The following is a 60,948-nucleotide window of genomic DNA, read 5'->3' on the forward strand; positions in this document are numbered from 1 at the left end:
TCAGGTACACAAAGAAAGTGTTTCTTCCTCCTCTGAAGCTAAATTTAGGTAATTTTTGGGTGGAACTGTTTCTGACTTTCCACTTAGGTAATGTTTTTGATTAAGAATTAACAGAAAAGATGCCAGATTCCACAAGAAAAGAAAAGAAACCTTAAGTATCTGTTTGAACCGTAAGTTCAAAGAGATACTAGTTCTCAGTTTTTCATCTGACCTGAGAATGGTTTTATATGTGATAGCAGCAGGATACAAAGAAGACATGGTTAGTTAGATTTCTTCACAAGATCACCTTATATGAAAAGTGCCATTTTTATCTGCAGATAGAAATAGATCTTTTTCCTTTGTGTATCCCACTGATGCAAACATCTGCCTAAACAGCATCTACATAGTTATGATTGTGCTCCGTCTTAGTGTAATATGTATGAGCTCATTTATTTTAAATATACAAAAAAAAAAAAAAAACCCCACCTTGCTCACAGTTGCATTTTTTTGGATTCACAGAACTGGGTACAATTTGTCGCCTGCATGCAAATCCCAGCAACAAACATTATCCTTAATGTAGGGCAGACTTCAACATAGAATTCATTAAAAGATAAAATTAATTACCCCTCTAAGGCTTTGTATCAAATTGTCAAACAAATTGGTCTTTTATTATATTCCGAATGTTCTCCAGAGTTACCCTAAGATACTAATAAATACAGCATGAGTTGATGTAATATTCAGTAGTTTTTATGCTTTTTGCCTTAATTTATTGTGTGTCTCTTGCAGGACTCCAACCATGGCAGGAGGGTTGTTCTCTATAGACAAAACATACTTTGAAGAAATAGGAAGCTATGATCCAGGGATGGATATCTGGGGTGGAGAGAACCTGGAAATGTCTTTCAGAGTAAGTGACCCACAGAGCGTGGGGTGATTTACAGTACTTGGATGGTTTCATCTGTGATTCCCTTTCTCTTTTCTCTGAACTATTTGACAAGCATCTGCACATGTACAACACAGCTCTATTTAAAATGCATACAGATCAGTCAAACCACAATTTTTAAGTGTACTTCATTGCTCAGACACAGAATGTACACTTACCGAGCACTTTCTTAGGAATACTTGTACACCTGCTTATTCATGCAATAACCCAATCAGCCAATCATGTGGCAGCAGTGCAATGTATAAAATCATGCAGATACAGGTCAGGAGCTTCAGTTAATGTTCACATCAAACATCAGAGTGGGGAAAAAAATGTAATCTCAGTGACTTTGCCCACGGCATGATTGTTAGTGCCAGACGGGCTGGTTTGAGTATTTCGGAAACTGCTGATCTCTTGGGACTTTTAATCACAACAGTCTCTTGAGTTTATTCAACGTCTTATTGATGGCAGAAGTCAGAGGAGAATGGTCAGAATGTGGAGCTGGCAGAAAGGCTACGGTAACTCAGGTAACCACTCTTTACAAATGTGGTGAGCAAAAAAGCATCTCAGAATGCACAACACGTCGAACCTTGAGGGGGATGGGCAACAACAGCAGAGGACTGCATTGGGTTCCACTCCAGTCAGCCAAGAACAGAAATCTAAGGCTGCAGTGGGCACAGGCTCACCAAAACTGGACAGCTGAAGACTGGAAAAATATAGTCTGGTCTGATTAATCTTGATTTCTGCTGAGGCAGGGCAGATGGTAGGGTCAGAATTTGGCGTGAACACATGAATTCATGGACCCAACCTGTCGTGGGTCGACAGTCCATGCTGTGGTGGTGGTGTAATGGTGTGGTGGAATGTTTTTTTGGAAAACTTTGGGCGCCTTAATACCAATCAGTCATGGTTTGAATATCACAGCCTATCTGAGTATATTTGCTGAAAATGTGCCTCCCTTTATGGCCACAATTCACCATCTTCTAATGGCTACTTCCACCATGATAATGCAACATGTCACAAAGCAAAAGTCGTCTAAGACTGGTTTCACGAACATGACAATGTTCAGTGGACTTCAGTGGCCTCCCCAGAGACCAGGTCTGAATCCAATAGAACTTTTGGGATGTGGTAGAACAGGAGCTTGGCAGCATGAATGTGCAGCTGACAAATCTGCAGAAATGGTGTGATGCAGTCATGTCAACATGGACCAGAATCTCAAAGAAAAGTTTCCAACATCTTGTGGAATCCATGCCATGAAGAACTGAAGCTGTTTTGAGAGCAAAGGGAGAAATAATATGGTGTTCCTAACAAAGTGCTCGGTGAGTGTATATGAGCCATTTCTACTGGCATTCAAGTCTTTTTTATCTATTTACATCTGCTTGTATTAATATTTCACTTTTAAATTAATTATTTAATAATTCTCATTATGGTGACAATGTCTCATAATTTTCAGAAATCATTATTTATCCTAAATATTCTTGGGAAAAATGGAAATGGTTTAACTACAGTTGATATCAAGCTAAGGCTGATGGGAGCTGATAAATGGTTAAAAACCAAAGTGCTGCACAAATTAAAATTTGACATGATGATGGTGCTAGATGAAAGTTAAGGGGTCACCAGAGTTACTACAGTTCATGCACTGGGGACCATGATTGTTTGTATAGAACTTCATATAAAACCATGCCGCTAAGATGTGTTTAAAAATATGCTAAGACAATTATAAGACAACATGCAGCAGCAGCAAGGTGAAATGCCCTAAATAAAGTCCAAAGCCTATTTGACTATAAAATGTAGGTTAAAAATAAAATAACAGACCATAAAAATAATCTATTCCATCTATTCATCCTTGATGAATGTCATACGATGGTCTCTTGTTTCCTCGGTCCTCTTGGAAGCCGCACTGCTCTCAAAATTAAGAGCAAAATGTCCTTATTGGTAACAGATTTAATCGATCTTTTTGTCACCTGAGCATCAAGGAGTGATGAACAATCAATAAAGGGGACTGGGATGTACCCAATATTTTGTAAGTTTGTATTGAGTGTATTTATCTGCTTTTTTGCCACATGCTGTATAATTGGAATTGTCTTTATGTGTCTACAGATCTGGCAGTGCGGTGGCTCTTTGGAAATTGTAACATGTTCCCACGTGGGCCATGTTTTCCGGAAGGCCACCCCATACAGCTTCCCTGGAGGAACGGGCCAAGTCATCAACAAGAACAACAGGCGCCTGGCCGAAGTCTGGATGGATGATTTCAAAGACTTCTTCTATATCATATCACCAGGTACAGAACAATGAAACTGCGTCTGTCTGACTGCATCTTTCTGCCACTGGAATAGTAGAAGTGCACATTGAAGACGGTGCAAAGATCGCATGAATTCTTCATGTTTTAAAAGTTTCAGGGATTACTTGGTTGAGTTGGGAATTTAATAGATGTTTTATTCATTGTGCACCGCTGTTCAAAAGCAGATATGAACAATCTTCATTACGAAACTCCTCTGTGCTACTTGTGTGCTTGCTGATGTAACATTTAGCAAATTGGTGTGAAAAGGAAAGAATTGTCTGCTCTCTTTTATTCTGTCACTGTCTTTCATGGTACTTGTTCTTGCTCATTTAAGAAATTATTGTTTCTCCTTTTACTTGGTCTAAGATAGGAATTTAATGCTGCTTTTGTCATCTGCAAAGTGGAATTAATTAGTTCCCACTTTCAGACACATTTTTAGTGTTTTTCCTGAACCTGAGTTCAGAGATTTGTCAAAGATGGTGGTCTTATCTCAGAGCTCAAACACACACAATCTACAACAATACGACTGCGCAGACTGTGAGATGAGTAGCCCTCCATCTGTCGACTTAGTAATGTGATTACCCTTTAGCAGACAGCAGTGTACCGGAAATCTCGGGTTAAGTGTTTTAGATGCCAGCCAACCTATAAGGGACCATCCGTAATCTAAGGATCTTAAAGCACAAATTGTGACCTTCCCCTCCACTCAGCCGGGCGGGATTCTCCACGGGCAAGTGTGCAGACAGAGTTTGGGGTTGTGATGGATGAGTCTTTCTGCATATTGTGGCCCCACAATGACTGTCTTTTCCTCCAGGACATTAGGGAGAACGATTTGGGCCATGCTGCTGCCAGACCTCACTTATTGGCACAGAGGAACACAGTATGATTCTCAGGCTGAGTTTGGGAGTGGCATCGAGTGATCCTATTAAAAGTGCATCTCCATCCTCATCCCTCCTCTGCACTGGTGATTTTAAGATCAAAGAGGCTATTCATCATCTACAACATGTGATGCTAAGACCCTACAGAGAGAGAAAAGGGGAAACAGAGCCAGGGGAGGAAGAGCAGCCTTCAGCTCATTGCTTTTATCTGACAACTTGAAATTTCTATTTCCCAGATTAAAGTGTGGACGTGTAAGACGTTGGTATTATAGAAGGTGCTGTCTGCATTGTGTGCCTTGTGTTTGATGGATAAATATACAGCACGGTACTGTTGCTCTTGCATGTTGCCGGGCTATTGAAAATTGTAATCTATTTTCCCTCGTTGCAATCATGTTCTTTCATGACAAATTACCCCCCTGGATCTATGTACATGCAAGCTATGAGTCCTCGAGAGGCACTCTGGGGAGAAACCATCTGCCTAATGTGTTTGTAAGTGTCTGTGCCCAGTCGCTGTCTTATCCTTCCTCAGTGTTCAGTTTTGTTAAGGCTGCTAAATCAGTTTCCATTTTGTTGAAGTAAAACACTTCCAAACACACACATGCCACAAATGTTGCACCAGTATAAAATTTCTATGAATAGGGCAAGACTTTACTTACCTCTTTGTACAAATCAGGTAACATATGCAACATCTAATAGAAAATCCTTCCATGATGACCCACATAAGCCCATGTTTTCAGGTAAGGATGCAATGTGGTTCTTTATAAAGGGTCCCTCTGGTGTTTAGTTTTGGTGGTGCAAGAAAACAGGACTACCCCTCTATTCTCAGGACCAAAAAAATGTAGATACTAAGGTGAATACTGACTGATGATGTGCAGCTATACATGTGTCTGAATCCTTGTGTCTGCATTTCCTCTGCAGGTGTGATGCGGGTGGACTATGGAGACGTTTCTTCCCGTAAAGCCCTTCGTGAGGCCTTGAAGTGCAAACCGTTTTCCTGGTATCTAGAGAACATCTACCCAGACTCCCAGATCCCAAGAAGATACTACTCACTTGGTGAAGTATGAGCTTTCATGTACTCTGATCTCCCATGATGCAGCAGATACAGTGGCTCCTTCTGCATTTAGTCAGATATGTCCTTGTAATTTCTGGGCTGTGTTTTCAGAGAGAGAATTGCTGGGAGATAAATGTGAAAATCTTAGAATACAGCAAAGGCTGAATGATATGAGATAAAAACAAACATCCCAGGCTGTTAGTATTGAACATGTATGATAAACAAATAAAGGGATGTCTGTGTGGTCGGTATTGATCCCAGTCACGTTTACGCACTTAAACTATGCATGGTGGGCAGGTAACAGTAGGACATGTATACATTCTTCAAAGTCTCATGGTACAGTTTTGAATTTTACCTGAGCTGAAATGAATTTTAAAATATAATTTTGTTGCAGTAGAGAAGTATTTCCTTTGATATTATTGTACAAAAACATGGAAATCTTTCATCAGATGACTATTTTAATAGGCACAGATGGAACTACAAAGTAGTCCCTTGAGAAATTAAAAGGGTGTTGTGGGAACTGTCTGATAATTTGCAGCTAAAGCGTGAGAAATCATAGTACTTGTTCTCAAGATAACAGAAGTTTAACTCCCTTTCATTACTTAGTTCACACTCACATGGAAAAAAATGATTTTTTTTTTAAGTGACCTGAATTTGCCTCTTGATGCCCATGGCTCCGTGTCGGCAGAAGTGCAGCATGGGGTAAAGTCAAAGATGACCTCCAGTGTGCTGTCTGTACAATAGATGGAAGCCATTTAAAAGTAATGTCAGTTGAAGAACTCGTGCCGAAATGGGCTTGTAATCCTTCAACATTCATACTGCTCTGGGTGAGAGGATGTTTTGATCTGTGCTGCTCTGCTGTGCCGCAGTACAAGCTCTCTGTTTGGCCACTGCTTCACCTCAGCTCCAATCTTCTTCTAAACCGGACTTCCTCTGAGTGATTCTCATCCTCCATAACGCAGTCAGCCTTTCTTTAACAGCTGGGACCATTAGGTTTTATATCTCTTAATTATGAATGCCGTTCTGTTCCTGCATGATAGGCATAATAAGTTGCTTAGGCATACATAGAGCCAGCTCAGCTTTAGCTCTGTGAATGTATGAGTTCATTAGAAAGCTGAGTTGGCTATAAAGTTAGTAGGAGCTGTGATAATCAGCCCAACTCAAAACTGTGTTGGCAGTTATTTTATTTTTATTATCAGTTATTGTTTCATCTTGTAAACTGACGATAGTGAATAGATGATGGATTAACATAACTTGGTGAAACAGTATCTGTTAATTACATAATTTTAGCTACAACCTTTAAATTCTTAAGGAATCAGTGACATGGTGATAAACGTGCATTTTTCACGATCACTGTTTGGAAATTGATTAACAGTCGTGGTTGACTGAAATTGGCTATGGTGACTACTGTAACTGGCAGTTTTGACAGTCACTTGGGTTTTGTGTAAAGAGCTCTTCTAAAACACTGATGCTTTGAATTGTGTGGGATCTGGCTTCAACATCAGCAGCGTGTGCATCTTACACAGCGAAGTGTTGTCCTCAGGTTGGTTGAAGTGGAGCCAGCTAGGCCAGATCTAATATTTGTAAAATTTGGGCTGCAACTAATGAATATTTTCATTATCGATTAATCTCTCAGTCACTCAGTCAAATAATCATTTTGTCTACAAAAGGTCAGAAAATAGCTCTTTATAATTTTCTAGTTCCCAAGGTTAGTGTCTTCAAATCATGTGTTTTATTTGACAAACTGTTCAAACCCATCTGATATGTGACATGTGTTTACTATATGACAAAGAAAAGGATCTAATGTGCACAAGATCCAGAAAATGTTTACATGAAAAATACTTACCACTATTACCTTATCGTCAAAATGGTTTCCGATTAAATTTCTGTTGATCAACAGATTGATTGTTTCAGCTCTATGCAAAACAACATTTAAAAAATTGTAAGTAACAATAGAACCAATAGCATTGGTGCTATTGAGCCCAGTGATAAACATTAACTCAAAATTTTAAAAAAGGGGTGTAGAAAAGACGTTACATGTTTATGAAGAAACATTGAGCAGGGTCTACCTGCCTTGTGTTTGACTATGAAAATAACATATTTGTTTTCTTGGTAGAATATACAGCCTGGGGCACTGTCAAAAGATAAATACATTCTATTGATTATACTTCAGCATGAATAAAACTGATTGTAATACTTTGTAAACTTTGCATCACTAAAATGAAATATAAGGTAGGTTTGCAAAGGTTTGATCTTATTAACAAATGAATTTTAAGCTCTGAAAACTGAGTGACAATTTTCCCGTACAGTTAATTTGAAATTTGAGCGTTAATAAACCTGTAACACTATGTACTTATGCTGGTAGATAAGAAATGTTGAGACCAACCAGTGTGTGGACAACATGGGAAGAAAGGAGAACGAGAAAGTTGGCTTTTTCAACTGTCACGGCATGGGCGGAAACCAGGTGAGGAAAGCACGTATACACAGTTCAATTTCACTATTTATTCTTATTAACCATGTATATCAGGATACTGTACACATAGTCCCTTCAAGCAGTGTTTTAAGCTCCTTCATTTTGTATTTTTTGTATCTACACACATTGTTTAAACTGAAAGAGCTGTAAATGGAATGTAGAATAAGAATATCTTATAAATTAACATTCAACCCACCAAGCCTTTGATACTTCTTTAACTTGGATACGTGAGCTTTGGGATTTTGTCTTTGCTAGAAAAGTTGTGCTCAATCCGTTTGGATGCAAAGTATATGTGAACTGCCAACTTCAAAGCCAGTCCACAGATTTCCAATACAATTCAAGTCTGGGATTTTGCTTTGTCATTTCTCAAGTCCATTTTTGATTTAGCTCCATGCTGTGGGGTCATTGTGACATCTTTGGCATTTTAAGAATGTTTGTGCCAAGAACTGAATTGTATTTTGGTCTGATGACTGTTCCATAGGTTGTTACAACTTTTGTTACAGGACTTTATGTTTTTACTGTTAAAAAACAGTAAAATCATCTTGTACAGCCCATAGGCCAAGTTTAAATCAGGTTGGCACTGAATAAATCATCAAGAAATACAATGTGAATCACTGTAAAATCGAGAATTCATATATTCAATTTGGTGATAAATCCTTGTTCCTTGAGGGCAAGATGATGATGAATGTTGTTATTGTAGCTGATGCTTTTCATTTTCTAAGTGAGACATTTTTTTTCCAGGTGTTCTCATACACGGCGGATAAAGAAATTAGGACAGATGACCTCTGTCTGGACGTTTCCCGCCTCAACGGACCTGTCGTCATGCTCAAGTGTCACCACATGAAGGGCAATCAGATGTTTGAGTACGATGCCGAGGTAGGATCTACGTTCCCCAAAATAGCCATATAATCCGTAACGAGGCTGTTATTGCAGACGGCCATTCCTGCTCCCTGATGGCTGATGTATTGGAAATGACTTTGATGAAATGCTGATGGATTGTGTTTGTCTGTGTTTGATGAAATTGCAAGTGCAGTAGTGCACATTGAGTACTTGAAGGTAGTGTATTGATGGGAATTGAGTACCAGTTTTCAGCCACCAGATGGTGTGGTATGCCAGTTTTTTTTTTTTTTTTTTTAGCAGCACAAAAGTGAGTTGCTTTTTCCACCCAGCAGCTGTCTCTCCCTCATTTGCTCTTCTTTCACATAGTATGTTGGCAAGTGGGAATATGATTTTGAGGTAAGCTGTTCAAATCAAAACTCCTGAATATTGACCCCTAGTCTGTACCTGTGCTTCCAGTATCGTGATATCCTGTGACAGTGTGTGGACGGTGAAGTGTCAGTGGTCATTAAAGTAGATAATTTAAGGACAAACATTCAACTTGATGGCCAGTCTATAAAAGTAAACCAACTGTCAGAGCTAAAAGTAAAGCTATCATTATATCTTAGAAATCAAAACAAAACAATTAGTAAATCTATGATGGACAGGGATGAAAAACAAATTACCTAATCCTAATGTATTTTCATGTTGTGTTGTTCAGTATAGACCCTTCAGCCTCTAAGACACACTCACATAAGACACTGAATTTATAAAATATACAGTTGTGAGTCACAGATTATTCATTTGTGGTATTGTAGCCCCAGAATGTATACGAAAATTAGATAAATGACCATGCCAAAAACTGCATATTAAACACCAGAGTTCCATTCTACTTCATATTCCTGTTTATGCAATCTATAATAGTCTTATCATTTCAATATTCAATCAAATGCAGAAACAGATGTTGTAAGCTCTTAAAGGGAAAACAGAAAGAGGTTTTGAATGTCATAGGAGAACTCCTCAAGCCCCGCTGATTCAGAACTCAAAGTACATTATGGATTATACATATCAAAAGGCATCTTTTATATTAACAATTCATGCATTTTTTTTAACCACTGGGATTGGGGTAGAAAAGCCTGCAGTGAATACAGTGTTATCCCTCAGTCATTGAGATGTCCTATCGCTGACTTGTGGATATGACAAGAGGAGGAAGCCCGGAGGCCTTCCCGTCAAGCATTGAACAAACCCTAGGAGAAAAACTTTCATTACACTTTGTTCTCTGGGTGCATTCTTAATATGAAGAAAATTTGAATAATTCATAAACTAAGAGGACTGGTCTCTGTTGTATACAGCAGTGGGGTTTCACCGCTGTCAGTGGTTAAAGTTATTTTTAGCCCAGGTGACAGTCAGGGGCTGAATCCTGGAAGACTACAGTACCATTAACATTTCATCTGGTCATCAGTTGCACTCTCACAGGAATACCTGACTTTTCCATATTCCTTTTATATTCATTCAAAACCGTATCAGATGGCCTTACCTTTCTTTTCACCTGCTCCGCTGTGTTTCAGCCAGAAATAAGCTGTTTTCAATCACACATGAATATACCAGTTACATACATTAGGGCAGTCAAAATAATTCTGCTAATCATCCAGCTGTACTTTTCACTGGGGTTTACATATGAGGTTTTGTGTTAGTGTAGTAGAAACTGTAGTTTCATTGCTGTAGTTTTCCAACTGAGAGTTATCAGGTGGTCTTATCCAAGAAGATAGCTCAACTTCCAAAATGTAAGTAAGCTAAATTTCTTCATTTTTTCAAGCCTTGAATATATAAACTGAGCGTTATCTAATGTACCTGGTGGATATATGCGTAGGAAATTGCAATCACGTAAAAGAAAAGGTTGAATTTCCGCACACTGTCAGCACTGAATTTATTAGAGACATAACGTTTGAGTCATCTTCGTCAGGCATCACAATGTGAAAGAACATCTTTATGAAATGGATGGTATATATGAGTAAAAGTAAAGGAAAAAAAAACTTACAGAGTTGGTTGTGTGAGGATTAAAATACTGTGCATTACAGTGTAACACCATATCCATTGAATTTGGGTTTAATGACATTGAACAACGGCTTTTGGCTGATGTGAGGCATCCGTGTTTGTTTGGTTTTCAGGCACTTCAGTTTCAGTCAATGCCAAGTCGGACACTTCGGGGCTTTCAAACAAAGTTGGAAGTCGGATACTCATCACTTTTGATATCCAAAAAAAACAACCCCACAGGCTGTATCAATCAATCAAAAAGAGGAGCCAAATCACAAAACACCTTATCCGAAAGTCATATGCTTGAGAAAATAACAGCTTCAGTTTGATCAATTTTGATTTGATAACAACAATACAACTGTACAAAAATAAAAAACAATTAATTTAATATTTAAAAGATTAGATGGGTGATATCAACAAAAAAAAAGGTTCAGAGACGAGATAGTGGAGGCAGATCAGACAATAACCAATGGCCAGTGATAAAAAATTTGCTTTGCATTTCCGATCTAATCTTTTATAGTATACAAATATCAATTTATTTTTACTGTTTTCGTTTGTATTGTACAGATTTTGGATAATATTGTTTGTCTCACTTCAAGGATGTTTTTATCAATTACCGATGTGGTAATTGTCTCATGTTTTAAAATCTGATTCCCCTTTTCGTTTGGTTGTTCCGTCCTGTGGCTTTAGCATAAAGATGTTGTGGTTTCACATTGTGAATTCAGTGCCTAACAAGGGCCCATGATCAAAACGTTGTGTCTAATAAATTACTGACAGTGTGCAGGAATTCAACCTTTTCTTTTATGATTGGTATCGCACCAGAGTTGTCAAATTCTTTTGTATACATTAATTGTAATAAGTGTCACTGAAGAATCACCCCTTATTAACCTGGAAAAGTTGGCTCTGAAGACCAGATGGACTGATTTTAAGAAAAACTGACGACTCTCAGATTTTACCCTCACTACCATGTGTCCCTCTCACTCCTGGCTCGCTGCAGAAGCACACCTTCCTCCACATCATCACCCAATCATGTCTGACCATCAGCCATCTGGAGGATGGCACCTACGGCCCCACAGTGGAGTACTGTAACAATAGTCCCGTGCAGGCCTGGATCCTCCACAACTACACTCATCTGGAGGTTGCTAGACACCTCTACTTCAGCCCCACTGATTATTTTCTCTAAGCTCCCGTCCGCTCTGGGGGGGCTGTAAGTCCTGATGTGAGCAGGTCAGTACAATTTAGGCTTACAGTAGAAGCTAGTGGTCATTTTCGCAGCTCTGTAGTGATTAGTGTAGTTTAGCATTGTTAGAACTGGAAGTAGATTAGTTTGACCTGTTTGGGCTTTAATAGGCACCTTTGTAGTTGATTGTGGCTGAGTATTTTTTATGTTCTTGTTTTTGTCAGTGACAACAGATGAAGGCAGAGCTTGTTGTTATGATGTTGATCTTTCATATTAGTCAGAATGTGCATGCAGATTGTTTTAGGAAGCATTAAGAAGCTTTTACCGGTGACCTTTCAGGGAGAAGGCATGAAGACAAGGGCCGAAGCACATCAAGCAATGACAGATGTCCCATCAAGATGGTTCTGTGTATAAGATGCTACCTGCAAGACCTTTATTCAGTCTTCATGCTAAATTAGATCTCATTTGACATTTATTTTCCAACATAAATATTTTATTTAGATGGGAAGATTCACTGGCAGTCCCTTTGACTGCCAGCGCTTGGTGAATGATGCCTGAGATGGAGGAGGACATGTTTATTTTTAGCAGATTATCCACATGCAGGGCTGATTGAAATGGGCCTGCCATTGTTTACAAGTTCTTTTGAAGTGATCCTTCATTGTGAACCCACCTTTCATGGCTCTGGCCACTCAGGCCTCTCTCCTATTGGCCTGAAGCAGCTGTGTACACTTTTCCATGTACATATTGTAAAACCAATGAATCCCAATTATCAGTGCTTTTCACCGTTTGCCTGCTTATTAACATACTTTTGTAAGGAATGTTTTTTGGCTCAGCATTTCTTTCCGTTTCAGGGTTGTTATTTTTTTGTCTTTTCCAGTTGCAGTGCCCGCCCGTCATTTTCTCTTCAGTCATTTCTGTTCTGCTGAGTTATGTGGACTTTGCAAATCAGAGACCTGTACTGTTATATCTCTCAAAAAGCTAAAGAGCAATGTCAATGCAGCATGCCACAGTGTTTATGTCCAAGCAGAGTAAATTGGGTGAGGAGCTCCAAGGAGTTGCTGGTGTGTGTCAGAGCTGCGGCAGTAAAGTGACCTGCTGTTAGATGGCCTGATTTGCTGTTCGCACTCAGAGGTCCTCGTGGCATAGCCAGCACAAGAGGAGAGCTTGTACAGAAGAGCTAGGCAGTATTAGACTACATGAGACTGTTGCCTGACTCTGCCTTGAGACAAGAGGAATTTGCTGTTTTTGTTATTTCCCACAAAAAATCAGCTCAACCCTCGAGATTTTCTTCCACAGTCAGCGCAAGATCACAACAAACAGGAACTCCTGTGCCTTTCAGCAAGTCCAGTGCGCTGCCTGGTGACAAAGAGGATAATATACCTCAATCGGGGCTCATGGTTAGAAGCCGTCCTCATTTAATTAGCCAGTCTCAGCTGTGCACACACTCAGCAACTAGCTCCGGAGACGCTGGTTGGTTTGCTGTGAAGCTGGGATGGGAGGTTTCTCTGCCCCAAAGGAGGCGTGAAATAATTATGAGCAAAGGACAGGACCTCCACATTTCTACTATTTTCATTAAATGTGGATCATTTTTTCAACCTCTCCCCCCAATCTTTTATCATCTCTGCCAGTAGAGTAGGTTCGGGTCTTTGAATCAAAGAAAAAATACTATTCTCAATGTTGCCCAAGCCAGGTTCAGGTTCTGATATATAGATTAGATCTACCTTCAGCTCTACATAGAAGCTTTACAGAGAAGCATTTGTTGGATTCACAGCTTGTTATTTGCACACTATACAAAAAAAAAAAAGAACATATATGATTTTCTCTACTTATCCTTAAAACTGTAGTCTGAACTCTACCACTGTCTAAGTTGTAACTGTTTTTTTTTTTTTTTTTTTTTTTTTAAATGAAGAAAAGAAAAAAATGTCTCAAGTGTAGAGCCACCTTATTGTTCTTCTCTTTAGTTTTTTGGCAGGTGTGTAAGGTCGAATGCCACCTGCTCTCTTTTGTTCCTGATCTGTTTGAACAAATGTGCTCTGTAGGGCAGTCTGTTATGTGTACATCAGGAAAGATTTTGTGTGTGTGTGTGTGTGTGTGTGTGTGTGTGTGTGTGTGTGTGTGTGTCTGCGTTCGAGTGCACTTCTTTGTATCCAGGCAGAGAATGTCAGGCCCTTGTGTTTTATAGCTTAAGGTCAAACATGACCTGAGCGTCTCTGTGTGCTCATTAGTCTGAATATCCTTTGTCAACACAAGCAAAGCACAATCTTGTTTTAATGAAGAATGATTTCTCAGCCACACGATAAAATAATCATGCCAACGCAGATGTCATAATGCCACATGCAGAGTGTGGTTTGTAGTTGTTCTCATGTATTTTCTTTCATGTTTGCCCCATTGTTTAGTTTGACAATGACTCGCAGATAACGTGATTCAAACTGGTGATAACAGAGGTTCTCTCATTTTGTGACGAGTTACCATGCACGTTGCAAGTTTTCTTTCAAAAACCCTTACATTTACATGCATTATAAAACCGTATAGTGTCTCAGTACGGTAGCACCTAACATATTTCTCTGGAGCTCTTGCGGCAGATAGCCACAGATTTCTGTTTTACGTGCTCAGGTGGTGCTTGAGTTTAGCTCATCTCCAGTCTGGACGTTTTAAAAGCACTTGTTCTGTCTTCTGGCTTTTCAGGTTTATGTGATAGAACAGTACACAGACAGAACTGACGGATGAGAGGTGACAGTGTTTGAGGTGGAGCAATTTGAGCTCATATTGTCATGAGGACATGGTTCACTACTGCAGAGAAAACTCCAAAAATAACAGGAATGTTTGAGGTCAGAACTGTTTAACTCTAAATCCACCGTTAAAAATTAAAAAGTTACCCCCATGATCTGACAGAGCTAAGCTCTTATTTATTAATTATTGATCATATTGCTGAAACAATTAGAGGATGAGTTGATGTGTCAGTCAACTGAAAATGAATCATGAGGAGAGCCTATGTATTGGCCAGTCATAGTCACCTGAGCTGAGCCAGAAGGATCCTTGCATGTCTCATCTTGTGTTCAATATTAGTATATGATGGCATATGTGGCCTACGATGTGTGCCATAGTGTCTCTGCTCTTATATTCTCGACGTTAGCATCATCAAAACACTCCCACAATATGAAAGTCGCTCCATTTTTGGAACCAAGCCGGTGGATCCAGTAGCAGCGTTACTTCTATAGCCGTGTGTGTTTGTGTCCATGTGTGTCGCTGCTGTGCATAGTCATGACGTAAATATGTCCATGTGCCACAATAATGTCCAAATGATGGTATGATAAATATTTATCATGTTAAGACAGACACTGGTATAAATATAGCAGCCTTAACTCAAAGGAATGTATGTATTTTTTGTGGATGTATTTCCAGTTAATAAGCTGAACTGTGAATTTAACAAGAGTGCAATGTTGCCTTACATCCTCTTTTTGTTACAAAATGAACACATTTTTTAAAATTTTCCAGGAAAACCAGGAAAAGTTAGTAGCTATTAAGTCATTTATATCGTAAGCTGGTAAACTTTATTGATTGACTGTCATTATCTTTTAGCCTTTCATTGTGGTGGAATGAGAATTGTACATTGTAATTTGAAACACAGGAGGAAGTATCCAGCCATAATTTCTGTGTTAAATCCTCTTCATCTAGGCCTAAAACAGTATCTCCCTGTCCAATATTTACTGGCATTCTATCCCCTTTTGAGAAAATGTTCCTTTACTCTGGCTTGACTTTCTTCATTAACCACTCCTTCACTTTGTCTCTCAACCATTTCATGGGCAGGGAACATCAAATCTGTTTGCAAACCAAAACACTGAGCTGAAAGTTACTGAAGATGCAAAAACGTGCAGACTGGGGTTGTTTGTTAGTGGTATTGACAGCTGTAAGCATACACAATAGGTGTTGGTTTCAGTCCCACTGAAGCAGAGAAATGTTCGCTCTATATTTTTATTTATTTTTTTTTATTTTTTTTTTTTTTGATGCTTCTTATGCTTAAGAGTCATTCACAAAGAAATCCTTCCTATAAAGTGGCAATGACAACAGTATCTCCTCCAATGGGAGCCTCACTTCTCCAAGCTGCCTGACTGTATGCTGTGTTACATAAGGGGCAGGCCTCTTTCTTAACTAGAACATCCTGCTCTCTTGATGTACCTATTGTTTTTTCTTGCTCCAGCTACGGTTACTGAGTGTAACAAGCTCAGGCTGTTTACTGGGTCGAACGGTATTTTTGTGAAATGTGGGAGATCGGTAGTTGGAGAGTGTCTGTGAAGATTAATCTTAGTCATCCAGGTGGATTCAGCTTTGTCCAGACAAGAGGTTGAAGTACAGTCCATGAGGCAGGTACAAGAAAATTATAACTGAAAAATAACAATCAAAATGAGGGCACTTTATACATTGATTCAGGCTGATTTTACAGCAAAGCAAGGGAGAAATTGTATTTAACTTGTATTTGTGTCGTGTGTACATTCATGTGTACCTCTTTACATCTGTGTAATTGCCTCTGTCTTCGTCCGTCTCTCTCCAGCGACTCACCCTATTGCATGTGAACAGCAACCAGTGTTTGGACATGCCGTCTGAGGAGGACAAGATGGTCCCCACCCTGAGAGATTGCAGCGGCAGCCGCTCTCAGCAGTGGCTGCTGCGTAACATGACCCTTAGCGTCTGATCCCTGACCTCACTGCCCCCCATCACAACCCCCAGCCCCACCGCCAGTCTGTCCTCATCCTAACCAGTCCTGGCTCTCCACATCCTCACCAGGTGGCTCTTACCACACACATCATATGCCTCTTCCTGTAACAGCCTGGCCAGCGAGTATGAAAGATCCAGGCAGCAGCTGCTTATCTTCCATTATGGAGGCGTCTCCTCTTACCACTTCACCACAGGTTTGAGAGAAGCTGCACCTGCCATTCCGGCGACATGATGAGCTGTAGCTTTGGGGACCTTGTCGAATCCAAGCAGGGAGGACAATGTGTAAGGTCTGTGCAAGGAAAACACTATCATCAAATCTCTCACACTGTGTTGGACAGCTGCTAGCCATGCATCCACTGAGCTGCTCAGACTGCTGCTTAGCTGCTGGACAAAAATTTTAACGAAGAGCATCTATAACAAGAATATTGTTAGACACGTCTCTGCGGTGGTGTGCACTGTAAATGACCTTCCTTGTGCGGTGTACATGCAGTGCATTTGTGTCTACAGTAGATACAATCATAAAACAAGACTGTTGTTATGGCTGCTGCTCATCTTCTTTCCATATCAGTGTCTGAGTTACATTGAAATAATGGGAAAGTGATGTTGTTAATAGAGCCCGACCAGTACTGGATATGTCAGGCCGATATCAATGTTGGTTATTGAGAACCACATATCAGCTGATTCTTGTTTTCAAAGTTGTACTGCAATTTGAATTCTCATCACTTTTGGTGTTCACAATGATACTGAAGCTATTGTGCAATTTATTCATTTTTCAAAAGAGAATGAGCATATTTCTAGAAATGATGTCTAAGCCTCAATTCACTGGGTGGGCGTTTCCCATGTCATTGACTGACATCTGAGGGTCAATGGCACAAGGCTGTCAACTTCTGTGGTGTGTTACTTATTGAAGAACGTTGTAGCCCTGTATAACCTACTACCATAATGTAGCATTAGCTAGCACCTGTTAGCAATTTAAGACGTCTGTCTCTTTTATATCATTCAACATTTGGGAGGACCCATTGTTGAAGGTGGAATATTAAGTTTGTATTCCACTAAGAAAGTGAAAGTTAGCAAGCTAGCTTTCAGATGGAAAGCTAGTTAGCTTAGCTTGCTAATGTTCGTACTGATTCCCACTAGATGTTACTTTTTGTACATGTTATTTGAATACTTGCTTAGTCATCGGGAGCTCCCACACGGGAGGAGGTTTGGCTGCATTAGCTGTATTTCTTTCATGGGGCCAGTTGTGGTGACGGTAATTGACCATGGTGTCAAAACTCACAACGATGAACCATGACTCGGACTAATGAATGGGGTAATGTGGTGTGTGCTGAAATCACAGTGAAAAAAAAGCAATGGGTAACAGTTTTGGTCCTCCAGCTGGTTGACTCCCATACAAATAGTGCACCAATCAAATTTCCCATTCTAGCCTTGTCTTCGGTACCAAAAATTCATGTCCCTGGAGAACATTAATGGGGGGGTGCTATCGAAGCAGGCAAATAAATATAAATTCAATTTCTTCTTTTTGGTAATTACAGTTTTGACCAAATAACTGCAGAAGTCACAACAAACAGTAATGATATGCTGTATATTCTGATTTCTTGGCAAAACTGAATTCTCATTTCAGTAATATAAATAAATATATATATATATATATATATATATATATATATATATATATATATATATATATATATATATATATATATATATATATATATATATATATATAAATAAATAAATAACCTAAACAACATTTTTATAGGGATCCTTTAAATTTATTTTTTAAAGAATTGTTTTACATTTGAAAAATAAACTTGTTAATTATTTCTAAATTACCGCAAAGGTATCTTGGCATTTCTCTACTGGATTTCTGATATCAGGCTATTTATTGGTCGGGCTCTAGTTGTTAAAGTGGATTTCTTGAGATATTGATATAAAAATAATAATGGAGATTTCAAACCGTCATCTATAGAAAATTAATACAAGACCATAGTGTAGCTAAACATCTCTCCGATAGAAAAATTACCCGAGTAATAACATAATGTTCCACAGACGTGAAATGGGAATTACAGTACGCATGGTACAGATGAAAATGTGAGGCAGCTTTCTGAATCGATGGAGTACATACTGTACTGTAAGTTTATTTATAATAGGATGTTTGAAGAAATGAAAGAAGTGGCTGCGGGAAAACAAGTAGCAAGTAATCAAGACTCTGCTCTGAGTAGATGTGCTTAATTTCGAATTAATGTAAGAGTTTTCTCCAAATTACAACGTCTGTACGCCCAAGTACTCTTACGACACTGTGTTATCACAGAGAGCATCATTACTAAAAACACACATCACTTTTATCAATTTCTACAAGATTTCCAACTCTTGTAGTAAGACATTGCCCGCTTCTTTTTAATATCTTGAGAAATCATGATGTGATGGAGCCGAATAGTTACGTGTGCCTTTTTAGAAAGTCGTTTTTTACTGGGTTATGATTGAACTATTTTGTTGTTGAAAAAAGAAGAATGTCTGTTTTCATTTGACATAAAATACTACACCATATTGATGTTAATAATTGTCATATCTCATGAATTTATCACTGTTGTATTAATGCTTGATCAAACATTTAATTATCCATTAATAGTTAAGTAGGTCAATATTCAGTATATCAACATTCACAATATCACAGTATCATCCAAGCAAATTTGACAGGTACTTTTCACTACATTGTTTTCTGGGCTTAGGCAACAAATGTTATTTTACTTAATGATGTTAACGTGTTTCTATCACCATTATTTTTGTTGTACATACAGAACCAATTATTTTTCTAAGATGCTGTAAAACTTGAACACTCCTCGGAGAAAAAGACGTTGAATGGTAAAAAGATCACGAGGTATTGCAGTGTTTTATTTGGAATCAAGGTAATAAAAGCCAGTGCTTAACGCGGATTTTGAAATTGCGGCGTGTTTTGGAAATCATCAACCAATCCATGAAACCAATTCTCACAGTACCTAAAGGACCTTAGGTGAGCGTACATGAGGGAGCAACTAATGGTGAAATACTATCAATGCTGCTTGAATACTGAATCCTTGCCAAGTGCCTGCTTGGCACTCAGACAAAAATTCAATCACATCTTTCGTATTATGCGCACACATTTATTGTTTGTCATTATGTTGAAGTGCATGGTGTTAAAATAGGAATGTAATGTTTCAATGTACTGGTTGCGAAGTGATAGTGTTACTTGTTTGTACATTTTGCCTTTTTTTGTAGAAAAAAATAAAACTTTGACTGAAAATAGAATTTGATTGAATTTCTGTGTCGAGCAACTGATGAAAATCTGAACACAAGCGCATCACACCAGCCCATCAGTTGTTATAAACCTTGCTCTTGAAGCTTTTAAGACCCCTGTACATCTCATTATCAGGCTCATTATTCAGCTTGTGGGCTTTTAGTGGTGGTAAATTGCAGCCTTTCTTCCATGGTGACGGGACAACACCCGTACAGCAAGATGCCATTAGAACTACATAGCAATGGACGTTACCTCTTTTGTCTAGCAACAGTCGAGGCCATTGTCACCTGATGAGCGGTGCTTCTGACATGGGTCATTGTTCTGTGTACATTTAAGCAGGGATGGCTTTACCGTTCAGGTGATCCCGGCTTCATTCAAATCTGAGAGGCAAAATGAATCTTCCTGAATGGGACACCGAAAAAAAGGAAAGCTAGAGGGCCAATAGAGGGTGAATGGAGCGGTGAATATTATACTGCTAAACTAATGATTGCTCTTATTACTGAGCATTTCTCCCTTTTTGATGAACTGATTAATGATTTAGTCTAAGAAATGTCAATGAAAATGCCATTACCATTTCCCAGAGCCTCATGTGGCATGTGTAAATTGCTTGTTTTGTCCAATTTAAAGTCCAAAAACCCAAAGATTTGATTTGCAGTGATATAACATGGAAAATAATTGGCATTTTAGCTTTGATTGACTGATTAAAGCTTACTTATATACTTTATTTCCAAGAGTTAGATAAGGAGATCTATACCACTGTCAAGTCCATATGGTTAATAAGAAGCTACGACCACCAAGTGGTTAACTTAGTTTAGCATAAAGACCAGAAACAGGGTGAAATAATTAGTTTGGTTCTATCAAACTTATAGGGCATCTGCCTACCAGCACCTATAAAACTAACGAATTGTAACTTTATTTTTTAATTGGTTTAATCTTAACAAAAACCAAAATGTCAAAAGAACAATTTATGGTCTTACGGGCATTATGTGGTTGACTTATTTTTGGCTGGGAGCAGTGATTTCTCTGGTTCCCGGTACAAACGTCATTATTAACGAGCTTTAGAGATGCTGATACTGTTTTTGTTACCTTTGGCCAGAGCCAGGCTATTTGTTTACCCCTGTTTTCAGTGTTTATGCTAAGCTTAGCTAACCAGCTGCTGGCCATAGCTTCATATTTAACAGACATGAGAGTGATAGCAACCATCTCATATAAATCTTTAAGCAAATTTCCCAAAAATGTCGAACTTTTCTTTTAATCAACTAATTGTTTCAGCACTAGAATATTACAGAATTATTTGGATTTTTAATCTCTCTAGACAAAGTGAAAAAGTCATTTGCTTTATGGCAGATTTTAAAAAAAAGCAAGGAAAGCAGTTTGGGTTCAACAGGACACAGGGAAAAGTTTCATTTCCTTCACTTAAGCTTTTTAATAAATATTAGCAAACCTCTCAAAGGTAACCAATGCAGAGGTATTAATAGCTGCTGTTGCGGAGCTGACAACACATCAGTGCCTCACCACGTTCTCAGCAGAGGCCCTGTGGGGACTTACTGCGGTTTCAGACAGCCTCACACCTGTAGGAGGCCAAACTCAGGCTGGTTAACTGGGCCTGTGAGGATAAGATAGTGGGTCTGTGGCCTGGCCAGGGGAGTCCATTAAGGGGTGAGATGCTTTAAAATAATAACCCTAATGGAGGCTTTATCTGTAGCTATCTGTGGCTCGCTGTGGCTCTCAAAGGTAGAACAACATTAGAGCTTCTCACCATGGACTCACCATGTACAGTTCTCAACTACATAAAGCATGAGCTCATTTAATCTCAGGAAATATAAAACTTTGGCTGTGTCTAGAGAGCCAGGACCATATTACACCCTGTCTAATTCCCCCATTTTCTTTGGTTAAGCTCTTCTATTCTTGAAACAATTTTATTTAACAATTTTCCAGTGTTTCTACTGTTTAGCCTCGGAACATTCATAGGTCTTTTGTTTCACAGTATACAGCTAGCATGGAATAGCAAGTAATGTTCCTGTTTGACCTCATTTTGAGTCAGTGATACTGTGTTGAAGAGGGGTTGATTCAACTGTATGATCATTTTGGAGACTACCCTTTGTGGTGCAGTTGAACTGCATTGCATTATATTGACAGGTGTAACTGTTATTTTGTCCGCCCCATTCAACTCAGTGAGGGTAGGCTAAACAACGGACACACCTCTTTGTACAATGCAGTACAGTTCAACAGCACCACAAAGGCGCACTACTTTATGTACAGTTAGATAGTTTAGTCCAGTGGCTCCCAACTAACTTTAGGGGTCGGGCCCCTTCCAAAGGTTCACAAGAAAAGTATGAGGGGTCGTGAGAAGTTTAATGGGGTTGTAAAAAAAAAAAAATCAAGTGTTACAAGACAAATTTGCATGCTTGTCTTATTTTCTCTAATCTTTGCTTTTTGTCTAATATTAGATAATTCTACCTCTTTTGGCCTTAAACAGTTTAAAAAGAGATTTAGAGGGGAAACCACCCCTTGGTGGAACCGCTAACAACTTGTAGTCATCTGAAATATGTGACAAGGGGCCCCAAGTAGACACTCCTTTTTCGTAAGGGCTTTTATATTGTATTTTACAAGCTTATCATATGTTTTTTTTAAATGTAAAGTTAAAATTTTAATATAAAAAGTAACTAGTTACTAGAGCTACAGCTCCAGGCAATGTACTTAGCTACCTTCCACCACTGACAGCAACGTAACAGTGCAGCGTCAGTGTGACAACTCTCTCTGTGATAGTGGAGAGTTCCAATAACAGAAAAAACGAAAATGAAAATAAGCGATCATTTACAAGCAGATTTGGAGTTGAGTACGACAATGGTAGCTCAAAGTTCGTTGATACAGTTGACAACTGTGGGCAGGGCAAACAGCCCTGTTGCAATGACCACAAGAGAATGACTGTGATTTGTGATGACTAATTTGTAATTGCCAGTCATTTCAAACGTATCTTTCAATGTACTCTACATTGAAGGATATGTTTGAAAATACATTTTTTTTTGGGATTGATAAAACAAAAAATCAAAAGCAAAAATATGTTTTCTTGGGGGGGATATCATTGTTGATATTATGTTTACAACAGTTAACAAGCAATGTAATGCAATTTATCTGTATTACATACCATAAGTATTTATAAGGTAAAGGTAAAACACCCATGCATTTAACGGTAAATCAGTCAATGTGAAAACTCTGAAAGTTCCTTCTTATTATCACAACAAAAGGTCACATTTCACCTATTTCTCTGATGCTCTTATTCAGGGCAGCTTTCAAGGACACAGCAGTAGGAATTGAACCGCTTACCTTCGGGTTATCTCATTGTCTCTCTAAACTGTTTCCATTAGACCATCATGACAAGAAGCTCTCAACACTTTCGTGCCTCGACTTCAAATACGATGCTATACATTTTCTATCCCATTTCTCCAAGTGTCTCCTGTGTGTTTGTACACCGGTCTCTCTGTCTGTCCCTGCTCAATACATGGGGTTCCATCAAGTAAGTGAATCCAATAATGGGCACAAGCAGGGTGGGGGAGAGAGAGGGGGATAATCAACCCTTTGGATGTGCCTTTCCTTCTCGCTCGAGACCAGAGAAAAAATCCTGCACTTAATTGTTGAAGGGACCTGAAGTTCCAAAGCGCCCGCACTGAAAAGCAGCTTTAATTAGACATGGTTAGAGGCCTGTATCTCAGTGGGGGTCAGATCCATTGCCACAGGAGGCATACACCCCCACACAAACACAGAGAATAATGTACAGTACCTGTCTCTAAATGTGCAGAGCCGGCCTAGGGATTTAACGGAGACAATTCTGATGTATGCTTGCAATCTCTTGAGTAATTTTTATTGATTTGCAGGGAGGAAGTGGCTCTAACAAGCTTCTCCTATGTGATAATCTCCTTTTAGCGATGAAAGCAGTGATTAGGAGGAGGGGCCCTGCTGCTTTAAGCAGTAATTGTGTAGTAATCAATCATCAATCTCCTGGAGATGTTCCAGAGAACACTCTTGTTTGGATGCTATTTTTGACCACAGTGACAAAAATACCCCAAGAGACTATACCAGAACAACATTTCCATTTGCTTTTTTTAAGTGTACGTATTAAAGATTGTATATATAATAATTCATCTATGACTCTGTTGCTAGAAGAGCTATCATTCTCATTATTAGATGTTATTTTGCCTCCACTGAGGGTTCAGTTAGTGTTTAAATGCTGATGCTTCTTTCACAGTCACTCACAAACATCTGTAATATCTTTCGATTACCACAAGATGCTGACAATTTCATATGTGCATTGAAAGCTCCATATTTTGACCCAATTGCTGGACCCCCATGGAATCACTGCTTCAGGATATAGCTCTGCTCATTCACCACATGGTTTCACATTACACGCCAAGCATGGAGGAGACCCTGTTAGTGCTTCAGCATCCACTGAGCATGCTTCAGATCATGTTAAAACCTAATCATTACAGGAATAAAATCACAGGCATGTCTTTCATGAGAACAGGACTGTTTGTTTTAGATTCAAAAATCAATATGGCAGCAGCAAAATATGATTACAGAGAATTTTTTAGTGAGGAAGTCACAAATTTGAGGGGGGAAATAGAAGAACAAATCCATCAAGCCAACATCAAAGCAGAGGCGGCTCTCCCTGCTCTGTCTCTGATTGTAGAGATTATATAAAGGAAGATGGAAAATTAGAGAAGATTGTCTCAAGTGATTGGCTGAGATTCTTGGAGAATGACCTCAAGTGCTATCCTGGCTGATTTAGAGAGGAGGACAAATGCATCTTGTGTCCTACATTGGTCTGATTAGATTAATAAATCAATCCCATCCTGACTCGCCCATCAGGTTTTGCCTGGGCTATTTTTATGAAATGGGGTTACAGAAAAAGATCATCAAAGTATTTCTACTCATTGATTACTGGAAGTTTGAAATGGGCTGTTGCAAGGAGTGCCAAGCATATACACTGCACTGGTCAATGTTTTGTTTTCGGAAAAGCAGCCGTTTTCTGGGGATAATGGTAAAAAAAACAAATTGGATCGAAAAATGCAGCCTTTCCAAATCCACCCATTATTACACGAGAACTAATTTGCATATATTCCAATTTAATGCAAAGTGTTACACATCAGCGGCCTCCTGGTGTGTGACAAGAACAAGCCCGGAGCTTAACCTCTTTCTTGTATTTAGCTGTCACTGACAAAGCCTGTGTGTTGAGCAGAATTAAAGAAGTGTTTCTGTGTGGTTGGGAATGTTTGAATGATGGTTCAAATAAGGGCTTCTATAGACTCCCTTATGGCTGATCATTTAAAGGCATGCCATAAATGGCACTTTTATCACACCACATGGTACACTGTGAAATTGTCTCTGTGATAACGAGGGATCTTAAAATGTATCCATGTGGAAATGGGAGCTTATGAATTTGAAATACATGATAATGCTTCATTTTGAAAAGAAAGCTAAACCCAATAATGCATTTCTGCAAGCAGGTCTGTTGATGCAGTTTACAGCTGTATCACTTAAAGACCCTGAGAGCATATTTTCCAAATCACTTTCTTACCATGACTTACCAGGATCCTACATAAACACACTATTAGAATTAGTTTTGGTTATTTCACATGATGGATTTCTGTGTTTTGTGGGGTTTTTTTTCTCACTGCTTTGAAATGGGCAGGTTTCAAATAGAAAAAGGTGATATCACCTATGTCCATGCACCAACCAGGATTTAGCAACATTTGAATCAGAATCTGACAACAGCTGGTGGATTGTTTGGTCACTATCAATCAAATCTCATCAAACCATATCTACGCAGTCTTAATGAAGGAGATTAGTTGGGTTTTTGACTGTTAACCGTCACAAAAACAATAATACCTGAAGATGTTTGTTGTTGTTGTTGTTGTTGTTGGTTGTTTTTTACTTTGTTAATATTAGTGTTACAGAGAAATACTTTAATATGTAGCCACGTTTTCAGTGGCTTTAAAGCTCAAGTTCGCTAGACAGTAAAATTTAGTTATTCTTTTTCTAAGCGTACATGCAATACAGACACTTTGATAAGAGTTGTGGAAAAACTTTTGTTTCAATGAGTATATCAGTGAAATACAGCAATTAAAAATTTCTAGCTCATGGTGCCAGCTGGCTGGCTGTTGGCCAGTCCAGACTAATAGCCTTATTTTTGCTCTGCGAATATGTGAATAGCCTTTCCTTCCTAATGAGGACCAGAATGCATGGTGGATGACCCGTGTCCCCATGCACTCATTACAAAAGCCCAGAGTCCTGCAGAAGCTGTAGCTAATGTTCACCTGGCAATTATGATGGCCCAGTGACTGATGGGGAAATCTTTTCCTGTCGGTCCACCTCAAGAGGACTGAATCACAGAGCCTTGCAGACAACACTTGGAGGCACATCAACGTTGCACTGTGCTGCCATGCAATCGCTCATTTGGAAACAGTTATGTCAGGCCTTGGTGCTGTTTTTAGAAGCTACCATTTGTACAGTAGGGCGTGCTGGGCTCAGACTGGACATGGAATATCATGTGGTAAACCACAGGGAGCTACAGGATAACAGGAGAGGTGGATTTCAGCTGGAACCAGACTGACTCGACAGCATATTGATCCATGTGAGCTCAGATAAATGAGCCAAAAATGGCTTAAAATAATGCCAACAAGCTAGATTTTTGCAATTAGTTTTCACATATAAACGATAAGATATGCGTCTTGACATGGTAGCAGGGTGTACAAAAGAACTATGTTTCATATTCACAGGAAATTGTGTGAGATACTATACAGCGTGCAAGTAACCATATCTTGTGTGTGCCTGTCAAGCTTGATTCAGGAGCGAGGAGCTTCAATTGGAGGGCTTGGTCCTTTCTGTATCTACTGATATTTACTCTTTCTGGGGTGAAAATGATCAAAATTGAATTGATCCCAAAACTGCTTTGTTGCAACCTTGTCTCCGGATAAAACTGGCAGCTTTAGTGCATTTCAAAGCTGCAGAGCCATCAGTGATTTCCTGATGACGTGATAAATGTGCTTTCACCGTGGAGAAATATTGCCCGAACACACTGATTTAGTATAATTAGCAACATCATAATATTGAGTGAAGAAGGAGAGAGAGAGGGAGAATGGTAGAGAGAGAGAGAGAGATAAACCATGAGTAAGAGAGATGAGGTGGTATGTTGTTCATCCTGCCTCATGTGTGTCTGAGAGACACCATATAAGCCTGGGTAACTATGGTGTGGGTGTATTCCTCTGTGGCCATGATATGATAAGTGAATTCTGAGTAGTGCATCCTGGTTGCAGCTCCTTGTCCCGCCTGAGATCTAATACAGTTTCCTGTGAGTGTCAGCAGCTTTCCATGCACAGCCTGTTTCTCCGTTAAGATCTCCTGCGTACAGCGTTCACAGAATATAGCTGGCGCAGCCCCCCATAGGGTGGAAGCGGGGTCATCAGTGGCTGTTGGCACCGGTGACCCTGAAGAACAACCAGGAAACAAGGTGCATTTGTACATGTCCACTACTGATGGGAGGATTTTTACTTGAGCTGCAGCTATACTGTGGAGAAAATTGGGGGAACAATAAAAACCTATTTGCTCAGCATCATGAAACCATGCTTCATGGCAGTGTGTGTGCAACATGGAGATAAAGATGTAAAAATACTGTTATTGTTATTTGTTGCTATTTTTAACATAGCTAGAATTTTTCATTATATTAACCATTTTGGTAATAGCCACAGAGCTATCCGTTCAGTGTAAGAGACTAAAATGTGGTGTTCCTAGTCATATTGAGATCTTGGCAGCAGTTTCATGTATTTGATCACTTAAAGGAAAAAAAAAACAAAAAACTGTCAAACCAGGCGAACCCTCCTTCTCCTAAATTGTCTGCCTTTGTAGTACCACTAGGGAACCGTGAGTGCATCACTGGAAACGTGGAAGTGCGCAGGAGCCGCGCAGGGAAACCGAATGGGAAGAAGGATCTGAGCAGCCAAAGGAGCACTTGGTGGATCTCCGCCGCCGAACCATGACAATTCAGTCGACATTTTTCTAAGAGAGGGGGAAAGGTGCCCGAAAAGAGCCCTGGCAATCAGCGTCGATGCGCGCAGCCAAAAATGACGACAGTGGGACAGTGATTTTCTTCCCCCAGCTCGTCGTTTTTTACAGTCATATGCTTGGATGCAATTCGTCTCCTATGTATACAGACCGCAAAGCGAGGACTGGACACCGACTAATCTCTAACCCAGCCGCAAGTGCGCACAGAGACGTTTCATCCTGGGAACCGTTTCCAGCGAGTAATTACGCAGAGATATTGGCGTTTCATGGAGCACTGAGGGATTTGGAACTTTCGCGTGAAAACTTACTCTGTGAGTACAGTTTTGAACAGGTCGATATAGCCCCAACCTTCATGGGCGATGAGTAATCCGCGACGCAGCAACTGATGAACCTGTAAAACCTGGACTGCGGCGGGCGCGTTTGGATACCTGATCCTGCTGTGCGTCGCTTATAGGGCTTCATATGGCTTCCGTCTCCAGGGTTCGTGAACTACTCGCACGTTGTTGATGTTTCATGGCTGTGGAGTGTGGCGGCGGTAGCGTGTGGCGAAAGAGGACGATGCAAGACTAACTGGGGCGAAGACAGCGCACTTTTATCGCCTTCTTTCCAAACAGGAGACATTGCGCACGGGCATTAACGACTGCAGCAACTACGAGCCAGACTTTTTTTTTTTTTTTTTTTTTAATTTCATTGAATCCTTTGTTATTCCTTTCGCCGCTGTCATCGTAGTATGTCTGCACTTCGAAAGAAATTTGGGGACGATTATCAGGTAGTGACCACCTCATCTAGCGGGTCTGGATTCAATCAGCCTCCCCCAGAGAAAAAGAAGAAGAGGCAGCGGTTCGTGGACAAGAACGGGCGATGTAACGTCCAGCATGGGAACCTGGGTGGTGAAACCAGCCGATACCTCTCAGACTTATTCACGACACTGGTAGATTTGAAATGGCGCTGGAATCTGTTTATTTTCATCCTCACCTACACCGTCGCTTGGCTCTTCATGGCCTCTATGTGGTGGTTCATCGCGTACATCAGAGGAGACCTCAACAAAGCCCACAATGACAAGTACACTCCATGTGTGGCCAATGTCTACAACTTTCCCTCAGCCTTTCTCTTCTTCATCGAGACCGAGGCCACTATAGGATATGGTTACAGATACATCACAGACAAATGCCCCGAGGGGATCATTCTCTTTCTTTTCCAGTCGATCCTCGGGTCGATCGTCGATGCCTTTTTGATCGGGTGCATGTTTATCAAGATGTCTCAGCCCAAGAAAAGGGCCGAGACTCTGATGTTCAGTGAACATGCGGCGATTTCTATGCGAGATGGAAAACTAACTCTCATGTTCAGGGTCGGCAACCTACGTAACAGCCATATGGTCTCCGCACAGATCCGCTGCAAATTGCTGAAAGTGAGTGATGCTACTTTTAGACAGGTTGCATCCTATATTTCTGTTCCATCATGGCCCACTTCTTGATATTTTTTTTTAGGAAACTGATACAGTAGGGCCTACACACTGACATCTAAGCCTACTCCTAACAGTACACAAAGCTATGAGGCATTTAGTAGACAAAACTACATTCTCGTTTCCAAATAAACATAATGGATGCAAAAAAATCCACTAGCTATCCTGAGCTATAGAATGGAGAGTTGTTTTTTTTTTTTTTTACCACATTCAAATGACATATGGCCACATCAAAAATATCCCTTGTCAGACATTGCTAAGGACACCTTGTTTATATTCTTATTTCTGAAATTGTTTTAAGTTTTTGAATGGCAAAGCGGTAACGTGTTACAACTTGGTGGAAATGTGCTGCTGTCCCTTATTAGGAGAACATCTTTTAAGGGATTTCCCTGCTGTCCACCTCCTGGCTTCACAGAGGTCTCTAGTAAACCTATAACAACCTTTTCTTTAGCAATGCTCTAAGATTCAAATGCACAGCCATCGTGGTTATATATAGGAATACAGTGACAGTATAGGAGATTAAATGTAGGCTCCCATAAAGATTACGGTAAGTATAAACTCAGTAAGTTTGAGCAAAGACATACTGCAACCACACCCATTTTAGTGACTTATTGAAAGTTTTTTTTTCTTCATATAGATAAATAAGCATTCTCTTTGTTTCTAGTGTCAATATCCTGAAACAGCAGGTAAGTATGAACTAGATTATCCCAACAGTGCCAAGAAATTTGAAACAACTGATTTGACTCAGTTATTTCAAAAAGGATACATTGTAAGACTCAGTGGCACATCAAATCACAGGCTGAGATGGGTGGTCTTGTAAATACCTCGTGGAGATACCTCTTTAGACATAATGGAGGAAAATTATAGTCATTTTTCTGATAGACTGATGATTGGTTGCTCTGAGTGCACAGAAAATGTGAAAAGCTTGCACAAAGGCCCTTGAAAAGCTCTAGATAAGTCTGTCTTACCCCTTCCGTTCCCCCACCAAACATCTCTGTCTCCGTCTCTTTCTCTATGCTTCTTTAGTCTCGCCAGACGCCCGAAGGCGAGTTTCTTCCCCTGGATCAGCTGGAGTTGGACGTGGGTTTCAGCACAGGGGCAGACCAGCTCTTTCTCGTCTCACCACTCACGATCTGCCACGTGATTGACACCAAGAGCCCCTTCTACGACCTCTCCCAGAGGTCCATGCAAACAGAGCAGTTTGAAATTGTGGTGATACTAGAAGGAATAGTAGAGACTACGGGTGAGTACCCATAAACGGGCATTTTTATAGGGGTGCTCTGGTAAAAATGAGAGTCTGCAGCCTGTTTTACTGCATGTTGTGGCTGCAGCCTGCATGTACAGTAGCTGAAGATGTTGTATTGCCTTTTGAGATGTTTATCTATCGTCTTTTTCTGCAAAAATTATCTCATGAATAATTGTCAGCCCTTTCATAGGTGTTAATAGCTGACATCCAAATGGACTCACTATTGACCTCTGGATTGCATTTCATTGATTTTCATTTCTGTGGCAACCATACAGAGCCACTGATAATAGCAGTGGATAGCATTTATATAATCATAGATTATTGATTTTCTGTTGCAAGTGTTAAGTGAAAGAATTTATAATTTATGCATTAAAACACTTTCAAAACAGAAACTCCATCAGGTCAGTGTTCGGCTATATACATTTTCTTTTTCTCGTTCGAGATCAATTCCATTCCTCTGTCTTTGTGCCCGACCAGTACTTACCTCACAGCTGCTATTCTCAGAGGGGATAATAATTGGCTTTCAAATGACCCTTTGGAATTAGGGAATTCCATTTCCACAAGATGAGTGAAGCCCTGAGTAAAATTCTCCACTTTGGTCATTTTAAATTCAACCATTTATTTGACACGGCTGAAACAGTATTGTGGGGACAGCTCCTTCGGTGTTACACAGTGAACAGAGGAGCAGTTGTAATATGTTGGTTCAGCGAAAACAGCATATGGAGATGTGGCAGGGAGGCTCACAGGCTGACACTGCAGACGGCAATTAGCAAAGATATTCAGTTCCTAACAGATAGTTTTGATAGTCAAAGATTTGCAGTGTTATTGAAGTCTCTTTGCAGCTGAGATGTAGCTGACATATGATTCTTCTGTTCATTACACGCAGCGTTTGTGTCATGTCATTTCGATGAGACTTAACATACCCATAAAGAGGGCAAGCATGTTTAAAAAATGGAAATGTGTCACAATATTTAGTAATTGTACAGTTTGGACATAATGTTAGATATGCCCCACAAGGTGATATGCCCAGTGTTTGAACACCTGCTTTCTCAGAGTGAAAGTTTATTTCTTTGCTTTTTCTTTCTTTCAGTTAATTAATTATTATTTCAGTTTATATTATTTATAATATTATTATTATTATTATTATTATTTATTTATTTTATTTTTTTTTAACATGTGGTGCAAAAATATTTAAATTTGACAATTTTTTTTTTTAAATGAAAGTAATTGCAATGTGCAGTTAATTAACCTGTACCTGCCTGATACTGTGTACAGGCTGCTTAGTTTTTAAGGCATGAATATATTCACTGTAGTGATGAGATTTAACTATCATTGATATATTTGCAGATATTCATAGTATAGCAGTGACTGTCACAGTCACAGAAGCATGTGTCATCATATTATCCTCATTTATAACAGTCACCATCTTAGTCTAAATTAAAATGATTTGGCTTCATTCTGTGGGATTGTTTGTACGTTTGTACTTTTGTGCTTCGACGTTTCTGCGTTGAGGAGCAGATGTGGTTGTGTAAAGTTGTCGGAAAGGCTGATGTAGAAACAATCTATGGTTAAAAATTGATGTACAGTGAAAGTCTAAATCCTCAGACACTTTCATTTCTGGCCAATGTAACTCTGTTTCCATGGCAACCTCTCCTTGAGTATTCAGGATTGCAGCACTGCACCTAAACTTAGGTTTTTTATTCCTATGGTATAGTAAGCATAACACAGTTTCAGTAATAAACTTGGCAAACATGTGATGCCGAACATGAAATGACATTGCTTTGTTGATAACATCCCCTGGTACTGGGGAGGATCTCCTCTGATATATGAAAAACCCACTGAGGCGCTACTGTACCATGAAGTGTTTGCCAGAACAGGTGATACAGCAGAGAAAGAATAAGATGAAATATTTATGAAGCTTCGTGTATACTAGTGAAGAAGCTGCCCAACTCCCCACATCTGTTTTTTTTTTTGTTATGTGTGGAAAGCCCGCTGTCTGGGACAGAGGTTAAAAAAATTCTTCACAGCAGATTAAAGCTTCACAATCACTGGTTCTTTGGTCTCCCTACTAGATAATAACAGACACAACAGTGTACCCTTTTAGACATAGTAACCTTTTGATCCCCTACATCACACAAAACTATTTTGGACTGAGGTTCTCTTTGCACACAAGAGAATGTCGGAGCACGTAGGAGCTCAGAACTGTTCCATTTCGCTGTAACCTCTGACAACCTCTACACTGTATAAAAAGACATGAGCTATTCCTCATTCCTTTTGAATAGGAGCCCAAGGTGTTTTTTGATCACCACCTCAGTATGATGCACCTTCCAAATGAGACATGTAGGATGTCTGGTAGCAGCATATTTTCTCCTGGAGTAATGCCAGTTGTGGCTTTGTGGTATTGGTTTTCTAACACGGCTGCAGGAAGATGCAGCGCCGCCGAGGAGGAATCGGCTTTACATCGTGTTACAATTATTGTACTGTACATGCTGCCTGACTGCTTTCCCTGGAAAAAACCGGCTTGCTGTATGGGGGAGAAAAAGCACAAACAAGAAGCCTTCAGTAACAAGTGTTGGATGAGTTAACAGCACTAACAGTGATCATGTCTGACACAATAACAATCAATACAATAAACACAAACCACATCAGTCCCCAACAAGCAACTTTATAGTGACTACTACATCAGCGGCTACAGTGTGAGCGCTTCGCCCCCCTGTCACTTCGTTGATGTGAATCTCCTCACAATAACAGCAGGCTGAGTTACTTCTGCATTATTCGTGCACTGCTTGACAGGTGCTTGGATAATAAAAGAGGAATTTAATACTGCCGAAGTGAATGATCGGTTATGACTGCAGCCCGGCTGATATCGGTTGTGTGTGTTTAGTGCTAGTTCCAATCAACAATAGATGCAACTCATCCAATAAATTCAAATGTTTTTATTATAGAGTTTTGCAAAAAAATATGTACTTATTAGATTTTACACTTGACAACAAGATAATTAATTCTCACAGACTCCGCAGTGCAGGAACATCTGCTCAGTTGTGATATGTTGGAGTCTGCTGGTCAAACTGATCCCAGTTATTGTTCTGATATCTCAATATTGTTTCTTTGGATTATTATATGAATTATTATATGCATCTTGGAGCAACCCAATCTTCTAGAAACTGTGTTTATATAGTCGGGATGCAGCTAAGGGTTGTTTTAATTATTGATTAATGGGCAGATTATATTCTTGATTAATAATTTAATGTGCAAAAATGATGAAAAAATTTCTCAGAGCCCAAGGTGACGTCTTCAGATTGCTTGTTTTGTCTTACTCGCAGTTCGAAAGCCCAATATGTTCATTATTTGCAATGATGTAAAACAGATAAAAGCAGTAAATCATCACAATGGAAGAGGAGGAACTAGTGAATGTTTGGTGTTTTTGCTTAAAGAATTATTGATACAATAATATATATGATAGGATTAATATATTGAGGAACCGTTAATTAATGCACTCACAGCGCTCACAGCACTCAGTGGTCCTCAAGCACCGGTTTGGGCTTTAGTTGGCCGATCCATGGTGACTCCTTCACCTTTAATCCACAAAAGCCCTTGGTTAAGGTTAGGGAAAGGTTGTTGTCTTGTTTTATTAGACAAGACAGGGACAAGTCAAAAGTGATGTTGAAGCGCAGAACATTACGTGTTCATTAACATGTAACCGAAAAACTGCAATCTTTTCCCGACCGTAACCAAAGTGCTTCTGTTGCCTAACCGCACACAGGAAACAGGATGTGAACCCTGGTGTCAAAGTCCCACCATCCACCCTGACCACCTCCCTGTCTCCTAGAAATTATGTTTATATATTACTAAATTGGTTTCCCAATTATGTCGTGAGAGGAATGAAGCTCTACATCTATATACTGAACAGGAGTTGTGGGAAGATGGTCAGGGTGGATGGAGAGCGCACGAAGTCCAGGACCTTCACTCCAGAGACTGGCGCGCACATCCTGAGTCCTGTCTGTGGTTAGGATTTGGCAACAGCTCTTTGGTTAAAGTTTGGGAAGATTGTTAGATAGTTAAATGTTAATGAGCACATCATGTCTCGAGTCACGGCAGACTTTTTCTTTAATAAATCGACACCATAATATCTCCCTAGCCTCAAACAAGTGCTGCCTGTGCCTGAACATAAACATAACCATCAATGTAGGTTGGGGCAACTTACCCTGTTATCATCCTAAGTGGTCCATACGTTTTTGTGACATCATGTGATTTCCAGTGTAGCTCCACCCACCCTCAACCCCACCAGGGGCTGAATCAGCCAGAGTAATTGAGCAGCTATAGTATCTGCGCAGCTCTACCAACAGCAAGTTGTCATTCAAAATATTAAAAATGCAGTGTTTATCTTGGATGTGTGAAAAATAATACGAAAACAAATTCTGATATAATGACATTTTAATGGAACTGCGGGGTCGTTTTCGTTGTTCCACAACAGAGCTGACCTGACTTTGACTCATCAGCTGATTCAGAGCTGGTACATGCAGTCTTAAAATACATCAGAAGTTTAGATAAGTATCCCATTAACACCAGTAATGCTGTTCAACACTACAAAAGGCCTAAATCCCAAGCCAGGGGCAATCTGTTCTTTCGTGGAGCTGAATCCTGAGAACCCAAAATAGCTGCCAGTAACAGACGTTTGGGTTCCTCCCACCACGAAACTAATCAGCGCATTGGAACTAAATTCATCTCATGATTTTTGATGTTGAATTTGCACAGGAAGCAGTTACACCACAACACTCCTGTGTGAATGCTGCAGCTCCTGTTTGCTGAAGATGTGCATTTATGTAGTTTAAGACCATGCAGTTTTTAGATCAGAGACATAAATATTAACAAAGATAAACAAGCTGAGTATTTATTTCATGGGGAACTCATTTTCATTGTGGAACAGAAAGAAGTCTGTCGGCACATTAATCAACCCTGAAATTTTGTATAATGTTTTAGGTCTAACATGTTGGCAAAACACAGTGTTAAGATCTCCACAAGCTTTGCAAAGTGTTTTTAAATTCACTCATCAGCTATGAAAAGCAGTGATTCGCAAGCATAAACTGTATCGTCAGCATAAACCTTTTTCTTTTCAAATTGATGTGACTTTCATGCAAATGAGTGTGCTCATTACACTTGCCATGAAATTCATAAAATGCTGCAATAAGTCATATTTACAAAAGTTAAGTAAAGTAAGTCATATTTACAAATGTGTTTTTTGGCAAAGTTGCCAAGGTATTTAGCATCCATAGGTGTAAAGTTTACTCCATGATAAACTCTGCCATTTTAGTGTTTCTTTACACACTTGTATTTGTTTGCTCATTGAGTTTCGGTTAGACTTCATTTCATGCTTTTGGTGCTACAGCAAATTCGAACTGCAGGAAAACACAATCTGCTTAGTGGACTGACTAATAATCTCCGTATCTTCCGTTTTAAATGAAACACAGCCTCACATTTGGTTGTGAGGGAAATTATGGCAAAAATATAAAAAAAATGCTCCTTCCCCTCTTCGATAAAGTTGTACGTTGATTTTGATTGTTTTCAAAGATTTCTGTCAGCCCCCTCTTTTCCATTCTGCTACAAGGCTTTCATGTGATTCACTGTTATAGAATAAAAAATAGAATATCCTAGTTATCTGCTCATTTTAAAATAAGTGTGGGTGGCAGGGGTTGGTTGCATATAGACTGGATCAACTGGTAATGTTTATTCATGTGTTTTTGTGTGCATAAATGCAGTATGTGACAGGAGAGAACAGGTTTGTATAATGAGTCGCCTACCCACTGTATATGCGCAATATTTGAAACTGTGCTTGAAACTGTATCTCTTATTTAAAATCTGTGTTTGGACCTTTTTTAGGAATGAAAAGACACAAAAAACATTATGATTGGAATTGATTTACATAGATGGATCTTTAAGATTTATGACCAAATATATTAATTCTTAATTAAAAAAAGCATTAAAGAGACAGTTATCCCTTAGTTTAGGTAAATAAAAAGTAATTACCTAACCAGTGTATTGGAAAACTAATTTTGTTATATAATACTATCATCATAGCTTTAATTAAGTTATTGTTGTGCAACAAATACATATAAAGTAGATATCTAGAAAATGAAATTGAGAGTAATAATTGCTTTCATGCAGACTCTGTCTAGTAGTAAAGCCAACCAGCATAATTAATTGGAAACATCTATTGCCACTGATTAGCAGGGTAGCCAGTGTCATGGCCCGATCTGTGTTTTATCATCAGCAGCAGTAATTGAAATGAAAATGGAGAGATTTCTGTTGCATTGGAGGCCTAATAGTTTCAATCATCTGAGTAAGAGACCGTGGCCCCGGCGGTCTGGGGTCGCCTGACGTCAGGAGCTCCAGAGCTGAGGTAAACACCGGCACACGTGAACCCCGGATACGAGCCTGCTGTGACAGACTGTGCCGTCCTCTGGAGAAACTGACCATATTTCAGTCTGAGTCATTACACCGCAAGCGAATCCTCTCATCCCAGTGTCGTGATCCCTGCCACAGCCCCGCGGGTCAAAGGGTTAAAGTGGGCTCAGGGGGGAAGTTAACGCTTCAGATCAGGTGAGAGCGGGAGTTTCCAATTAAATCTAATGTTCTCAGGGGGGAGAACTCAGGGGAGAAGTGTCTGCCCCCGCTGAGCTCCACTTGTGTAGCTGAAAGGATAAGCCCCGTGTTGGATACCTTACAGCTCTCTTGTTAAAATGTATTTCATGCTTTTGGTTCATTTGTATTTATTACCAATAAATTTTCCAGCTACCCGCTTTGAGTGTTTCAGCACAACAATGTTGATAGTGTTTTTTAGTGTAACAAAAAGGTGCAGTGATACATAAAGTCAAGATCTGAATACAAGAATGTGATGATATACTTTCCTGGTAACCTTTAGTTAAACGGCATAGACAATATGTTATTACTCATTATTATGCTCATCAAATTTCTTCTGGAATGTAAACTAGTACATTTACTCAAATTCTATTCTGACGTACAAATTTGAGTTATACTTTTTACTTCAGCGCCAATACATTTCAGGGGGGAATATAGTACTTTTTGTGTACAGTTGTAGTTACTAGTTACTATACAGACAAAGATTTTACATGCAAGCCATATGATGATATGTTATAAAACATGATGCATTGTTGTTGAAGAAATTACCCAAAAGTAAATAAACAAGTTTAATTAGCTTCAGGTTCATCTTTAGTTTGACTTACTTTTTGTTGATATTACTTATATACTTTTACTTAAGTAAGATTTTGAATACGTGGGTTTTTACTTGAAATGGTGTATTTATATATTGTTTTATTGCTACTTTTATTTGAATAATATTAAAAAAAATACATATTCAATTAAATTAATTAAATATATAAAAGTAAAAGCAGCATGAGTGGATTATATATGAAATAATTTCTGAGGTTTGATGAAAAATCATGAAGATCTGTATAGTCCAATACAATCTACAGTATTATAATGCAATAAATACTATCTTTGAGACTCATAATGTTCTTCTTTGAGACAGGCTGTCAGAGGTTTGGATCTTTTGAGTCTAGATTTTGGTGTACTGGATTCTAGCAGACTGTATTCTCCCTGTACTGCACATAGGGATTATAGTCAAAATATGAATAATTTCATTAAGACAATAAGAAAAATGACAACTTCAAAAAGAGACAAGTCAACATCCAACAAAGTCTGAAAATGGACTGAAGTTTATAGCCTTCACAAAGATTTGATGCAAGGCTGTTGACTTTGATTAGATTACATTGAGTGTGTTCAATGTATTTAGTCCACCCCCTGTATATTGGTTAACTACTGTACAATGAGTCATTATCCTCGCACAAAGGCAGCTTGCTTTATCTATCATGTTGTATCAAATAACACTGAAATTAGCAATACTAATTTTACGTAAACAAACAAGGGTATTCCAGGAACGCATCTGTGAGATTTACCTCCTATGTCTTCTGTACATACAGTAATTGCACTGGGGATGAACTCCACATAATGGGCATTGCAGTGAACCAGCTATGACATCCTGGATTCATTATCCCTTTTTAGATGAACTGTGCTGGCTTCCCAAGGGGGAGCACGGTAATTGTGTCTTTAGGGATTTGTCAAGTCCCTGTTGGATGGCAATAAATCACTGGTAGAAGAGGTGTGGTGGTAGACCTGAGATGAACTCGCTCTGTGACGAAAGCAGGCAGAAATGCATTCAGCAACACGAAGAGTTAGAAATAATTGACTATGTCTCAGTTGTTTTTGGTCTTAGAAGATATGCACGTGTTGTTGTGAGAAGGACACTTTTTTGGTGATTAACACCACAAATCGGAGACTTCAACATCAACCCCTGCCTAGAAGGAAGATGGGGCAAAGTGCGACATGGCCATAATTGAGATTATATTGTGGCTCCACTTGTTTGAGGTTATGAGGAAGGTTGTGGTGCACTCGTAGTTTTGGTCACTGGCGGCATTGCTTGGTAGAGCTGTGACCGTCCCTGAAGTGCAGGTGAATCGATCCTGCAGTCTAATAACAGCGCCACATGAACATGCTGTCCTTAAAGCTTGTCTTTGAGCAAGACCCTCCTCTGGGATGTCTCTTTCTATTTTTGTCGCTCAGACATGCTTGAGTTTACTGGAATAATCTGCTCTCTAGCTCAAGTGACAAAGTTGAAAAAACAATGGAGAATCTATTTTAACAGCGAGTTACTCCTTTTTAGTTCCATCCGAGTCTGAGACATCTTAAGGCTCAAAAATCCCTCTTTTGTCTCCCCTCTTTCAGCTGTTACTCCTCTTCATGACTTACAGTAAATTGATTTAATATCTGAAATCAATAACGGATACATCTTTCACTCATTCACTCTGTTGTATAGAAATAAAATTGTTTTCTGATCTTTTCTGCTCTCAACATGTAATGAAGAGAAAAGCAGGTGTGAGTATATCCCCAGTGTGATTTTTCCTATTTGACCAATAGTTGTTTGGCCTAGAGGAAATCCATTGATTGCCGTTTTGCTTAACTGGTTCCCTTCACAGCAGCATTCAGCATTGCCTTCACTTGGTAATTTGTGTTCTCCTGGCTGTGTTAATGGCCTACAGCCATATGTTCCTTTAGCCTGCCTGTTACACCACCTTGTGTGGGGATGGCTGGCAGCCCGCGCTCCTTATTCCCTTCCCTTCGATTCCTTCCCTTTCCAGCAGCCTCCACACTCTAGCAATTGCCTGAGTATCCAGGCTCTCCCCTCCCCCACAGCAGAGCACTTCCCCTTCCTTTTCCCCTCCATCAGCTTCCTCCTTGTTCTCATTGCTCAGCTGGTGCTGTATGGGTGGAATAAAACCACAGAGCTGCAAACAACTAGAAGCCACCTTCACTAATGGATCACACAGCAAAACAGTATTTAACTAAGGGAGGGGACTCATTTCTATCTTTGAAAAGTCAAACTGTGAAAAACAGGTCACTGAAAGCTTCTGCATTTTCTACACTTTACCATTTGATGGCGGTCACCATAGAAACAGATAATCAGACAGGACTTGTGGCCACAATAGCAGTATCTGTATCAAAATTAGATTTTTAAAATTTAATAAAGGTACAATTGGTTCTATATTTTGTAACATTTTATTGAAAAAATAACAAGTCAGTGGTGAAAAGCCAAACTAGTCAGAACTATATTACTCAGACTTGTAAAGTGAACTTTCCCTCTCTTCAGTAGGCTTAGAAACACAGCTCAGCATCCTAATATTCTCCTCTTCTTAGCTTTCCTTTACCTTATTCAGCATAGCAGCTTAAATGCTGTGACAAAGATCCTAAAAGAAGAGGAATTCTGTCCCTGTATTCCAAACTAAGAAAAAGGATAACTGTCCAATTAATTGTTGTTCCTCACAATCCAGCGGTGCAGCAAAGACAATTTTTGTGGATAGCGTTGGCCACAGCGAATGCCTGACAGTGGCAGCAGTGCTCAGATAAAAGGATGAGTCAAGGACGGTGTTGTGTGCTGGCGATCTGTGTGTGCAACGTCCAGATTCTCACGCTTGTTTTTGCTAGCATTTTCTAATACATAACACTTTCCACAGCCCGGATAGGCTGTCAAGGGAATTTGCTGACAGCATTGCACTGGTGAGTGAGTGTGTGTGTGTGTGTTTGTGTGTGTGTGTGTGTGTGTGTGTGTGTGTGTGTGTGTGTGTGTGTGTGTGTGTGTGTGTGTCTGTGAGTGTGTGTGTGTGTGTGTGTGAGACCATTTGAGTGACTGAGTAAAAGGGAGAGCCAGACAGAGAGAGACAGTACAATAGGAAGGTTATTTGTGATTTTGTCAGTAAATAGGAGGTTGTGAAGAACTCTTTTGCGCCCACCTTCCTTTTTCGTTGACTCCCATTGTGAGAGCTCACCTAGTCAAGTCATTTGAATAAACCTTCATTTCACATAGCCGTCAATTTTGAGTGTCATTCGCTTGATGCCTATGGGTTGTTGGATCATATAATAGCACTGATTTTTTTTATTCAAAAATCTAGATTGAGGCTCTGCCTCGATGATTTGACAGAGCTGCAATAAATAGATCCCTCTTCTCAGGTCTGCCCCTTGACTTTACTCTGTCCTCAGTGTGTCAAGTGCAGATCTGCAGCTGAGAATATGACTGAGCCAGGCACCAAATGGATATGATCCTTTGGCTTCTACAACCTGGATAAGCTTCTTTTAGCTGACCGAGTCTGTGAATACCACTTAGGGTTTTTTTTAACCACTATCAAGAAACACTGGCAGGCTGCCTTCGAGTTTACAGCGTTTTCCTATTCCAGCCACCAAAGAACCCATTTTATCGTCTCTGTCACTCCGCTGACTCTGCGGCTGCTTCACTTTGTGAGAGCAGAGAAGCAGCCAGCTCTGTGTTATCAAGGAAAAGTGCATTTATTTAGAGTCTCAAGCTGCAATGGCTTTTGGGCATCTAAATCTCAAAGTTTATCCTCGACACGACTTCCTGCCTTTTTTCTTTTTTTTCGGTCCATAATGGAATTAGTTGGGAGTCTGTGAAATATTGCATATACTGTACAGTGCAGATAGAGCACCTGTATTCTCTACATCTCAATGTTATATAGTCACATCCTCAGTTTAAAAAATCCCATTTGGATAATGCCTGGAGATTTCACTTAAAATCATGGTTGCTGCTGAGATGGCAGAAAATCTCAGTGTGTAACACAAATGCACACATTGAGTCAGAAAATGGTTTTTCCCTGATTTTCTATGTTGTTTCCCCTCTGAAATTTACCTTTAATTATATGCATTTTTTTTTTTTTTTTTTTTTTTTACATCTCTTTGGAATTTGTGGATTCAGCGGAGGATTATTCTAATGCCACTCTTGCTGTCACACGCTGTAGGTATTGCATATGTGAGCAGTAAACTGCCTGGTGAACTTTGGCGATGGAGGACTTCAGAGAGGATTTCACATTTTTGCAGGATTAAGATATACATTGGCAGTCAGAAGTAAGATCATATATCCCTCAGCCTATGAAGTAGACATAGTTTTATGAAAAATTGGATGGAGATGTCGTGGAACAGCTCTTATATGTGTTATTTGCTTTATGTGTTATTTGCTCTATGTGCTGAATCATAATTTGCCATTTGCAATTTTTGTAATTCTTTTGCCTTTGAACATAATTTTTATTTACATATGCCACATTTAAGTTTTTTGTTGATATACAGGATGTTGGAAAATACTTCAAAACTGTGCTGTGCTACAAGTCAAGAAAGTTATTTCTTCATAATTTGCCTGTAATTCCTATTTTTAGATTTCAATCATTTGTATACAATCACAAACAAATAGGATAAAGAATGAAATGTAGATGTTCAGGTGAAAGGAGAAACCCGAATCTTTCAGCTGATCTGAAACCATGAAAATCCCCAAAATTGGAGAGATGAGGTTTTTACCAGATGGCAACAATGTGACAGAATGGTAGAGTTTAATCTCCTAAACACTAAAATGAAAAAGTCAGACCCTCAGTAGTCACAGCTGGAACTTTTACAAATTAAAATTTTGCTTCGCTTATATGTTATAGTAACACATCATTAAGTAGTTTTACGTTTTGTAGTTAAGTACTTTTTACTTGAATACTTGTTTCCATTACTTACTACTAGATTTATGGAGGCAGAGAAACAAGCTGTAAACGCAACTTTACATATAACCTTATAAAGTCGATACGGCGAATATATTGGCAAACAGTTGGCTAATTATATCACCAGCAAACACAGAACATCGTTAGAATTCATTCAAAGTCGTGTCTGGCCACCTGGCAAATGTACGTCCACTATTCACTCTCCCTTTAGTTCTGTTTTGGTGTAAAGATCTCCTCCAACTCCCGAGAGGAGAAATATTTGGGTTTTTAGCTTCCACTTCGTTCTGTAGCTAGTCGTAAACTTTCTGGTGTTCGGTGATTAGCAGATAGCGTACAGTGGCTTTATCCGCACTTTTTTTTCCCCGTTTTTTTTTTTTTGCTGAAAACAGCTGCCTGCTGCGTCTGAAACGATCGCTGATGAGAGCTGGTGAGAGTGAACCAAAAGTAATTTGTCAGAACAAGCGACCACTTTCACATTACACATAGTCTTTTTTATTAATGTTCATTGTAAAATGTTTGATTCCTGCAGCTTTAAGTAATTTTTTATTGATGTGGGACTTTCACCTGTACTGTTACATTGATTGATAGCAGATAATAACTTGATATTAGTCTTCAACTACCCTCCCATGCTGATGAGACTGCTAGCATAAGAGACAGTGTGGTAGTCTAATAATTTGCAGAATCATTATCTGTACAAAGATCTTCTATGTTGTACAACCGGTAAAACAGAAAATAAATTGATGCAAAACACGCAACAGTGCATGTATTTGACCATGAAACATATTTAATATTGGTAAATCAACCAGAACAATGCTGATTCTTCCAACAGAGATTCTATAAAAGGGATGTTAAATCTGTCACTGTACGGCACTTTATTGTGAACGGTAACCCCACTGTGGATTTGAAATGTATTGGTACTGGTTTATACTGAGTCACAGAGGGGAAGAGATAACCATTTACCAAAATTAAAAATTTAATGGATCCACAACATTACAAAGTTCCTCTCCTATTGGGCTGAATGAGGAATTGTCTTTTCACTGATTCCAATGATGTTTTTCCCTCCTGGTTTCTTATAACCCCCCTCTTTCTCCTAATAGGGCTAGTGTGGTTTCACTGTATTTATTTTTGTTCACGAGTTAAAGAATGAATGAATCTGCTCATGTGTTGATTTGCTTTTAATCTGATGATTTCAGTTAGGGCTGCAACAAAGATTAATTTTAATCCTTGATTAATCTCACGGCTACCTTCTCTGTAAAACAATTTTTTGTGTAGTTAAAAATGCCCACTACAGTATTTCAGAGCATAAATGATGCGGTCAAATTGCTATTTTCCCCTCTGAAAAACAGTCCAAAACTCCAAATTTATTATTTACTAATCATATACAAAAAAGAAAAGCAGCAATTCTTAATATCTGAGAAGCTATAACCAGCATTTGTTTTTGTTTTTTTTGTTTTTTTTTTAGCATTTTGATTCAAAAAGAACAGTTTAAATGACTGATTAATAGATTAAATGATTGAATTTATGGGATGAAGTGAAAACCAGGATCTCCATATCTAAAGATTTTTTTTTCCAGGTAAACAGAAACCATGCCTCCAAATGGGAATAACATATTTGCCTGTGTTGAAGGCCAATATAGCCATTGGATTAAAATCACAAATCCTTTGTCACAAAGCTTTAAAGAACCTGAAAAATAGCAAGTAAACACCCTGCTTTTCTTGGTTCCTTGAATGTTGACATTTTCCAAATCTCAGATCATGTGTATTCCCTGGTTAATTAGCTTTTGTACTGGATTTCTTTCAATACTATATAGCCAGGTTTGGGGCATCCTCGTGGTTGAGTGGTTAAAGATCCATACAGTGTGATCTGGGAGTTTGTAGTACAATTCTACAACCCTTGTCACACATCACACCCTATTTTTCTCAATGAAATAAAAGCAAATGCACCATGTAAGTCTTTTTTTAAAAGATATAGTCAGGTGCTCTTAGCATAGACTATAAAAAGCGTGTACAAAAAATGATCTGAAATTGTGAGTGAGCGTGTTTGGTTTCACTTTTGAAATATGTGAACTGATGTTACAAACACCTCTAACTGGCTGTGACAACACGGCACACCCCTCATCGGAGGTGTTTCTTTCGCAATGCTGTGATGTTCTATAGTTGCATGTTCCCATCAGCAAACAGCAGCAGAGAGAGGACAGGATTATTATATATTTCCCACTGCTGTGTGTGTGTGTGTGTGTTTGTGACACACTGCTCGTATGATACAGCATGCGGGTGCTACGAAGATGACACAGATATAAAAAAAGGCAATGCCCTGTGAGAGTGATGGATAGGAAGAGAAAGTTGCCCTGTGCTTTATAAAAGAGGACATTTGTAATATGAGCTCTGCCCTTCACTGATGAGAAGTCACCAAAATATATGATTTACCCACTCCCCTGAAACAAAGGCACTTTGAGATGAGGTTTTGTTTAGATGGATGATTTGACCCCATGGAAAATCAGGTTGGATGGTTTTTTTTTTTTTCATGATCTAAAAGAGAGACTTTTGTTCCATGTTGTCACTGTTACTTTTGACCAAACTCAGCAGTGAAATGGTTTATGGCTGTTGCATGCGCGCATTCCTACAGTTTTGTTACCATAGAAACACTGAGTCCCAGGCAGGCATGTATTTTAGAGTTACATAAGGCTTTACCAGTAATACGAAATACACTCCGATATGAGTATTCGCATTTGACTGGATTCCTATTTTAAGGAATAACACACAGCAGCTGTAGAAAATATCAATCAGTCAGGTTTTTATATTGGTGCTATTTTTGGCTGTTTGACTGTATTCTGTTACGTGATCTTGGAGTCTTTGTCAAACATATCCCTCCACATAATTTGTCCATTTCCATCACAAAATGAACCGTGTTGTGGTCTCACTGAAATTCGAGGCTGTTATACTGTGTGTCATACGAATGTGGGTGTTGCAGAACAGCTGGTCTTTAGCAACACAATTGTATGTATATGATGTAACCGTGTCTATAATTATGCAGTGGCTGAGGCACCAACCCTTGAATAATGTATGGAAATTAAATGTATATTAATAACCATGATTAAGTCTAGTGCCATTGTTAGTTTTTGAAGAAAGGTACAGTTGATTAGAGCATCCACATCAGAGAGATGTCTTTTGGAGAGGGGGGCTGAGTGGCTCTAGAGGAAGGGGAACAGGTTGAAAAGGGATTCAGCCCCAGGCCTGCAGGGTTCATGGGTTTGTAGAGACAGAGGTCTTACAGTAACTCCTACACCATCTGCACAAACAATAGAGCATTATTAATAGATGTAAGATAAAGCTATTTGGGTCTTATGTATTACTGTAGCAGCCTTTTGCCTCAGGCACTATTTCACCACACTTGTTAAAACATTTTTCTTATCATGAACCAGTAAAGTTGCTATTGACATAATAGTCCCGTATATACAGTATAGCATGGATGTCCAGTTGGCATCACAGCATTGACTTTACAATTCAATAAAGGAGGTACAGCTGACTTCTGGTAGTGATTAAGTAGCTGTTATAAAAGCTAAACAGAGAGTATTTTACACCACAGTTTTCTCAGAATCAGTATATATAGGCTATAAGCCTGTTGATGATCAAATGGTGAGTATGCTTTGGCTAGAGGCACTTTAACAGGCTCACAATACTATAAGATTTCCATTTGCACTTAACTCTCCGTTGCTTTGGCCCTAAAGTTCTCATTACTTTTGCCCGCTTTATTCACTGCTGCAGACTTCCATCTGCCTAAAGGCTGCGGGACTCTGAAGCAATAGTGCAGAAATAATACTTTGAATACCCCAAACGTGCTTGATGTTCAGTCTCTTGCACATCTGCGATTGTGTACAGAGCTGTTATCAGTGAATTATTTTATGACCTTGGGAATTGGGCAGAATCACAGATGCCTCTAGTTTCGACGATGACATTCTCGCAATCAGCAGCAGTGTCTCACTGTGAATGAACGCTTTGGACCCAACTGTCACTGCCAGAACAATATTAAGCTGGTAATTAAAACATGTGATAATAACCTACAGCAGTCGCAGATTACCTGATGGATTTCAACAAGCCTTAACATGAGTACCCCCAACCATTCCTCTGTGGTAAAAGAATGGGATTTTGGACTAATATAACCAATTTAGTGTTTTTTCTTAGATGTAAACCTAATTATAGATTTTCTATACTCACTTTCAGTAAGAAAATGAAGTTGTTTTTTCAGCAGAATGTCAACTATGCTGAGATGGATAGGACTTTGCTGTTAACAGTGTAATATGATATAATGCGCATGTAGGTGATATGATAGCAGGTGCTTGAATAACGGTGATGAGTAATCACTAATACTCTTCCGATAACGTTGCATGAAAAAAAAGTTGATCATTATTTCAAATTTCAAATGATTTTGCTAATTGTATTAATTAGTTTCTGAGGACGCGAGGGGAGTTTTTAAGCAGGTATTTAATTCAGAGTCCCCTGTGAGGGATAATTTATTCCAAGTGTATCATAATCTGTTATCTGGTACCGAATTTAATGAATAGTTACGACTACACGCACAAACCCAAATCATGCTAAGTAAGATTTTTTTCGGTTAGGATTTTATTTTAATTTGTTATCTCCAAATGTCAGAATTTATTCCTTTTCAAGCAAATTGTCGCACTCATTTAGGCTTTTCTCAAGATTAAAAAATATTCTGAAATTTACACCATATGTACCTTTTTGTGTTTTGGATTAAATTGGATTCCTTTTGTTATATAACAAAGCTCCTACCATAAAAATAAATTTTGGTGTGAGCTACACCAAAATGAAGTCTTAGCCTGCTCATCTGGGTTTGCCTCTCCAGCTATTTGATTATCTTAATCCTTTATCTTTTATAGCTGGTAGCCAAGCTTAATGTGTGGACTGAACTCAACTGTAGCATAAGAGGTGATGTGTTTTGTTTTTTTTTTTCTTTTTTTATTAACTTAAACAAGTATTCTTCCTCATGTAGACTTACTTGTGTCCTTCAATAAATGCATAGAATTTTATGGGTTGTTATCTATATTGTGTATGTGTCAGCTTTAACCTGTTATGTATGCATTCATGTGGAACCTCAGGTAAACAAAACAGTGAAACTAGATACTATACAAAATTATATTGATATTAAATTTACTCTGTGCATACATGGCAACTGCTCTGGCAATTTGGCATAGGCTCCTACAGTAATTTCAGAATGAGTGGGGCCATTTATGATTAAATAATTAGCCATTCCATTTTTTAAAAAAAGGAAAAAGCAAAAAAAAAAAAGCAAACTACTCAGTCTCATCATTTTTGGAAACTGAAAAATCCATTAAGCTTTTTATTTAGGCCACTGGCTCTGTAAGACAGTAAATACTTATTCAATGATGGCGGTTTTGTTTGCAATATCATTTGCTTTGTGATGGCAGGAATCCTGGTTAATATCATATTGTTGATCCTTATGGATCAGTGCCAAGCATATAATTAAACCAGGGCTCTGTTGTTTAATACTGGAGTCGTGAAATGTTTCATCTTAAAACATTAGGCTCTACTATGTTGATCTGTGGCAAGACAATGATTAATTGATTCATTTGTCATAATTTGTGAAGCCTCAAAGTTATTTTTGTGTTTTTTTCCCCCTCTTTGACAGGGATGACCTGCCAAGCAAGGACGTCTTACACTGAGGATGAGGTTCTGTGGGGACACCGCTTCTTCCCGGTTATCTCCTTGGAGGAAGGCTTCTTTAAGGTGGACTACTCTCAGTTCCATGCCACATTCGAGGTGCCCACCCCTCCATACAGCGTGAAGGAGCAGGAGGAGGCTCTGCTACTCTCTTCGCCCCTCATGGCTCCGTCCCTGTGCAACAGCGGGGAGAAGAACAGCTCCCTGGACTGCCTGGAGACCCTGGAGGACAATGACAGCACCACCAAGCTGCCCACCAAGCTCCAGAAGATCACAGGGCGGGACGGCCTGCCCAAGAAGCTTCTAAGAATGAGCTCCACCACCTCAGAGATGACTTACAGCTTTGGAGACCTGCCCATGAAGCTGCAGCGAATCAGCTCTGTTCCCGGTGTCTCTGATGACAAGCAGGCTGGTAAGGCCTCCAAGATCAGCACAGAGCCCATCAGTAAGTCAGTGGCGGACTTACCTCCCAAGCTGCAGCGACTGGCTGGGGGAGGTAGGATGGACGGACACCTGCCGCCCAAGCTCAGAAAGATGAATTCAGATCGCTTTACATAAAGCAGGCAACAAATTTTAACTTATGCCATCCACCTTTATTTCCCTACCTGAAGTCCTTGTACTATTCCTAATTTATTAATGGACAATGTTCTTATATTAAAAGAAATGTAGAATATGTGCACAAACACCTTATATAAAGTAGGGTGGTGGAATTGAGCACATTTGTCCCTGGATTTAAGTGTACATGCTGTGATGAAAGACCTCTGACTTTCTTTTTTTTAGGATGATGTACAATTAGCACAATCTGGCATGTAAGAAACAGCGCATGTAGAACAGAATCTCAATAATTTCTGGCATGACATTTATTGATATATTATTTTACAAAAACAATTTCATTAGTGAATATACTGACAGTGAAAAATTGCACAAAGCCATATGATTTACAACGTGGGAAACTTAAGTTACATGGTTCTAATTTGTGGTGGCGAAAGGCACATACAACATTTGTTTTGAGTTGATTGCTTTTGTTGTTTAATGTAAAATTGTGGCAATGTTATGTTGATTGCATGCTCCTCTTATTGACTTAGCTATACAAAGGTAATAGACAAAGATGTTTAGCCTTAACTATATTACCTTGTTTCCATTTTCATGTTTGTTCACAGCTGTATTTTTGGTATTTCATATATAGACTATTTTACCATGTGCGATTTTATGACTTTGTTAGTTGATCAAATACAGAATATGTTGCTAGATGATGCGTTTAACATTTGAAAATGCATTATCTGCATCATATGACCTGTCTGAACTGGGCACAGTGCTACGCAATTTCACTTGCTTATTAAAGTAACACTTAAGTTGAAAGAGTCAATACTTGTACTCGATAAGCACAAAGCAATCATTATATAATACCCTATATTAGAAAGCATTTATGGGCATTTTGTCATAAATTAACTGCTTAGAGCAGTAGTTCAGTACTGTGCAATCACTTTGTATCATTACAAAATCAGTTTAATCTATAGTAGGCCTTTGTGGTCAAACGAGACACTCCATTAGAATTTCAACTTAGGTGTTACTGGTTAGATTTAGAGGTGGGCCTGTAAGGAAATCATAACATTTGTCTTAAGGGCCCAGAATCTCTCTCCTCTGTGATGAAAGCAATAATATTATAATGACTATAATCTTTATATAGCCACAGGGTCTACCACAGCCCCATATTCATTCTGTTTACTGAATCCATGCCATAAAATCTGGTTTTCTCTAAATGCATCAAAGATATTGTATGATACCCACTCTCTTCAGGAATAAAGATCTAACATAACTGTTTAGCATCTTGCTACTTTGACCAGATGTAATGCATGCTTTTTCAGTTCAAATCAATAAATTGTTATAAATAAGCCTATTACAGGGGGTGGTCAAAATGATGGAAGACAAACAACACTCTTACCTTCATGTAAAGAGCTGGCCTGTGCGGCTGAATCTACCACAATATAAGTCTAATCATCACCTTAAGCTAAGCATTTTCAAATCACTGTGTATATAACAATTTTTATTGTTCACTTTAAAGGAATAGTGACATTGTGGGAAATATCATTATTTGCTGAGCATTGAAAAGATCGATATTACTCTCAAATCTGTACAGTAAATATGAAGCTAGAGCCAGCAGCCAGTTAGTTTAGCTTAGCATAAAGAGGGAAACGTGGAGAAACACCTAGCCTGGCTCTTTTCTCGCTATATCTTATTTTTTAATCTGTCTGTTTCATCAGTTTGATTAATCTGTTTGTTTTAATCTATACAAACACCACAGTGTAAAAACAACAACATTCTGCAACATATATCCGCCCGTAAAATGGCAAATTGTTGTTATTACACTTCAGTTTTTATTCAGGTAAAACAAACGAGATATAAAATGGTAAATAGTGAGGTTTACAGCTGCTGGTAGGCAGATTTTGTTACCGTTGGACATAACCAGGCTAGAAGTTTCCCACATTTCCAGTCGTTATGCTAAGCTAAGCTAACTGGGTACTGGCTCTAGCCACATACTGCATATTTTTACTGTACAGACATGAGAGTGCCGTCAGTATTCTCACCTAACTATTGGCAAGAAATGTCAAACTATTCCTTTAATGCAAAAATGTATAAGATCCTCTCTTGGAGCCACGATGCCTCTACATACCCGACAATTCATACTGCAATGTACACATTTAAAAAGCAAAGACAGAAAGCCCTGCTAAACATGACATGCTGGGGTGATCACTCCAAATTTCTATGCCGATAGATACTGAACATGTGCTCTAGTAGATAACTAGACCAAAACCCTGTCAAAAATCTCAGGAGCAAAGAAGCAGACGATTGTATCTTTTTAGAGTGGTACAGTCTGCAGACCTTTTTCAAAAACACAAAAGATACAACATTCACAACGGATTGCTCATGCTATTTTTGTACGTTTATCTTGCCTTATTGACAACACATGCAGGACTGCAAATCGATGTGATCTATTTCTAAATCTGGACCAAAACTGTGCCAGATAAAGGATCCCACTTTGACACAGAGCCAGTGTTACTAAAAGTCTTTTCTTCTGGCGCTTTCATTGTTTTGATCATACCCTGTGTAATCACCGCTGCTGTTCATATTTTACAGTCCACTCTCTGTTGCTGTCAAATACGCTATGTAAATAATAACTGTATTTCAAGAGATACCTTAAAAGACTTGTGGAGATAAAGTCAGTACCATGATTGTAGGTGTCACAGGCAGTTGGGTTAATTCTGAATCTCACAAATAAACCCATGGGATGGATCAGAATATCAAAACTGCTGATGGCATTAACCTCTGACTCCTTGGAGATGGTGTGCAAATCCCTATAGGCCACCCTATAACAAAAAACAACAATTGCTTTGCAAGAAAACAATTGCCCTTTATCACTGAGGAGATCCCTGCTCTAGATGTCACCTTTTTTGTGTGGCTTTTGTCACAAGAGGAGTCAGGTCTCTTCAGCAAAGCCATTAATGCCTCTTTACAGAAATAGTATTTAAATACTAAAATAATTGACTCAAGATTATTTGGAAGCTGTGGGTGGATTGTAGTAAGAGGCAAGAAAAGAGTTATTCAGAGTTTAAATCTTGTTTGCATTCCACAAGAAATTAAATTATTTAGGAGATTTTTTGATCGTTTTCATTATCAGGTTTATTGACAAATAATATCTGACACAGACTCAGCCTGTGGCAAAGAAAACAGCAGCTTGCTTATTACAGGAAAAAATGAAACATAGTTTTGCCCTGAAATGGCAGAATTATTTATTTCCCTTCACACCATTCTATTGAATCCAAATGGTTCCTCTAAATACCCCACGCACATTTTTTTTTTTTTTTTTTTAACTTTCTGGGAAGTGGTTTCCCAAAAGAATTTTTCAAGTGTAACTGTACTTTGTTGTGAACATAGACAATGAGGGCAGAACTTAATTGAACATTCACAGTTAAATATGGCATGCTGACTAGCGGTTTAAACACTTTTCTCGCTTCTCACGCCACATCACTATGTGTTGGTATCAAGATGGAATGATACATGATGCAGCAAATATGAAGAATGGTGCAACATAAGACCAAACTGTTGGTAGCTTTGCACTGCATGACACACTGAGAAACAAGGCAAATGTCCTCTCACTATTACAAAGGTTTGCTCTGTTTCCCTGTGAATGTAACATGCCTGGTTTACCATTTCAGAATTCACATATGAACATGTCTCATCATGTAATTTTAAAAAGGAAATAACATGCCTTCTTACTTGGGTAGGGTGTAACATAAAAAACTCAATTACTGGCTCAATAAACAAAAAGCCAATGCAAACAATAAATCATAAATACAATATAGACTCTGTATGGCTTGTCCAAGTATGTAAGCCAAGCAGGAAACAAGGGTTATGTTACAATGATGTAAACTGAGCTTACATTTTCACTTTATTATACTCTACTTATAACACTACGACTGACTAGTTCTAAACTGGAATACAAGAACAACTGCTACTTCTTTATTTCAATGTCTTCTGACCACATTGGAAAAAGACAAAGGTTTATAACTGTTCTGAGCAGCCTCACTCGAAATCGGGGTGAAAAGCAGGCCCTCAGAGATTAGATAATAGTTTAATTATGGAGATAATGGTGTCCATTTTCGGGCAGTCTCTCCTAGGAGGCATTTCTGTTTGCTTTGGTTTTTCGACATAAAAAGTGACTGAAGTAGTTGTGTAAAGAACGCAAAGAGCAAGAGAGCTAGAGAGAGAATAGATTCAAACCCTGCTTACTTTCTCACTTACGCTCAGCTTGCCAATCGTAGCATGAAGTGAGTGTGCATGTCAGACTCAGTTTCAGAAAGTTACAGAGATCATTAGAGGCAGTCCAAACTGACCAGAAACATGTGGGGAAAGATTTTGGATGCTGTTCTGACACCTAGAGTCTTGGTCTTTTAGCTTGATATCATGTATCCATCAAGTACATATTTAGTTGTATTGCAAGGTTCTTGTTTTTAGAGGGTCTGCAGGAACATCAAAAAGTAAGTTGGTGACAGTTGTCCCTTACAGCTGAAAAGATTGACAGGTTATAAATGAGAAGCCTGCTTCTCTCTACCTTTGCCTGAGATCATGGACCCATTGTTTCAAAAATTGCTAAGAATTTTGAGTGGCATCTGGCCCCGTTATCATCATTAACTGCACATGAGCCATGCGAGAATCGAAGGCTTGACAAACTAAGGGGTTTAGACATGGTCAGTGGAGTGCCTAGAATTGTTTTTTTTCCTTCAAGCTACACCCTAAACTTGGATGACGGCGTGTTTTTTCCCCTTACAGTGTCAGAAGGGGACTTCAGACGCATCCTGTTATCACTCTTTGTGTTTTATCACTTATCAAATATCCAGCAGATTTATATTATCCAGTTGTCTGTCTGAACGAGCCCAGTTGTAGCATATAAATGTAAATTTGTTGGATTGACAATCACATTGGAATGTCAAGTGTTTTTACATGGCAGTCTCCTTCATAACTTCAGATTAGTCTTAAATCCATCTGCCTATTGATTAAATCAACTTTGAAGGCCTCTGTAGTGATTTACAATTCAGTTCTATTGCAGTAGCTCCTGACTCATGAGCTCTGGGTGTGATTTACTGAGGTGCAGGCCGGGGTAGGAAGCTCAGTGTTGACTCCAGCTCAAGGCAGTCATGATGATGGTTGGACAATATCTGCACCATGAAGGAAATATGCAGGTGGTATTGCTGTTTGTTGTTCAACATGTCTTTTGACACTGACGCCAAATCACTGGAGGCAACTGCTTGTTTGAATAAGATGAAGAAATTTTCGGTATACATCGACATATTTGCAACATTAAGTATTAACCAGTCATATGTAAATGTTCTATCAACTAGCTGATGCATTTCAATACAATTTTACAACAAATTATGGAGGTATTATTTATTTACATTTTTTTTAACGTAAATGTATGTGAATTTGTGACATTTTCCTTTAAACTTTGTAGTCCATTTCAGGTCCCAAAAGATCAGTGCCATCTTACAATAGAGCAAACAGAAAAAAAGACAAATCTCAACAGGGAGATGAGAAAAGTGCATTACAGGCAGCAGAGGAGACCCAAATTGGTGTGTGGGATGAATAATGCATTTGTGTCAATCCTTCCAATCCTGTAAGTTTGCAAAATGACAGTCATCAAAGATGAGTCTGGAAGGGATAGTATTAAGGGGGAGATTAAAATGGTTGAGAGAGTGTAAAAGAGTACACCAGAGGGGGCGAGAGGATATTTCTGTCTCTTGTCTTGACTCTGTCTTGACTTGTTTTACATTTGCACTTTCCCTCTTTATCCCCTAGCTCCTATCCTGGCAATACAAATAGGTTTGATAATTCAGTTTGGAAACAGCTGCCACAGCCTAATGCTACTGCTATTGAGACAGCACACTGCTGTGTTTAGTGCTCTGACATTTACAAAGAGGTCAGTGTCACCCCCCCCCCCCGTATTGTTAGAAGTTTGCATTATATATGGTAAGAGAAAGGTGGAAAGGACAAATGATGCTAAAAAATCCACCATTTGTTTTTCTTTGGGTAAACATCCACAGACACACAAAAACTTCCCTGCATACTTTTACATCCTTACACCCACACACACACAGACAAGCACACACACACAGACACACAAGTGCGTGCACACACACACACACACACACACACACACACACACACACACACACACACACACACACACACACACACACACACACACACACACACACACAGCCACAAAGGATGCCTTGTCTCTGGTGTATTGTATTTGTAAGATAACGGGCTGGTGTGGGCGTTTGTAAAACAGCTCAGTTTGCACCTGAGTCAAAATCCATCTCTGCCTTAGTCGCCAACAGCGCAGGGAAAAGAAGCTGAGGAGGACACATCGCACCAAGCCCATTCTCTCTGTAGAATACCTAGCCTTTTTGCTGATGCTTGCTTTATCTGCTTTCTTCCATTTCATGTTTGCTATAAGATCAGTCAGCAGCTGTTGCCATCCTTTGCCAAAAAACTGCTTTGAGAGTATAGGCAGTGCAGGATCTATTTTATATTCCAGCTATGGGAGGCTACTGCATGTCATTCAGTTGATGTGAGCCTCAGCAGAAAATGATCTGAAACTCATTAGTATAGTAATTTGACACTGAGGAATGATAAATGGTTTAATTTAATTTATTGTGTGTATGCCATGTGATGATTTTATATCTTTTGCTTCTTTGTGTTTTCAAACAAGAAAACATGATTAAAAAATATTTTAATGTGTGCAAATTTATGAAATATTTACATTGCAGTCTTGACAAATAATCCCATCACTAACTCATTGAAGTGATATTACAGAGTAAGCAAAAATCAGGCTTATCATGGCCAGAAGGAATGTTTCTGTGAACTGCAGTGAACCTTCATAAATACTACCACCTTTTGTTCATCCATGTGGTGGACGCATGCTTGAGGAAAATGACTCTGCATACACGAAGGGCACCAAATAATTGTGGTGCTTCAGGCAGAGCCAGTAGGACTGAAATAAAACAAGAGCTCTCTCACAATCCATGCCTGCTAAGAATAGGCCTGTTCAGATGAGGGTGGCGGATCCCTGGCTGTGGCTGTGGAGGCAACTGTTTGATAAGTGTGGAGCTATGAGAAAGAGATTGCGCAAAACTACGTATCTCTGTTCCTTTGCATGCGTGACAAACAGTACATGAAGGCTTTTGATCTAGCACACAATCCAGTATTGTTCCATACAACGGTTCCTACATATCCACCGTGAATAAAAAAATCTAATATTCATATAGGCAGTTTGTGAGAAATTGCTTGCTTTAAAAAAGGATCCAAAAGATGGGATGAAATCAAGTTAAATGCACATAAGCAATTATTATGTGAATGCTAGTATTTAAGATAAGTATTCAGATACTTCTATCTGCAAATGAACAATTAATGACATGTTTTAAAGGGGCTACATGTAAGTTTTTGTTATCGCTACATAGCCAACATTAGCATTAACAGCACTTTGCTTAACAGTCTGGAAGAAATGTTGCGAGTTCCGGATCAAGCTTCATTCCTTTACTCGCCAGAGCTGTCTCCAGCGATGGTAAGCCACACCAATGTTAATTCTTGTTTTGCCTCTATTTCTATCACTTCTGTTCTTCTAGAGAAGCTGGCATGCTAATGAGCTAGCCCAGGCGCTGCCAGCCCATCCTGTCACTTTCAGATAGTGTGTCACTGTAGCGTCCAGTCTGCCCTCAGTCCAACATGAGAGGATGAAGAAGTAGTGCTACTAAACGGGTGTATTATAACCTCTTGTCTTGTAAACGGAACGATGGCTGAAGCTCTTGGCAAGTGACTATTATCACCACCACCACTGGCTCCCAGCAAGGAATCCATTTTCAGCAGCAGAGAAAACTTACATATAGCTCCTTTAAATACTTCATAATGAGGGTTTCCCCTGAAGCACCTGTTACCTAGCAACTGCAACCAGAATACATTGCATCTGCATGTTGCCATGACTTAACATGTTTTAATTTTGATGTAGATTTATTTTGTACTATATGTTTTTTATAGGAGGGAGGCATGGATCAGTGGTTTCTTTCTATATTCTTAGCAGCAGGAGTAAAATCCACAGGGGATTTGAGGGTGGTTTCACTTGGCTGGGCAAAGTCTCTGTCCTGCTGTTGGTCATTCACTCTATCATTGTCTTTTCGCTGCCATTTCAGTGTCTGCTGTGGCAGTGGGATGAATATTTCTGGAGTCTACAATGTGTTCCATTTTTTACTTTGGTTGTAAACAGTTCTGGACTCTTCCCCAGGTAGTCAGGTGTTTACATGCTGTTCACCGTACACAGAAACTTGGCTGTTCACTTATATGCAATTGCAACAGAAATCTGGAATCTCTACACTTCTTTTACCTACTTAGTTATTACATTATTAGCTAGTGTAGACCTCTGCCAAGGCCATTGTCAAACAACATACATCAGACTCCTGAGAAAAAATTCAAATTCATAGTAAGTGATTAAGATCTGCATAAAAATTTAATGGGTTCTTCCCTGGCCCATGCCCCATCGCTCCACCAAATCAGTTAAGTACTCTTTGCGTAAATCTTGCTGACAAACAAACCAACAAACAAGCCAACAAAACAGACACGGGTTAAAAAACACAACCTTCTTGGCAGAGGTAAATACACCCTAAATTTTTATGCTGTTAATAATCACTGTGCTAATATATATCACCCTCAGATAAACACATAATGGAATCCCAACCGAAAAATGTAAAATTGCAACTGAATAGTCTGTACTGCTAGTGCATAAATTGCAACCAAGCATCTATATAACAATAAAAGTCAGATTTTTGTGTCTCCTCAGTTGCATTTTTCAAAACAGACCATTAATAAGCCACACTGTATGCTTCATGATGAAGATGCCAGTAGGTCAATAGACTGATGCTGAACAGCCATGTGCTTACAGGCTATATGGATTTGTTAGACATAGCCCTGCATGTAATTCGTAATGCACTTCAACCACATACATTTTTGATGCTATAGAAAAATAGAGCAGGCTCACAGCCTCTCCTTTCCTTCACCACAGGAGCCAAACCTCTTATTAGCGTTCAGCCTCGGGGAGCTGATTGGACTAAATGCTGCAGAATGAAGCACTCTTTTCTTTCCCTCTCTGTCTTCCTTTTTTGTTGTGGTCATGTAAGCACATAAGAGCTTAATTTTCTTTCCCTGCTGTTATTTTGAAGGACTGGTGTGATTGATAGGTGACAGGGGATAGGACAATAAAGATAAAGATAAGCTGAGGAAAGTAACGTCACATTTCTGTAAATGTGAGGTGTATCAAAAGGAAACTTGCCTTAGAGAATTCACCATTGTGTTTTCATTTAACTTTAACACTGTTGTATCACTCAAACACATCAATAGTTCCCTGATTAAAGGGGCTGATAGTTTTTCAGTCATAGTGACAAGAGTTGAAGATCTCCAAGCACACAGAATTGTTTAAGAACACTTCACCTGTTTACATCTATACAACTGAATGACTGATTGGCCCATCTATTGTAAACAAAAACTCTTATGAGAAGTGTAGCAGTATAAAAACACCACCTTTGCTTAAACTTACATTTGACCCGTCTTTCCTTTCCCCATCATCCTCTTATTTGATTATTAGACAGTTATACGGAAAGCAATATCATGGAGAAACAATCTTAATTGGGGTAGAAAATTCATGGAGGCAACGAAGTCGAACGTGGTCGAGGGTGTTAGCTTTCGCAGCATTGCGTTCGAAGGCTACATTCAATTATGGGCTACTTGTCAGATGGAATAAATAATTCATCAACTGTAATGCATAATGCAGTCAAACAAAACTTTACTGCAAAAATATATTCCCATGCTGGAAATCTAATGACCATGGTGGTTTGGTTGGGTTGCCGTATCATCAAATGTCAAAACCCAACATCACTGAGAAAGAGGAAAAAATAAACATTATACTTCCTAAAAAAATAAGATTTGATAACTGAACTGTTAGGAGGAGTTAGTGTCGAAATTTGCCATTGCCATAAACTAAATTGTAATTTATGGACAGTGGTGAACTTTTTGAACAAATTGTTGACAATATAAGGTCACACTCTGATTTGTCAGTGGCCAGTGGACTGACAAAAACCAGGGCCGTTCCTGAACAAGTGAGCTGAAAAAAATCTGACTGTATATATACTAAGCTATACGTGCTTGACCAAGTCACAGACTCTTTGCTGACTCTATGAAGAAATCATTTGTCAAAACATTAGTTAAAAAATGCGTAAGGGTTTAAAATTTAAACAAATGATGAAAACAACACCTCACTTTGCAAGGAAAATCTATTAAGGCATATTACTTTTTTGAAATGGATTATACCCTAAGTACTTCCAGGAAAAGTACTGCAAAATGCTCTGCCACCTCTTATTTAAACTGACAGGTAGGTCTGAGGGCAACTGTCCCCTCAAGGACAAACATCCAGCATCTGAACCTGGAAAGCTAAGCTGCTGTTAAAGCAGAATGTCACACACAGGAACAGCTTGTTTACAAAGGTAAACCAAAAATCATCACAGTGAGGGCAATTCAAACTAAAGCTATTTAATTTAAGGACGGGCTTGCGGGTGTTGTGATTTTACAGTGTTTTCTTTAATTTTCACACTTTAACATGTTTTTGCATTTCAGATTTGGCAAAAATTTCCCTTAAAAAATGTGTTATTTCATAGTTTGTGACATCTAGACAAAAAAAGATGACACGAACATACAAACTAAAACTTCACTCACAACAAGTTGGAAGTTTTCAAAGCTGTTGCTGGCGTTGCTGTGTCATCAGCTGGGGGAATTATTCATTCTGGCTCAGCTCAAAATATGCTTACCATCTGTTCCCTTTTATTCCAGTGCCCAGCTCATGGCTCATATTTAATGTTAATTGCATCATCTACGTACAGTACAATGGCCATCTCTACATCAGGAAATCCGTGAAAGCAATGAAGGAGAGAGGCCTTGGCTGAATGAATGCCTTCAAAATAACCTTTAATCAGAATAGTTTGCTTCATTGCCTCTAAAATTGACAATGGCCATGAATAATGGTCCCTCTAAAATATATTACATAAATTAAGGGCCAATACAATTTCATACAATTTCACTTTGCCATCCAAATAGCATATTATCAAACATACCTGTGACATGTTAGTAGCATATCATTAATTTGAAACACACTGCAGCAGTATTTATGAGCTATTTAAATCCTCCGCAAGGCAGTTCAAGTGTGACTCACTCTAATATGATTATCCCCCTGAGTAATATATGAGGGGACATATGGAAGTGGTATATGTAATGGGCCTTTCTGGCACATTTGCTCATACATATAATCATACAACATGCACATACTGTTATATAAATATGATGTAGCTAACACTGTACTGTACACACTACCCCTTGTGCTCTTCCTTGTGCTGTTACCTCATTGTGGTTGGGATGCTTGTGTGTCTCCAAGATCCTTGAGAGCTATATCAAGCACAGCAGGTTCAACCAAGTCGGGCAGGTATGTAATAGAGACCAGACAAAAATCAGCGCTTGGTCCTCCAGGTTGGGGGTTGGGCGTGGTGCCTACAACTGCACCCAATAAAAACTCCATCGTGTAATGGAAACTACAAGGAACTATCAAGGACCTTGCAGTGGACTTGAGTCAACCAATTGGATGAAAGCCTCCAGCGGGCTTCCAACTTCTTGTTGCCTTTTGCTTAAATGACAACTGTGTCATTGGTGGCACTATCTTTCTACACAGAATATTCCACAAGCAGACATGGAAGTCACCTGATGGTTCCACTATCAAGCAGATTGACTACAGCTTGATCAGTGGTAAGTGGCACAGGTCTCTTCAAGATGTTCAAGTTTGCTGTGGAGGCCAAGATGCTGAGCATCAAATCACCCAGGCTCCAAGAGCGGCCTGAAGAAGTCTACAAGGAAAAGGACATACAGGTGAAGAAGAGTGTCAGGAGCAACAAGAAGGCCTTTGTAGAGGACTGAGCAGATAAACCTGAGCATGCTGTTGCAAGAGTTGAGATGGGTATGATTTACAAGATTAGAAAGCAACCCAGTGGCAAGAACACCAGCCAGTAGGTCCCTTTCAAAGACAAGGATGGCAATATCCTCACGACAGAGCACGAACAGACTGCGAAAAGAGTACAACATTTTTGCAAAGTACTCAATGCCCAGAGCCAAATGATCCTGCTAACCCTCCACC

General features: G+C 39.1%; 2 protein-coding genes across 4 annotated transcripts in view; both read left to right on the plus strand.

Moving 5' to 3' along the window:
* Positions 1 to 17,936, plus strand: part of galnt13 (UDP-N-acetyl-alpha-D-galactosamine:polypeptide N-acetylgalactosaminyltransferase 13) — a 35,255-nt gene extending 17,319 nt beyond the window's left edge. For 2 of the 3 annotated variants that reach the window (XM_040147565.1, XM_040147566.1), the window contains exons 6-12: positions 1 to 4; positions 766 to 883; positions 2,996 to 3,176; positions 4,970 to 5,109; positions 7,468 to 7,566; positions 8,317 to 8,451; positions 16,155 to 17,936. The exon at positions 1 to 4 is cut by the window's left edge and continues 167 nt beyond it. In XM_040147565.1, coding sequence (XP_040003499.1) covers positions 1 to 4; positions 766 to 883; positions 2,996 to 3,176; positions 4,970 to 5,109; positions 7,468 to 7,566; positions 8,317 to 8,451; positions 16,155 to 16,295 — 818 coding nt within the window. In that variant the 3' untranslated portion in view covers positions 16,296 to 17,936. Of the gene's footprint in view, positions 5 to 765; positions 884 to 2,995; positions 3,177 to 4,969; positions 5,110 to 7,467; positions 7,567 to 8,316; positions 8,452 to 16,154 lie in introns of those variants that run through there. The other variant, XR_005709047.1, reaches the window with a different exon arrangement.
* Positions 17,937 to 28,383: 10,447 nt separating this feature from the next.
* kcnj3a (potassium inwardly rectifying channel subfamily J member 3a) lies at positions 28,384 to 48,926 on the plus strand. Its single transcript, XM_040148539.1, has 3 exons — positions 28,384 to 29,061; positions 30,142 to 30,358; positions 48,142 to 48,926. Exons 1-3 carry the CDS (start codon positions 28,384 to 28,386, stop codon positions 48,729 to 48,731), a joined length of 1,485 nt encoding a protein of 494 aa, XP_040004473.1. The 3' UTR covers positions 48,732 to 48,926.
* Positions 48,927 to 60,948: the final 12,022 nt, after the last annotated feature.

Source organism: Xiphias gladius, chromosome 16, assembly GCF_016859285.1.
Source record: "Xiphias gladius isolate SHS-SW01 ecotype Sanya breed wild chromosome 16, ASM1685928v1, whole genome shotgun sequence".
Lineage (NCBI taxonomy): Eukaryota > Metazoa > Chordata > Actinopteri > Istiophoriformes > Xiphiidae > Xiphias > Xiphias gladius.

What these genes read in the sequence shown, in the direction of transcription:
- kcnj3a (XM_040148539.1), top strand. Translation starts at nt 28,384, where the DNA reads ATGTCTGCACTTCGAAAGAAATTTGGGGACGATTATCAGGTAGTGACC. An exon ending in TCCGCTGCAAATTGCTGAAA is followed by an intron (nt 29,062 to 30,141) that starts GTGAGTGATGCT and finishes ATGCTTCTTTAG; the next exon opens with TCTCGCCAGACGCCCGAAGG. An exon ending in AGGAATAGTAGAGACTACGG is followed by an intron (nt 30,359 to 48,141) that starts GTGAGTACCCAT and finishes CCTCTTTGACAG; the next exon opens with GGATGACCTGCCAAGCAAGG.